Consider the following 70,664-nt stretch of genomic DNA (forward strand, 5'->3'; position numbering starts at 1 on the left):
AACAAGCTTTACATAGGTTTTAAATTTCCAACAAGTGTTAGTTTTGCGCTATAAAAGGAGCGCGAACAGGGGAGCTTACTGTTTAGTTTTGTCTGTGCTATGCATTGGGCACGAACAGCCTTTGCTTCTGGGAGTATTCAGTTAGATCTTTTAGTAGCTTATTTAAACATGCAGTTTGGATTTCCTTTGGAATTCTTTAGTAGGAACAATTTGTGTGTTAACCATGCTGTTAGATCTCCTGTCGTTATTTTTAACATGCAGTTGTAGGTCCCTTCGTTGTGTAGTTTAGTCTTTCAGTTTCAGATTATCTTATTAAATCCGAGCATGAACAACTTTAATTCAAGTGTGCAGTCCGGATTTCTTTTGCATTTCCATGAGCAAGAACAACCCACAAAGTGCATATTAGTTTTAGATCTTTTGCCGATTTAATAAGCGTGAGCAGTTTTTTTTTTCTTTAGTATGCAGTCCTAAATCTTTCGTTGCCAGTGAACAGGCATGAACAACCTTTTTGTAGCGGTGCAGATTTATCCTTTTTGCTGTCTTTGTTGAGTGTGAACGACTTTATAATTGGCATTGCAGATTTCGGGTTCCTTTGAAATTTCTGGACACAAACAACCATGTGTTTAAGCAACTCAGTTTCAGACTTTCATTAAGCATGCAGTTTTAGTTTTTGTTACATATAGACATATATGCACCTTGAGTTTTTGTGAGTTTAGACAGCGCTTACTAAGCGTCCGCTTATAGTTGCATTTCCTCTTACTGCTGATAAAGGAAAAGGAAAGCTATAGAGAAGGAAGGCGACAAGGAGATGTGTGATGGACGTGTGGTGACTGAGGAATGGAAACCTTGGGACACTTCGTTAAAAGTTTATAAAGATTCTGTCTTTAGAGCATTAGGGAAATTTAGATGAATTAATTCCTTTTCGTATTGCTAGTTTTTGTTGGTGCGGGAAGCATCCGACGATCGAACCTTAGTTTTGATAATGGCAAAGGGATTCAAAGTTAAGTTTAATTGTTATCTAATGTGTATGACTAAGTGTTTCAGAAAAGTCCTAGCTGCGGTTAGGCAAGGGAAAACCCTAGGGGGTGGTAACCCTAGGTCATAGTGGCAGGTCGACGCTTTGGGTAAAAATCCTAGGGGGTGGTAACCCTAGGTTAAAATCCTGGTGTCGCGAACCGGGTAGAAGTTTGGATGGGTCGAGGACCGGACATCCAGCATGAAGATCGGAAGCATCGGATGCTGAGCAAAAGTTCAGTCGATCTGGAGGATCGTACTGGCAATAGGTAAATCTCCTGAGAGGAGTAGGTGAGGACGCGCTCCCCGGAAGAGGGAACAGTAGGCGTCGGGTCGACCTAGGGTTTCCGGTCGGAAACTCGAAGTCAGACCCGGACAGTGTGGTGACTGTCAAATTTATTTATATATATTATCTTTTGTGTTCTAACTCTGTTTTGCAGGAAAATAATATTTTTGTGCAGGGTTAGAACTGACCGGGATCGGTAGACTGAACCTTGGGATCGGTCGACCGAACCTCCAAGCTAACAGATCAGGTCTCCAGAAGTTAGACCGGGCTCGACCAGGGATCGGTCGACCGGACCTCGTGATCGGTCGACCGGACCTCGTGATCGGTCGACCGAACCTGGGATAGGTGTCGACTGGATCAAGCCGAGGTGAGCGGGTCAGAGGAGACTGATCGGTCGACCGAACCCTGGGATCGGTCAACCAAACCCAGGGATAGAGCTTGACCAGATCGAAGTGGAGCGACAGATCAACGGATCAGATGCGGTGGAGATCATCTGATCGGTCGACCGAACATGAGGATCAGTCGACCAATCCGCTTCGGGTCAAAGCTGATCCCGAGACTTGGGGATCTGGATCAAACTTTGCAGAGCTATAAGAGGAGGCCTCGAGGTGCAACTCATACATCGATCTCGAACAGAAGAATTTGTGATTTCCAACGCTGCTCCGAACGCTTTAAACAACACTCTGCAACTCCGATAACCAGCGTCTACATCTTCATTTCTGATAGTGTCGGTATAATTCTATTATTGCTATTAAACTATAATACATCTTGTAAACTTTGCGATATTATAGTTGTTGTCCACTGAAAATGGTCAACGACCACGAGCCTTCGAGTTGGAGTCGAGATAGGCTCCGAACGAAGTAACTTCTTGTAGTCTTCTGTGTGTTTGTTAGTTTATCATTTCCGCTGTGTAACTCTTTTACGATTCTGAAATCGATTGTGAAAGCCACGAGTGCTATTCACCTCCCCTCTAGCACTTTCGATCCAACAATTGGTATCAGAGTGGAGTAGCGTTGATCTGGTGCAACCACCAATCACGCATCTTTTTTCGTGGTTATTTTCAGTTTTTCAGAGTCGACCGGAATTAGTATAGTTACTATTTTCCGATCTATTTCTCGTTTGAATCGATTTTGCTCGAAGCTGGTGCAACACCACTTGAGTACATCTTATTTCCTTATTCCCGCACTACTAATCCAAGACCAAGTCTTAGAATAGATTTTTTTTTGTTGTTTTTGTCGTGCAAGGTATCAATGGCCCAACAAGAGGGTTATAGCACTGTCCGTCCCCCACTCTTCACCAGAGAGGACTTTGGTTACTGGAAGGGCAGAATGGAGAACTTCCTAAAGATTCAGTTCGAGACGTGGATGATCGTCAAGACTGGTTTGGATCTGCCAACGGATAAAGACGGCAATCCTACACCCTGCGAGGACTGGGAACCTGCATTAATCAAGAAGGTGGAGGCAAATGCCAGAGCAACTTGTACCCTCTAGTGCGGACTAACAAAGGAGGAGCTAAACCGCGTCGGTCCATTCTATGGGAGAAGCTATGGGAGAAGCTGATCGAGCTTCACGAAGGGACCTCCGATACCAAAGTAAGTAAGCGAGATTTATTATTCAATAAATTGTATAACTTAAAAATGCAGGAAAATGAGACAGCAAGCCAGCTTCACGCGCGCATTCAGGACCTTCTAAACGACCTTCACGCAATCGGCCAAAGAATAGAAAACCGCGACATAATAAGGTACGCACTTAGCGCTTTTCCAAGGAACACCTTGTGGGCATCCATGGTTGATGCTTACAAAGTTTCTAAGGACCTCTCTTCAATCAAATTAGACAAACTTTTTTAGGAATTAGAATTGCATGAATAGACTAATACACACTCGGTCGAGAAAGGTGTTGCTTTGATTGTAGGTACCAGTAGAACGCGTGAACCAATGCCAAGGCGCAAAACTAAGCCCAAGTCTAAAGATGAATCAGATGCAGAGGACGATGACGAAGTTGTTTCCGAACTGATAAAGCTCATACGGAAGATATGCAAGTCGAAAAAGGTGAATCAAATAAATACAAAGGACAAGTATGAAGTCACCTGTTACGGCTGTAACCAGAAGGGGCACTACAAGCCAGATTGTCCAAACAAGAAGAAAAGAAGGAAGGTATTAAAGGCGACCTGGTCCGAGCCATCAGATGAATCCGAGTCCAATGAAGAAGAACCAACAAGCTTCCTCACGTTGCCAGTACAAGTAAATATTGACGAAACTGAGTCCGAATTCGAGTCCGAAACCGAGAGCGAGTCGGAAACTGAGTCCGAGCGAAGCCACCGATCCGCATCTGTTTCCGAAGGACCGAACCCCACTGTAAGTGCCTTACTTGCCGAAACTCAATTTGATGATTTGCAAAAGTTAATTCCTTACTTGCTTAAGAAATTGGCTAAATCCAATGTTCGTGTCAAGTCACTCCAAAAGGAGATAACAACCCTTAAAGAGGTGACAGACTCGAGTTCCTTAACTGAGCCTATTTGAATTGGAAGTTCAACTCAAGTCCAACAACTTGAGGAAGAAAATTCCAATTTGAAAACTCAAATTAAAGAACTCAAGGACACGTTGAAACGGTTCACTATGAGTTCCAAGAATTTGGATCTGATTGTTGGAAAACAGCGAGCCGTTTATAACAAATCCGGACTTGGATTTAAAACCAAGAAAAAATATAAATCATATCTATCTTTAGTAAATAGAAATAATAAAACCATGGTTCAAGCATGGGTCCCCAAGTCAAACTTGGTTAATCAAGTTGGACTTGGACTATATTGGGTCCCCAAGGATCAAATCCATTACCTTGATAGACCCTATCGAGGCTATAATCCAGGGGGAGCCAATAGAAAGAACATCTTTACCAATAGATAGATTGATGCTTGTTTATTTATTCTTCTTTACATTATGCATGTTTAGATTTAGGATAGTTTAAGGACCTAGGCATAATTTACACTTGTTAGTTAAATCTAGGGGTTTCAAAAAGAAAATTAAATATATATTTTCTTTGAACGGTTCGGTCTAGGAAGGGGTGGATGATCTCATACCCAAGAAGGCCTAGAGCCTCGCCCTGACCTGGGAACCAATCATTGAAATATATATTTAATTGACTAATTGAAAAAACCTAATTTTAACTCAAATGTAAATTAATTCTTAGAAATAACCTAAATTACATATAACCATCTCACAAAATAATATAAGATTATCTGGTTGATAACTTAGAATCGGGTGAGATGGATCTAGGTTAAACTTAGTCTTAAATAAATTCAATTTAATCAAATGAATCGACTTAATTAACTTAAATCAAATGAATTAATTATTTGAAAAATCTTTTAAATCAACTTCAAAATCTTTTAAAACTTAATTTCAAAATTATTCAAAAAAAAATATATATATATATATATATATATTTGAAAAAACTTATTTGAAAAATCCTTTGAAAATTAATTTCAAAATCATTTGAAAAATACTTTGAAAATTATTTCAAAATAATTTAAAATTATTTCTTAAACTTAGAGTTTAGAAGAATATTTTTAAAAAATTTTTTAAAAGAAACACTTAGACTTTAATGTTTACAAGAAAATTAATTTGAAAAACTAAGTGTTTACTTCAGAACTTATTTTTTTCTCCCCTCTTTATTTTGATATATGGCAAAGGGAGAGAGTATAAGGAAATTCAAAGGAAACTAAAAGGAAACTAAAAGGAAACTAAAATTCAAAAATTCAAAACTAAAAGAAATCAGTTTAAGGGGAGCTCCCATTAAGGGGTAGCTTCAATGTGCTTAGGTTTTATTTATGCTTGTACTCATTTATATTTACCTTTATTGTATTTTTTTACTTAACTTTGAATTTCGGTTGCCATAATCAAAAAGGGGGAGATTGTTGATGCGGGAAGCATCTGACGATCGAACCTTAGTTTTGATAATGACAAAGGGATTCAAAGTTAAGTTTAATTGTTATCTAATGTGTATGACTAAGTGTTTCAGAAAAGTCCTAGCTGCGGTTAGGCAAGGGAAAACCCTAGGGGGTGGTAACCCTAGGTCATAGGGGGTGGTAACCCTATGCGGGAAGTCTTGGCGGGTCGGCGCTTCGGGCAAAACTCCTAGGAGGTGGTAACCCTAGGTTAAAATCCTGGTGTTGCGAACCGGGTAGAAGTCTGGATGGGTCGAGGACCGAACATCTAGCATGAAGATCGGAAGCATCGGACGCTGAGCAAAAGTCCAGTCGATCTGGAGGATCGTACTGGCAATAGGTAAATCTCCTGAGAGGAGTAGGTGAGGACGCGTTCCCCGGAAGAGGGAACAGTAGGCGTCGGGTCGACCTATGGTTTTCGGTCGAAAACTCGAAGTCAAACCCGGACAGTCTGGTGACTATCAAATTTATTTATATATATTATCTTTTGTATTCTAACTCTGTTTTGCAGGAAACTAATATTTTTGTGCAGGGTTAGAACTGACCGGGATCGGTTGACCGGAAGAGGTAAATCTCCTGAGAGGAGTAGGTGAGGACGTGTTCCCCGAAAGAGGGAACAGTAGGCATCGGGTCGACCTAGGGTTTCCGGTCGAAAACTCGAAGTCAGACCCGGACAGTCTGGTGACTATCAAATTTATTTATATATATTATCTTTTGCATTCTAACTCTGTTTGCAGGAAACTAATATTTTTGTGCAGGGTTAGAATTGACCGGGATCAGTCGACCGAACCTCCAAGCTAACAGATCAGGTCTCCAGAAGTTGGACCGGGTTCGACCAGGGATCGGTCGACCGAACTTGGGATAGGTGTCGACTGGATCAAGCCGAGGTGAGCAGGTCAGAGGATACTGATTGGTCGACCGGACCCTGGGATCGGTCAACCAAACCCAGGGATAGAGCTTGACCAGATCGAAGCGGAGCGACAAATCGACGGATCAGATGTGGTGGAGATCATCTGATCGGTCGACCGAACATGAGGATCGGTCGACCAATCCGCTTCGGATCAAAGCTGATCCTAAGACTTGGGGATCTGGATCAGACTTTGCAGAGCTATAAGAGGAGGCCTCGAGGTGCAACTCATACATCGATCTCGAACATAAGAATCTGTGCTTTCCAACGCTGCTCCGAACGCTTTCAACAACACTCTGCAACTCCGACAACCAGCGTCTGCATCTTCATTTCTGATAGTGTCGGTATAATTCTATTATTGCTATTAAACTGTAATACATCTTGTAAACTTTGCGATATTATAGTTGTTGCCCACCAAAAGTGGTCAACGACCACAGGCCTTCGAGTTGGAGTCGAGATAGGCTCCGAACGAAATAACTTCTTGGAGTCTTCTGTGTGTTTGTTAGTTTATCATTTCCGCTGCGTAACTCTTTTATGATTCCGAAATCGATTGTGAAAGCCACGAGCTCTATTCACCCCCCCCCCTCTAGCGCTTTCGATCCAATAGTTTTGTTCATAGAACTCTCCCGTTCCCATTTGCTATACACATTAGTCTTTTGAGTTATATCACCGTAGCATGCATGTGCAGATCGATATGTTTTAGCTGATACTTAATTGCATGTTTTGAGTTTTCGAGAGTTCTAAGTATCACGATCAACAGCGTGAGCAAGACTAGTTAAGTAAAGTTTATAGTTAAGTAACGTTCACCTTAATGTGAGAAGTGAAGAGGAGGGTGGTCGTTACACAATTTAGGTAATATGAAACCTAAATTATATGGTTCAGTAATTTGTCGTATGTAAATTGAAGTATAGACTGGGCAGCCAAGCAAACAAGCGACGAGTTATTTTTATAGATACACCCTTCGCATTTAAGATATGCCCTTTGCCTAGGCAACTTGCATAGTAGGGATGATAATTTCGTCTGAACCCGATGAAAAATATGATATGATATCTGACCAGAATGATGGAAGGTATTAACTCTAAGAGTCAATTATGAGATGATTGACATATCCGGATTAGAATCATTGAGTTAGACTCAAGTGAATCCAACCATATGGATTCAATCTAATCCGAATTAGACTTGAGTCAGACTCAAGTGAATTCATTCACTAAAGAGGATTAATGGAGATTAATGAAATATTAGAAGAATTAATCTCAAAATTCATTTAATTTTGAAAATTGAATTAAAAAATGAAGAGTTTCAAAATGACCTTAATGGAGTGCTAATACTCATTAAGTATCATTAAGTGAGTTAATGCTCATTAAGTATTTTCATTGGATGAAGTACAAAAGGCATTTTTCTCTCATTTTTTGGATGAATTTCATTCTTCTTCCTCTCCTCTCTTTCTTTCGCCGAAACTCCTTAGAGGGTTGCTAGCACAACCTTGAGTGTTGGTCTTCTCCATTCTCTTATGTTCATGTGGATACCGAAAGAGTCACGGACACGTGATCATACTGAGATCCTAACTATTGGGAGATCGAGCGCACACATCAAAGGTATAACACCCTATTATCTTGAAACTTAGTATATGTTGTTGTTTTCTTTTTTTGCATGGATCTTCTGATAGGAACTAGATATTTTTCGCTGTGCTTTCTGCGTGTTTAGAAACTAGATGATATTTGAACAGAATAATGGAAGGTATGGAGGGATTATATATATATATATAGTCACGCAGGATATCAGTTTTGTTTTTTTTTAAAAAAATATTTTTTTAATTTTAAATAAAATAATAATAAGATTTTATTTTTAGGGTTCATGTTTCCTAATTGGGTTATAATTTGTAAGAATTTTTTAAGATTTTACTTTTAGGGTTCAGGCTTCCCAATTGGTTTATAGTATTTAGTAAAAAGAAAAATTAAAAATAAAATAAATTTAAGTATTTATGGAGTATTGTAATGTATTTAGGGGATATATTCATGGATTAGAGATTTATATAAGGAAATATTGATATTTTTAAAATTTAAAATCTCAAAAAATAATAGATATTTTTTATTATTATTTTTTTAATTTTGAATTAAAAAAATTAATTAAAATATTTTTTAAGATTTTATTTTAGGGTTGATGTTTCCTAATTGGATTATAATTTCCAAGCTATTTTTTTAAAAAAAAAATTTAGCTCTAGGGTTCAGGCTTCCCAATTGGGTTATAGTGTTTAGTAAAAAGAAAATTTAAGTATTTATGGAGTAAGGTAATATATTTAAGGGATATATTTATGTATTAGGGATTTATATAAAGAAATATTAATTTTTTTAATTTAAAATCTAAAAAAATAATTAAAGTCTGATATGCTGCGTGCAGTCGTGCACTGTACGATGTGCAGCATATCATGATTCATATATATATATATATATATATAAACGATTTTTTTCAAAACTATAAACTATTGTTTTTTTTTGTGTGTTTAATATGTTTTTATTAAATATGATTAAATTAAGAGTAGACTATACAGAGGTTAATCTATTATATATATATATATATATATATAAAAATAAAATATGATATTAATTTAATATATTTTTTTTGAATGATGATAATTAGTTGGAAAGAAGTTAGTATAGAAGATATCCAATAGGTATAAATATGGAAATGAATATGAAAATGAGAATTGAGGATATAAAATATGATTAATCCGACACATTGTCACTCCTATTGCACACTGCATTAATCAAATTTGAACAAAACATCAACTATCAAGAAAGCTTTACAGAGTTTTTTTACTGAACTGAAAAGATGAAACTGGAATGAACTCTGGCTCGCCATGATCCGAAGTAGATCAAGTGATCAAAAACAAAAGCACAAACTAATTAACCCAAGGCATGGCACTTTTTTGCCCCTGGCTACGGTGCTTCGACAAAAGAGCTTGCAGTTAGTCAGGTATTTATTGGTCAATTCCTGACTACAGCGAATTGTGAATTAAGACGTTGGGTGCAGGGCCACGCGTTCTTCTCACCTCCGGAGACAACCATGGGATGTTAGCTGCGGAGCGACGTGCCATTAGCACCTCCGGATTGAAGAGTTGGGTAACTAGATTAAAAAAAAAAAGTAAAAAACATAGCACTTTCTTTGGCAACTAGAAAAGAAGCCCCCTTGCCGAGAGAAAACCAACCAACAGAGCAAGGAAGAGATACCAAACCATTGCCCAAGCCACGACTTTGCCACCGATCCAAGGTTTCCCCGCATCACAAAAAGAACAGCAAATCGTGCCCTCGATGTCGTTCCCCGCAGTTCGTGATGCCACAGCTCATCTCTGACCAAGGACGGCACACCAATCCGTTAGTCTGGCTAGCTGCGATTCTGTGCAGTGTCCTAGCGATCGCTGTCATCGCCGGCGGGATAGTGGTGTTCGCCATCTACATGATCTACAAGCCCAGAGCGCCTTACATAAAGGTGGCCTACGCGCAACTCAGCAGTCTGGATTACGACCAGTCTGGCCTCCTCGAGATCGAGATGGCCTTGGCTCTGGTAGCGGAGAACGACAACGAGAGGGTCCACACTAGCTTCTCCGACCAGAGCATCCTCCTCCAGTTCCATGGAATCGATGTGGCCGCGCTGCAGGCTGATCCATATGAGGTCGCCAAGAACAGCTCTGTGGATCTGAACTACCTCTTCCAGTCGGGGCCGCTCCCGCTGGACGACAGCGCAATGGAGACCATGGACGTCGCTCTGAAGCGGGGAGTTGTGCCATTCGAGCTCAACGGGCACGCCAGAACAAGATGGAGAGTGGGGGTTTTCCTCTCCCTGAGGTCCTTGGCCCACCTCCATTGCAAACTCCGCTTCTTCTGGCCCAATGGCAGTGCCATCGACTTGGACTGCACCTCCAGAGCCCGCTGATGACACCTGACTTCATATACATTTGGCTATTGCGTAGTAGATTGTTTATTGGATTCAAGAAGGAAAACAAGTAGTACAGAGTAAGGCAAAGAAAATATTATAGATGAATCGTTTTCCACTGCCAAATGATATGATGTTGGACAAGCAATCACCTACAATCGGACCTTAATAGGTACATTTAATGGTAGTACCCTCATCCATAGCACACATCTCTACACTTGATAGAAATCAGATTCTCGTATTCAACAATATAATCTAAAAGAAATAAGGAGACTAGAACATAAAAAGATGAAGACTCCAAATACGATATTCACATGTATAGTAGTAAGTCGCAGAAGCAGCATTTGCACATCCCAAGCATCTAAATTTGTACAAACATTTGCATGATGCTGGACTGGATCCCTTATTTCGAATGTGTACATCTTTTCTGTTCAGACAACTAGTTTGGTGCCAAATATTCTATATCTCCTGGTCTCCCTAGGTTGACTTTTGTCGAGATAATAAGAAGCCAAACAACACCTGAACCACGGTGGATTTCTAGCACAATTTGTTGGTCCATCAGAAGAATCAGGTATACCAAGAAGCTTCTTCATTTTGCTCGCCAACACATCAGAGCTTGGATAGCCATCAAAAAAATTCACCTGATACGCATGTATGAAATAAGAATAACGTAGGTTACAGTCAACTCATGATCTTTATATGGATAATAGGGATGCTAAATGTCCAAATTATGATACTCGAATCAATCATATAACAATGACTACAAATCAATGTGAATAACCAGAAACACTTGGCCAGGCTATACTTGCCGCTTACATAAAGTTCATTCCTTTTTTGGTTGATCAAAATTAGATACAAAGTGATATATTTTATGTAGAACTACATTGAGGAAGATAAAATATTTCTTAGTATGTTTTATGAAGCTGTTTTATTGCGCATAGTTTGTGGTAGAAGCATACGATGATAATTGTATTTGCTTCTTGTTTATTTATCAGTGAAGAATATACTGATAATAACGTTATAAATTTTCAACAGCAACCTATTGGAGCAAAAGTCAGTTCTGTCTCACATGCCACAAGACTTAAAATCAGCATGGAAACATAGAAAGAGGAGTAGACTATAGTTAAAATCATGCCATCCTGTCAATGGTCATTATTAATGTGCAGCATTCAAAGCCTCGATGTCATGGATTTGAACCATCATGCTACCTGAATTCACAGGGAACCTGCTGCCTAAAAAGCACCCTAGCTAGTGCCATGACCAACTCACTCACCTCCCCATTGGCTTTACAGAAGATCAATCTCGGCCACTGTCTGTGAGCACTCTCAGCTGTGATTGGAGTCCCCATTTTTAGCCTCTATCCTCGTTGTGCATGGTCAAGGGAACTTAAGCATGCTGAAGTCAAGCATCTCCACTCATAGCAATGGCAGGCCAGAATGCAAACAGATTTCCGACTATATATCAAAGCTTTCTGGTAGATAAAAAGACACCATAACTTCACCTATAGCTGGATAACCGCTACCGGTATCTTTAACATCATATAGTCCATTCTTATGTTCAAACAAGCATTGCAGAAAAGAAGAATCTGTGCCTACATGGGTCCCATAAGAGGCTGTTCGAGTTTTTCATTGATATTTTGTGCAATGATACTAGTTGAGGACGTTTCAGGATCAAATTCATGCATTCAACTTCAGGGATCAGATTGGATACATATTCCATAACTTCAGGCAGGAGTCAAATTCAGACTTCTAAAATTTTAGGGGTCAATTTGGGATCTTTTTCAAACTTCAGAATCAAACTAGATTTCACACTTTTATATCAACATCACCATTGCCTAAATTCAAATTAATAATGAAATTGAAAGCAAAAGGCATACCCCATCTTCTGCACAAAGGTATGCACGAATTCTTCCTGTGGGATCTTCCAAGGTAAATCTAACACGGTAGCGTCCTGTAACTGGAGAAATAAGATCCTCAGCCTTCCATGGATATGCTGCTACCAATCGAACAATGCACATACACTTGTGTGTCACCTGCATCACATTCATCATGTACATTTCATAATTCAAGTAGATCAAGTCCATATATTTATGTTCTAATATATAATAGAAAAAGTAATACAGTAGAAATTAGACAGCATTAGCAAATTTATTTTGAATGAGACTTTTTTAAATATTCATAGAAGCATTAGCAGGCTCATTGTGAGACCATTTTTTACTCTTAGTAACTATTGTAAATAAAACACTTCCATCTAAAAAATTTGTCTACAAATGAGGTTTATGTTGTGAAGATGAAGATCCTGTCAGCCAAAATAAAAATGTTCTCTTTATTTATTTTTTTTTATGTCTCGTAAAGCTCACTCCAAAAAGCTCTGAAATAAATACGCATCCCTGACTGACTGTCCCTATCAAATGTTTTGTCAATTCAATATTCATAGTTGAGCATTCAGATTCTCAAGCTCTCAGAATAAAGAAGGATTCGACATGAATTTTTTCACCTATCATCTCAAATACAAATTCGAATGTGACAACTGAAAAGTAAAAGCTAAATCAATTGTAAAATAGCTTTAGTTCCCTCAAGCAATGCAAACCAGGAATGCAAATTCTTTAACTACTGTATCCATATAATGAATATAAATTGCACGTATCTATAACAGAAGCTGACACCAAGGCCTATAGTCCATATTTTGTTTAGTATTACATTAGCAAGAAGGGCATCACTGTGACATTGTTATTCTTGTAAGTTACACAGGCTTGTAATTCAGTTGATACAACCCTTTTTGATTCCACTCCTTTTTTACTCCACCACACCTACCACATCCAAGTCGGTAGTTGAGATACTTCCTATCCCAATTACGTTGTCCATTCCATCATCTTCTACTACAACTTAGCCAACACAAGAATCCCAACCAATATGGACCTCTAGTAGATGACCCAACCAATATATATATCTAGGTCATTAAGAGGACCCCCCATGGATTGGCACGTACCTGTATGGGTGTTTGCTCCAATAGGTCTTGAGGTCAATTCCTAGCGGATAAAAAATGCCTCGTTGGGTGTCTGACCCCCCCCCCCCCAATGCAAAAAGATCGTTGTGCTAAGACAAAATGTCACCCGTGATTTACCTATCTATATCTTGTTGTGGAGCGGATGATACTGAGTCATTTGGGGTGAACGATATCACCTTTTGCTTCAATAGGTCGTTAAGAGGTAGCTCTAAGGATTGCTAGATACCTAAACGCCACACTAGGATCTCTTTTATTATAACTTAATGCATTCACAACAGTGCCTAATTGAGATTGGGAGATTCTCTCCTAGATTACCACATTAGGTTTTTGTATTCTTTTAGGAGGAATCCTTATATTTTAGGAAAAAAATGTAGTGGCCAAATCAATTAATAAAGGTAATAACTTTGTCGAGCTTATTTGTGTCTCAATCATCTAATGCATGGCTTGCGTATCTTGTCGTGGAGCGGATGATACTGAGTCGTTTGGAGTGAGGGATATTACCTTTTGCTTCAATAGGTCATTAAAAGGCAGCTCTAAGGATTGCTAGATACCTAAACACCACACTAGGATCTCTTTTATTATAACTTCATGCATTCACAACAGTGCCTGATTGAGATTAGGAGTTCTCTCCCAGATTACCACATTAGGTTTTTGTATTCATTTAGGAGGAGTCCTTATATTTTAGGAAAAAAATGTAGTGGCCAGATCAATTATATTTGTGGCTCAATCACCTAATGCATGGGTTGCATATCAATCTTACCAAACCAAATGCTAATTACATTATGATAATCAAGATACCATGAACATTGCTTCCATATCCAACACTAGTTTCATGAGAGGACAAACCCAAACAAATAGTCCCTTTGACATAGAGGAAGTGCAACCTCAGAATATTGTTATATCATTCTTTTTAATTTGAAGGATCACTTGCCATATTTGTTAATTAAGGCTTTGGAGATCTTGAACATATTTATAATCAGCTGAGGTTCTATAATATTAGCCATCTTGAGGGAAAGCGTTGAGATGTGGTTGTAATAGGGTAATACACAAAGATTGTAAGTAAACATCCATCATCTAAAAGATATATAGGTAGCCAGCCCTACCTAGAAGTGATGATAATCTTTCACCAAGAAAAGGCAGCCCGGTGCATGAAGCTCCCGCCATGCGGGGTCCCGGGGAAGGATCCATTGTACGCAGCCTTATCCTGCTTTTTGCAAGAGGATGTTTCCAGGATTCGAACTCGTGACCTTTTGGTCATATGGCAATAACTTTACCGTTACGCCAAGGCTCCCCTTCACAAATTATATGTGCAAATTTGAAAAGACCAAAATCTACAAGATCCTACCAAGTGTTAAGCAGCTACAAATAAATAAAAAATAAGAATGCATAGCATATGTCTATATGTCTAATGCACAAAAAGTGAATTATCCATTAAAATATAATAGAAGGAAAAAAAGAAAGATAAGGGGCACTAATACATTAACATCAACTGGCTTCCATGTACCTTTAGGTTTAAAGAATTAAACCAAATGTGATTAGGGTCTTAGGGAAGTAAGGTGTGTATCTTACCCTTCCCAAGCAACTCAATGAAAAGATCTTTGGAACTTACAACAAGTCAATATATTGTGTGAACTAAAGATCACAACATCCTAGTTAACATCAACAAAATTTTTCCAACAAAGAACCAAAACCAGCAAAAACTTTCAAATTAAGAAACAATTTAACCTCTGGATAAGCAATTGAATGTCTCAAAGTTATACATGCCACGTCATCACAGTCCACCACTGAAATGACATCAAAGATGAAAAATAGTTAGTAATTATATGCCAAGAATAAACCAAAGTGAGTAGAACTATAGCATTATTAAAAAAAAGTGAAATATTTTCGACAACAGTAGGACTCAAAAAACTTAAAATGGAAAAGAAAGATTTGTCTTATTAACATGGAACTAACAGCTAACTACCTCCTAGTGAATTCTTACTTGCAAAATATTCATGTTCATCCATTTTGATTATTCCATCATTTCTTTTCTTATTACTGAAATCACATTTAATATATTCAATTTTAATTTTATTTAAAATCATTTGGAAAATTAGGAGATTCTGATTTCATAAAATAGGAATTAATATTTGAAAATCAAGAGATAATCTTTGAGATAATGATTGCATAAAATCAAAAAAGTATTTTGGGAAATCAGGAAATAATTAATTTTAGTAATTTTCATTTCTTATGTTTCCTTTCTTTTATTTGTTCCTATTTCAGCACTTTGTATCTTCTATTTATTGATGTAATGTCTAGTTGAAAAAGAATAATAAAACATTACTCTTCTTCTAATTTTTTTTTCCTTAATCTTCTCGGTTTTCTTCATGGTATCAAAGCCCTAGGTTCGATCTAGGGTTTGTTTTTTTTCCATGGCAAATCAACATCTATGGAAGACTGCCTTAACCGGCACCACGAGTAGAGATTCAATGGTGTGGAGAAGAAATGATTGTCAACTCAAATTTAAACCCATCGTATCTTTCAATGGTTCGACGAATGTATTCTCTAATTCACTTCAAGTTAATATTCAGCGTCTCAACAAGAAGAACTACCCAAAATGGTCAGACACCTGGTTTTAGAAGGGAAAGGTAAACTTGGATATGTTACAGGAGAAGTGATAAAACCAAAGACCCAGATTTAAAGGCTGGAAATCTAAAAATTCGCTCCTTATCATATGGTTAGTCAAATTCCATGGAGCCCCCTATCGGAAAGTCATTTATATTCCTACCTACAGCCAAAGAGGTGTGGGAGGCAGCTAGACACATTTATTCAGATTTGGCGAACTCTTCGCAAATTTTTAGCCTAAATCAAGGCTATGGCAAGCAAAGCAAAGGGAACGTGATGTGACTTACTAGTTACTACTACAATGAATTGATGACATTGTGGTAAGAACTAGATATATGTTATGATAATATTTGGAATTGTATTGATGATAGTGTTCATTTGATGAAACGACAAGAGAATGATTGGGTGTTAATTTTCTTGGCGAGACTAAAAAAAGATCTAGATGAAGTAAGGGGTCGAATCTTGGGAAAGACACCTCTATCAACAATCCGTGAAGTATTTTCAAAAGTTCGAAGAGAAGAAGCTCGACAAATGGTTATGCTTAACAAATATATCTAAGTCAATACTAATTAAGTTTGCAAAGCTCTGCCCTTGTTACTAAAGGTTTTCAAGAGGAAGCAAAGAAAGATGGCAAAAGTTTTGGAAAATCATGGTTCGACCATTGTAAACGCCCGTGGCACACGCAGAAAACATGTTGGAAAATCCATGGGAAGCCCAAATATTGGAAAAAAAAAAGAACTAATGGTGAAGGTCGTGCACTTCAGACTATTATCTCATATCAAGAGGGGCACTCTATTCCTAGTGTACTTCACCAAGGAACAAATAGACGAACTGTATAAACTTCTTGAATATCAGAAAAATCATTCTTGTTCAATAGCTCAAAAAGGTAATTGCATGACAATAACTTGTTGGATCAATACGCATATGAGAGGAGGATGAATCACGTATTTTTCAAAAACTTATTTTCTCGTTTTTAAAATCGCGAGTGCGAACGCAGCGGAAAGTAGATAAGAAATCGAAAACAAAAACCACAAGAAATCACAGTCGATTTACTTGGTTCGGAACCTTCGGTGACTCCTACTCTAAGACTCAGGTCCCGCGGATCTACCCATGGGTAATCGAGTACAAAAAGGGGGAATCGAGTAAAAAAAGATTAGAACAAGTGCAACACACTGCACTTATCCTTTTGTAGAAATTAAGTACACAGACAAAATTCGTTACCGACACTTAAGGATTGAAATGAGAGCGTTCGTGTGTCGTTGTCGGTCTACCGGCCGCGATCGGAAGTCCTCGGAATAGTTTTCGGACGCAATAGCTTTGCAGTAGAGTCGTAGCAGAAGCATGGAGCAGTCAGAAGCTCAAACGGATGCGCAGTAGCTCATATATCAGTGTTCTATCAAGGCGCCTTCCATAGCTGTTGAAGGCGCCTTTAACCTGGTAAATTTGATCCCGAGTAGCCCGGCACTTATCCGAGACTGCGTCCAAAATTTGTCCTCCAGAAGGCGCCTTCCATAGCCATAGAAGGCGCCTTCCATAGCCATAGAAGGCGCCTTCTATGAACAGTATGAAGGCGCCTTCACTGCTTGAAGGTGCCTTCAGACACAGTTCATCCAAAGGCAAATTTTCTCCTTTGTCCTGCAAAACAAAATTAGTCCAAATCACCTGCAGCACAAGTATTAGGACAATAATAATAATTAATAATAAAGAATAGTAATTAATTTCTGTCCTCCCAGAACCAGGAACTAGTCAAGGTCTTAGTTTAGGGATCCCAAATGGACTAAACTGGACCGATGCTTACTGTCCCTCAACCGGGACGCCTCCTCACAAAGTCACTCTACTCCAGTGACTTACCTTAACTTACCAACTTACCAGAGGTCAGCCCATCAACCTATCTGGACTTCATGCCAGCTATCCGGTCGACTCGTTGACCTAACTGGACTTCTCGCCAGATATCTGGTCAGTCCGTCGACCTATCTGGACTTCGTATTAGCTATCCGGTTGGCCTGTTGACCTAGCTAGATTTCCTGCCAGATATCCAGTCAGCTCGTCGACCTGTTTGGACTTCTCCTGCACACTTAATCAAATGGTTAGATCACAACAAAACCTAACGTAACTTACTTGTCATTCATAAAAAACCTGAGTTAGACCGTTAGTGCAAACTCCACCAACACAACCTTCCTTAGTGTCAATTCTAATCGGCCTAGATCATTGATTCAGGTGCAACTGATCATATGACAGGAATGTCAAACCTTGTCTCTTCATATAAACCTTGTGCAGGTAACCAAAAAATTAATATTGCAGATGGCTCTCTTTTAGCCATTGTAGGAAAAGATTCTACTGTAGTATCACCTATGCCTATCACCTAATCTTTCACCTGCTACTACAATTTTTTTTATTTTCTTTCTTAATTCTTACACTCCAGGTCAAAAAAAAATGCTAATGACCAATACAACATTTAGGTACACAACAATCATACAAAGTCTCTATTTATTACCCAGTTTTTGACACATGACAACCTAGTTGCTCAAGGATAATCACAACCATTTCTTTGATGTTCTCTTTCATAATTCTAACACTAACTCAACAAGTATTAATGACTATACAACTTTTAGGCACACATCAATCACATAAAGCCCCTCCTCCCTCTTCCACTTAATGAAAATAATGTTAAATCAGTAACCACAACAGAAGGAAAAAAAAAACATTCAATATATATACAACACAAAGCCAAGCAATATGAGGACACACATTTGTTGATCATAAATAGAAAAACTTCTGATGCTGTCACCTGTAATTCGAGAAGGTATAGAAAAGCTCATAGGATATCTTCTCATTGTAATTACATTGCGATCATCATAATTCCTATTTTAATAAATAAATATCGAAATCAATCAACTTGGCCCATGAAAGAACAGGCAGAATATAGCAAAGATGAGTGATTACTTTAAACGGTATTGTACAACCGATTCTTCATCAGAAACAAGGATGATTTTACTAGAAGGTGTCAGCATGCCGTACAACATTCCGCAATGAAGTTCACAAAACATATTCTGCAACTTGACCCACTGACCACCGCCATATAGATCCGAGATCATTTTGAAATGCTTACCAGCAAATACCCACACAACTGAGCCCATCAAAGGAAACGTGCAAAATTTCTCTGCTGGAGGAAGGAACTCTCCCGCATGTAAAGGACATGGATTCTCCCCTTCAAGATCAAGACTGTTGAACCCATTAGAGGAAAAACAATATTCAAATCACTCAAAAAATGACAGGATATTTTATACACAAATACCCCAACTAAAGTGTTGGATCTATCATATCCTTTAAAGCCTTAGTAACTAGCAATTGCCAATGACCTTCCCATAAATACAGATATTCTCTGGTAAATTTTTATGCAAATGTTAATTAGAAACTAGGTAGTAAAGCTATAACATCATCAAAAAGTTGAAGAAGAATGTTATGGAGGAGATAAGGAGGCTAGGGAAGGCCAGGGGATACAATTGGGAGGAACAAGAAGGAGAATGCCAGAGTTTCTCTTTAAGACTGTTATACTGCTATAGATGAGGGTAAGACAAGAAAGTGGGCATAGAGAAATAACAATAGAATGACAAAAGATAGACGTCTAATTGAGCTTTTGACAGGTTCAATGTGTACTTGTGATCAGTAAGAACTGACATAGTGGGTACAATGGACAATGCAAGAGAATATAAGTTGGTTATACTAACTTGTAAAGTTAGACATAGATGCTGAAAAATTATAAAACTACTTAAGTGTCGCCAAAATAGACAGTCCTATTCAAACATTTGAATTTATCATCTCAACTAGCTGATAGCAACAGATTAAGATAATTCACTACATAAATAGTTAATGAGCAATCACAAACTGTGACATTAACAGCATTAGATGCAGTAGGCACTGGATCAAGTAGGGAGAAAATGCATACTCAGCTTCTATATTTGCTGTACGAGTATCAGTTCCATCCCACACAAAGAGCAAACAATCCTCTTCAGAAGTTATGGAAACATGAAGAACCTTTTCAAAGAAAAATGTAAGAATTTTTGTGTCACTTCCATCTGAGTGCGAACATTTTGCAAGAAACCAACTCACCTTGCAAACTAGATCAAATGGACATCCTGTCTTAAGATGACATATTGGAAACAACTGGTCTTTTCTCACTAGTTGACGAACACTTGAGAAATTAGAGCCAAAAAAATTGAAGAAACAAGGAAGAATCAAACCATAAAAGCAGAGTTAAATAAAAAGAAGAATGAACAAACCACGAATCAGAGATGATCTTCAAAACACCATAAACAGAGTCATTGAGTATGCTGAAAAATAAAGAGGAAACTGTTAGACATATACCTGCCTCAGGTGCATTATGAAGTAGCCATGCATTAATTTTTGATAAAAGATCATCGTCATGTTCAGTAGCTTGATAGTTCACTGATTTTTGATAATTATGGAAACCCTCTATTGGGTTCCCTTCAAATAAGGCAAAGGAAGAGATCTTCTTGTTATAAACACCGTGTGCAATTCCTTTGTACAGCTTCACCTGAACAATATGTAACAACAAAAGTATGTTCAGAATTTCTAGGCATATCAATGCATATTAAAGAAAACAAAGACTAAAAATGTTGTTAGAAAAGAACTTAGAGAGGCATTGTAAGAAACAACTAAAAGATGACTTCATATTTCCTCAAGTGGGGATCTCATCAATTATAGCGGGTGAGGATGCAGGTGCATGTAGTTGACACTAACAATTGGCCATATGAATTATGCTTTATATACATACCATACAAAATAGCATGAGCTCAAAAGGACAACTAAATATAAGTAGAACATAACAGCAGCAAGCACTTCAATACCAAGAAAACCTATTTGAAGTGGCAGAGAGATTTCAGAAAACATAAAGATAGTGCATAAACTTCGATATGGGGTGAAACAAGTTAAACTTCATATTGAGTATCCATACAGGCACTCCTGGAAAGTAGGGATTGGTGAAATAAACAAGTGGATCTTTCGGTTATGCACCATTGCCAAACTAATTTAAAAAGATTAATATAGATGCATAATTGATATATTGCAGACATCATTGCAACACAACATCTAAAAAGAGTTGCAAAAGGTAGCATAAGAAAGAAATTATGGTAGTTGCATTTTCAATGTCCTTCAATGTTTGAACATATAAAGTTACAAATGAGGATAAATATGTAGCACTAGATGAGACGAACTGAATGTTTATATCTTATTTTTCTAAACGGATCATCATCATGGCAACAAGATGGAGAAAATTGAAAATTTTGGTATATGATATGAGTTGACATCATAGATAATGTTGATGACAACAATATCTACCTCAAGTTGATGAATGCTAATTATGTCACCAATTGATCTGACACAAGGTAACCTTGTAGGAACTACAGCGAAGAAGTTCACAGAAAATCCAAACTCTGAATAACTGTCGTCGATTATCTTCAGTGTAGTAGAAAAGTCTAGAAAGCACAAAAGAAATGACAGGTAAAATGCATTCACTCTGCAATTTAACACTAGAAAATAGTTCATCATAAATTTAAAAATTGCATCATATCTTAACCAATTAATCATAGGGGAGTTGTAAAGCATCAATGAGACAGCACCTGCGCATATCCGATCTTAACAAATGCATTCACCTGTTCCTTTGGTCTTCTTTCCTTCGCTGATGGAGGAGACAGCACCCATGAGATTAACCCGCGCGCCGACGGACAACTGCGCATCTCCGATCTGGCTGTAAAAGTAATCCTCCGAGGCATCCATCTTACCACCCATCGCGTCCCTGAAACACATGACACCCAGTCCAACCAAAACGCTCAACGACTCACACCACTCGTCAACTTGAAAAATGCTAACACTGTCCCGGTGCTCCACAGGAAGAAAACCATTCCAGAATCCAAACCCTCACAAAGAAATTACCAGATCGACGAGAATGCTTTATTGGTTGCACGATTCGTCGAACCCTAGCCGTTGGCGAGCGCAGCAGCCGGGATCTGCCGACGAAGGTCAAGTAGCGAAAAAGCAGAGCACGCGAACTCTGGGGTCGGTCGAGCCCATTTTAACTGATTTAAAATTACTAGAAATTATTTTTTTTAAAAAAAACAAAAATATGTTTATTGTTTTATTTAAAATGATAATTCTATTAAATATTGTTAGAAACCTTTGACAATAAACGCGAGCCCATTGTGATTTGTGGACGTGACACAGGAGAGGAAGGAAGGAGTAGAGATGGCAATGGCCGGGGCGGGAGCAGATTTGTCATCCCTATCCTTACTCCATCTTTATTTTTTTTTTTTTGATTCGGAGATTCCTCAAATCCGAACCCACGAGATCAAATCCCTATTCTATCTCATCCCCAAATTTTATTATTATTATTATTATTATTATTATTAATGATAATATTAATATCAATATTAATAATACTATTATTAATAATATTTTCAAAATTTTTAATATTAATATTAACATTATTATTATTATTTTTAAAAAAATCTTATTATTATTTTTTATTATTAATAATAATAATATTCGATGTGGGTTCGAGGATGGAAATAGTATTCTCATATCCGTCCCAAACTCGATTCATCCTCGAAAAAATCAAGGATCTCCATTCGTGTTTCGGATTTTTTCCGTAGGATCCCGAACCCGCGAAAAAAATTGTCATCACTAGGAAGGAGCTCCCTCTCTATGTAGGAAGCCGCATATTTTTTTAAATTTTTAATTAAAACAATTGTTTTAATTTAAATTTAAAAAGTTAATAAATTTTTTTATTTTAGATTTTTTTTTTCAAATAATGTAATTTATTTTTTAATTATTAATATTATATAATAGTAATTTATGAATTTAAATTTTATTTATATATAAAGTAAAATATAATTAAAAAAAGTATGAAACTAATTAAAATAATATATATATTTTTTATCATCAAACTTATTACGGACGAAAATTATTCGTCTCAAATTTTCATCTTTAAATTATTATTTTTTTTATAGTATAAGTTCGTTAAGGTTTTTTCAAGAGAGATATATGAAATTTTTTACATAAATATAACAATCAAAAACTCACGAAGAGTGAACTCGTTTTGGCGTATCGTAAGGACCGTATGTGATTCAGCCAAGTCCAGCGAGGAATCAAGTACAAATGTCAGCATTCAGCCATAGTTACTACAGAAAAGGAGAATAGATGATCACTATCCGATAACAGTTCTATATCATCATCATTCACGCAGGTGCGGGAAGAGAGACGTGAAAGCAAAGTGTTGATGATTAAAAAAAGTTTAAAATTTTTTCCAATGTATTCACTATCTGTCGTTTCCTAATTTAACTTTTCTGTATTAATCATGCGGGATTAATTGACGGGCACTGGAATGAACATTTTATCAGCACAACAGAAGAGAAACACTAAAAAAAATTTTAAAAGGCGTTTTTTTGAAAATTGAAATCATTCCCTTTTTATTTATCATTAAAATAATATCTCACTATGTATTTTTATTTTCAAAAAATATCTGTACTTTATGAGATCATAACTGATAATAACTACGGTACATTTTACCCGTTATATTTAAATTTTTTTCTAAATAAGATGTAGAGTCATAGAATAAATTTATATGAATCAATAGTCTCGATATTACTTCTTTGATATTTTTTTATAATATGGGCATTCCATATTAATATTATATTATATTAGTTTAAATAAGGTTCTGGGGTGCGATCGTACCCCTGAAATTCAAGTAAAATATTAATACGGTGGGGAAAAAAATATATAGTTATAAATTGGAAAACTTTCTTATCTTTTTAGCAAAAAATTTCAATTAAAACCCTTTCAACCTAACACATTTTCTTCTTTTCTCAAGTCAATTTTTTTTTATCCATTTTTCTTCTTCCTCTAATCCTATACTTTTATTTTCCTCTTTTCATTTTTCTTCTTCCTATAATTTTTTTCATATTCTTTTTTCTAACTTTAATTTTACCCACAAAATCTTCCGCGACATGTCGCTGTCGTTATAGCCCAAGTCACTATCACCGGACAACGATTACTACCATCGTCATTGTCATTTGTTGCATGGTCGTTGTCTTCACTTGGCTAATGTCATCGCTTCACCCATGCTCTATAAAAAAAAATACCTTTTAATTGAGGTGAAGTTTACTTAATTGATTCTTTCACTTAGTCGACACTATTATTTGTTGTCAGCATCACCGTCATCGTTAGTCGACACCATTATTTGTTGTCAGCATCACCGTCATCGTTAGTCGACACCATTATTGGTTGTCAGCATCACCGTCATCGTTCGCCGACTCCGTCGCTTTACCCCTCCTGAATGAAAATCCTATCTACGCCGCTATATATATATATATAAATATAATTTTATAATAACTATATGGTTTTATAGTTCCTATAATATTATCGAAAATAAAAATATTTTTTAAAATAAAAAATTGAGATGGAATATAGTATTATTTGATAATAATTAAAAAAAAAACTATCTCTTTAAGCATACAAACAAAATAGGACACCTTTTTTATATTTTACCCAAAGAGAAAAAAAGAGGCAATAGCTAACAAATTCGTTAAGTCTAACAGTTAAAATCATGCATTTCTAGTACATACCAATCATGAGCACCTGGCATTAAAGCTATAGACAACATCCATCCAACTCTAGTTTATTCATGCAATAATTCTTCGCCAAATACACAATACTAAATCTTCTTATTTTGAGGGATATCTCGGAGAGTTCGATTCGCCAAATATGAAACTCTATACAATCGGTGGAAAGAAGATTGACACTCGGCATTTTTTGCAGGGAAATATACAAACATCTCTCTCTATGTCGATCGAGGATCTCTTACTAGCTAGGCCTTTCCCTCAGTGCTCGGTGAAGCCTGTGAAGAAAAATAACTCTTCAGAGTTTCTGTATTATAATAAGTAACAATTTTATTCAACTATAGTCGCGATCTATTTGATACTAACACCAATTGAAGTGACGAAGTTGCAGACTGCACATTTCACTGATCTTGCTCCATACTGATACATGAGCAGCATATGGCAGTTCCCACAATTCACATGAGCTACCTGATTTGCTGTCACCAAGCATTTTTGGCTATGATATTTAAGATGGCTGATTCTAAGCTCAAAGAATGGCAGACATATCCTAATTATGTATCTCATATTGCTTACCTTCCAGAGCCAAATTGACTGTGTGACAACAAGAGCACTGGACACTACTGGCTCCCCTTATATACATCAACAGAGTGTGGCAACCTCCACAAATCAGCTGTGCCATTTCTGTTCCTGCATAGAAATTAAATCCTCTAAATTCAATTCAAAGTTGGTAAAGGATTTGCTAAAGAAAAGTTACCGAGAGTTGGAACGGTGGTTGTCACTGCACTGCAAACGGCACAACATACTGACGTTGCCCCTACTGGATAGAGAAGCAGATTTCGGCAGCCCGAACAAACAAGTTGGCTCTGAGCACCTGAAGACCCAAAAATGAGATTTCAGAAACTCTAAATGTCTGAAAACCTTCCTAGCAAAACAAGTTGGAATTCCAAACGATCGTGCATGCATAATTCGATTAACATATTCAGACAAGTTCAGATTGCAGGGGCAAAAAGGTACCACTTGAGGGTGGTGCAGTAGGAAGTGTCGAGGGATAAGGAGCGAGAGGGACTGGCATTGCCGAATTGCTCGCGGAGCAAAGGTTTAACTTCAAGCAGAGAACTGAATCCCCCAATCAGCTAATCTTTAAACTTCTGAAGGAGGAGGAAATAGAAAAAATACAAAGATAAGGAAGAGAATAGTTGAATCACACTGTAGGTTCCCTTATCTATCTGTATGCTTTTTTTTTTTCCAAGTGCGGTGACAAGTCGGGAGAGATACCGATGTGGTGGTGGGAGTGGGTGAGACTGAGCATTCTGGCGACTGATGGTGAGAAATCGAGATCATGGCGCTGCCTTTTCGTCGCTCCTGCCGCTTGTAGTACGAGAAGGCACTGATTGCTTCTTGATGACCTTTGCGCTTTGCGGTGCCCAGCGCCATGCGCGTGAGCTTCCCGCGTCGACGAGCTTGTGGTGGAGGAACCTCCGCGTGAACCAGGCGATCACTTTCACACGCCGTTTAATTATCTTTAACTGGGGCATTCAATTAGCAGAAAAAACTAACGAGATGAGTCGTGAGGGGATCAGCTTGTAATCGTAGGCCACAACCGCATTCAATTAATTCCTTCCCTGATCTCTAAACTTGATGGCGATTTTATGAATCGGGTTGAGGGTGATGCGAGATTTAATTATAAATAAACGGATAAAAACACCATCCTCCCAATCCAGTACCAAATTTTGATTCACGTAAACAGGGAAATGATAGAGGACAAATGCGCAACCTCCTTTGCCACGATATCTTCTGTCGATAAACCAAATAATCTCAGACGCAGACGTAAACTTGTTTTTTTGTGTGTTTGGGAGGCTCAAGTCTTTCTCAGTACTGACCACGATTCACAAGAAATACAGAAAGGCGATAATCCGTGCTAATTAATGGCACAAAACAAATGTGCATTCAATCAAGTATCTGTGTTTGTGACCCGGGCTATAGTGCAGCGATAAAGTCTCAAAGACATTTTTAGTTACGCGTTCTGTAGAGTATTTTTATCTGGTGGAATGATAAAAGAAACTTAAGTCAAATTGAAGTAGTCATTCCTAATGCTAGTAAAACAGACGGGCTATGTTATGTTTGTGACAAGTCGAGGTGGAAAGTTGGAAAGATATATATTTTTTAATCTAAGTTATTCAATCCGTAAAATTTAAACCCAGAGTAACGAAAGTCCCTTTCCATCTCTTAACCATCCCACCTTAGTCCCGGGGGCAACTGGGAAAGGTATTTGATCCATCAATTTATGGGTTTTGTCACAGAGCGCATTGGATTTATATGCTTGAGTCAGCGTCAATTAATGACCTGGTCTGTTTTCATGTCCACAAACTCACGTGTAAATGATAAAAGGTCACTTTTTAACTTTTATCTGGGAATAGAAAGTATCTGAAATTGTGTTTTTGTTAATTATTTTTTATCCATGGTATTCATTTTACTTGCAGGATTAACCAAGTCCAGTACCAAAGTTTTTATTATGTTAGGTTTTTAGAAGATAGTTTTATTTTTGTTTTTATATTTTGAATGTAATTGTGAAAAATCAATTAATCATAGCAAGAAAAGATAACATCAACCGGTTAGATGTTTTTTTGCTAACCCATTATTCAACTCTCCGAGTTAATTAGGTTAACCGGTTTTTTTGCTAACCCATTATTCAACTCTCCGAGTTAATTAGGTTAACCGGTTTTTTTGCTAACCCATTATTCAACTCTCCGAGTTAATTAGGTCAAAACATGACTCTTATGTCATTTTACCCTGGGCCGTCTCAATTATTCTTGAGGCTCTAGGCGAAAAAAATAAACTTTAATTTTTTTTTAAAAAAAATAAATATTTAAAATCTTATTAGTTATAGCGAAAGGTAAAATTCATCATCCTATCGATCCACATAACTAACCATCTATGAGAAGGTAAATCAAGAAACTACAGTTGACCATTGTAGGGATGACATTATCTTAACTTTGTTGAGATTCACCCCTTGCTCACCCATAATAGTCAAACTCAACCATACCCCAAGATAACATTTAATTTTATTAATAAAATTTAAAAGGATAATTTCATAGATTATTAATGATTATTTTTATAATTGAAAACAATAGCTAATTAAGTCATGTAACAATAATTTTATCTTGTACCAATGTCACTTTATGTTAACTAATTTCCAGTAATAAATTATTATAATACTATTAATATATATTTTAATTATTATTTTTTTTAAAAAAATTATCAATCAATTTTAACTTCGATTAAGGAAAGTCTTAATTCAATAAAAGTATTTTTATGTGACCTAAAAGTAATAGATTTAAGTAGTAGATATAATCACTATGTATAAAATACTCTTCCTTTGGATCTCACATTGACAAGAACATCATAAACCAAACTATCTTTTTATCAATTTTAACTTCGATAAATTATCAATCAAATTTATTTAACTAAAAATGTTTAATTATTAAACATCAATGATGAATTATTAAAAATAAAAGAATATGTCAAGAGTAAGGACACAATAATAATAATATTATAAAAGTTGATAATGAAGGAGAAGAAAGAAAAGACAATAAAATTTAGAAAAAATGATAGTACAATATTAAATATGTTTTGACTTCTAAAAATATTTTTATAAAATAATATCAATTAAGTATAACCAATAAATATTTTTAATGTATTAACCACACTTAATTTTGATTAGTAAATTAAATTTTATTAGTAAAAAATTTAAAATTATGAATTAAATTTTAATAAAAAAATAAAAATAAATTAACAATCAAATCTAACTTTGACAATAAAAAATTAAAATTATCAATTAAATTTATCATGAGTAAAAAAATAAAAATAATCAAATTTAACTTTAATCTATAAAAAATTAAAAATTATTGGTTAAATTAAAAAATTAAAAATTATTAATCAAATATAATTTAACTATAAAAAATAAAATTAATAATAAAAATAAATCTTGAATAAATTTTATTTTAATTATAATTTTAAATTCATATATATATAATTTGATGGGCCAATATAATTAGGACCCTAGGCATAGGCCTTAATAGCCTATGCCTTAGCCGGTCCTGATTTTACCACTAAAATTACGTCTATGTTTTTTTGTCCATTCTAGTACACGATATCGACACCCAACATTTCTCAGACCACCTATGTGAACGTAACAAGACTCAGATCATGAAGCTTTCCGCTCGTTCCTTTTCTCATACACGTGCTCTCAGTCCAAGGAGAAACTCGCTGCTTGTATGCCTCATTCCCCGAAGCAAAAATTTATCGACATGGAACTGCTTATGTTGAAGAGTGCACATGACAGAATTTATTGCTTAGAGAATCGGATGTACTGGTGCTGCAGATTACGATAGATAAAAAGTTAGCTCTGCGTGCTGTCAGCAGCATCAGTAGTGCAGGCTTCAGTAGCTGATCCATGTATTTGCTTCACTGGTATTCTAACACGCTTTCCTTTGAAATATCGATACTCCCATGTCGGCGGTGGATACTTTCTGTTCAACTTATCGTACTTGTCCACCATACCTAACTTCTGAAAGACATCGCCAAGCATGCTTACAATTGACTGATCTGGTCTGATGCCCAACTCTTCCATGTCAGCAAAAACCTAAGGACAGAAACAACATTGTGGAGCTGTAAAAATAGAATGTCGGACCAGTAAATAGGCAACAAAGGATAAAGGAATTTTCAAACCATCAGACTAAGCCACTCTGTCACTGGTCCTACTGTTTTAGAAGATTCAAAGAATCGAGAGAAAATTTCAACCAGATTTGGCCGATCTTCCTCAGTTTTGGTTCTCTTAACTGACTGATCAAGATTGACCGGTTTGTCAGCTCTTCTAAATTTGAAGTTCAACTCAGACCAAACTCAAGACAACAAAGTCTTTATTTTTGTGATGAAGACTTTTAACTTTTGCATATAAGCAGAGAACTTAGATCAAGACCCTATGAGGAAAAAAATTAGCAAGGAACTTTGTATGGGTTATTGTGTACAGTGGATCCGTTCAGATGTGCTGAACGAATGAAGTTTCTCTGCATGACTAATTCATATAAGATGACCATACATTATAAAGGATAGGGCTACGCTAATATCCATACTACAATAATTGAAAATTTAGCTAAAGAGCTAAACATATTCTTTTCATAAAGATGTTGACCCCTGTTCTAGACAGACAAACAATCACTCCCAACCCCAAAAGTAGAGAAAGGGTTTCAGATGCACCATGTTGCAAACTCAAACAGGTGACTTGCACTCACGAACAATGAGAGATGTAAAAAAAACGAGTTAATAAAAGTTGATGAACAAGCAGAAAGCATGCTAGGAATAAAAAGGAGTGAAGGGATTCAAATATTAACTATCAAATACCTCGAACATCTTTTCGTGCATGCCTTTCCTGTAGTATAATGTTATCATTTTCATAAAGAAAATACGAGGCAAATTCTCCAAATTTTCATTAAATATTTTCATCCATAGTTCTTCTCCCTCTTCAAGACGTCCATCCTCAGCTAAAGCATTTAATAATGTGTAATACGTGCCCATGGTCTTTCCTTGACCTTTGCTGAACATCCACTTGATCACCTGTAGAATTAAAATTCATTTTTAACAGGATGAAGATTGGGACTCCACAATAATGAAATATTGCCATACTACCTGAATTATTCTTTTCCATTCCTTTTCAAACTCAAGTGTCTTCAATGCCTTCTTCACCACTACCAAGGGAAATTCCAACTCCCAGGCGACAAATGAATCAAGAGCACCATAAACTTCCTCTTTTACATTTGATAAACCTTTTATCTACAGGGTATCAAAATCCTGAATCAAGTCCATGGTAATAAACAAGACATACCTACCAATCCAAGGTAATAAACAGTGCATGCCTACTAATGAAGTTTAGGAAATAAAAAGGAAATATGAACTATGAAGGTTTATTTAAAGAGATTGTTTAAGAAAATCACATATGTTGATATGTTAAAATATACCATATTGCACACCAAGGATACTTTCCAAAATTGAGCTTTATTTTATAAAATATGGGCAACACAAGATATAGTGATTTGATTGCATAAGTTATTCCAAAAGTCTGCAAAGACCCACAAGTATTCGACAAGCAAAACCAAGAACTACAATTTTTTAATGCCCACAGGCTGCAAGAATACTCATGTCATCAATATAATCATAACGAATATTCATCGATGTGCTCTAGAGGATGACTGAAAACATGAGTCTTCTATGGACAATTATTTTTTAAAAAATAGTCATATAGACCAAAATAGCAATAATGATCAAAGAATAATTATGTAAAAATATAGAAATGGTCCTTGTTGTACATTTGAATAAATTCTAAGCATACTACAATTTTATGGTTCACCTATTGATTAATGATCATAACTATTAAAAAAAAAAGAATCTTACACATCCAACAAGCTTTTGAGACTTGGAAATTGTCCCAATTCTCTTTCTAGTTTTCCACACACGAGGAAATCTGGGTCTCGGGCCTCTAGCTTCGCAAACCTGGTATGCATGAAGATATGTAATTGCATAATTGAATTACAAGTGGCATTGACAGTAGTACTAAAGTGGCACATGAAAAACTAAAAAAAGGTAAACCTATTGTTTGCTTTTCAAATCATTATGAAGATTCTTTGCTGCATGACAGCCATGACACTATGCTAGTACTAACTTTTATTGAAGAGCGTGAAGGAAAAAGTTACAGATAATGGAGGTTATAAGGAGGCTTTGTTATCTAAATGAGTTGGCATAAAAAAGACAGAAGATAGAAATTGCAGGCATGGTCTAGGAGATTCAGAAAAGCTACAACTCATACATTACTTGTTATAATGCTCTGTTCTTTTGATCATGGTATATTGGAGCACACTCTTTTGTCGTAAAAGAGAGTATGGTCAACTAGATTCCAAAATAAAACCATATATCTCTTTTCTATAATAAAATGGACACTTTTGGAGTTCTCCCTACTAGTTGTATGTATTGTTCCATTTAACTTCCGTTTGTTGCCCATTACACACCCTCACATTGAATGCACAACACTCTCCACCCTCTATAGTTTGCCTCCTAGATCATCACTCAAACTGGATCTAGAATCTCAACATGCATGAAGGAAATAGTGAAGAGGTTGAATTCTAAGATTTCAACCATCATTAATGTTGATCTTGACAGTCAAGTGGTTAAGGAGAAGCACCAATTGAGTCCTTGACAGCATAGGGATAGCCACTTTTTCCTGCTATATCAATCAATCAGTCACTTCAAGTTATCATCCCCCACTTTTGGCAACAATTGTTAGTGGCAATGACCCTATGTAAGTAAGTGCAGCTTTTGATCAAGGAGCCGGGGCTTTTAATAACAAAAATGATTTTTTACTTTTCAAGTGGCGAACACCAATGGTATCAAGTTGGTGCACAAATCAGTCGGGCTTCCACTACCTCAAGCACTTCAACCGGTTATTGCTCATCTCCAGTGAGGTTGAAACTCCCCAAGGACAACAATGTCATTCCAATTTGCTGCGTTCTTCTTTACAGCAACTCTAGGTCTCAGACAACCATGCACTCAATAAGTAATTCCAATTTGCTTCAATTTTTTGGAATGCACATGGCTTATTGAGTGAATCATTGTTTTGAGACTCAGAATCATTGGTAAAGAAGGCAGACTCAAATTGGAGTGGAATCACCATTCACAGTGAATTTTAACATCCCTAATATGAGCACGACCAAACTAAAGAGCTTGAGGAAGTAGAAGGTTGGTCGAATTGAGCACCAACTCAATGCTTGCTCTGTGCTCACCACCAGAAATGTCAAAATAATTGCCATGACCACTTCTTGAACTGGCCGCATTGGAGCATCCCAGCCTCTTGAACAACACTGCCATATGTTTATTGTCCACCCAAGATTATTGCTGGAAGGAAGTGAATGATAACCTAAGCAAGTACTTGATTCCAACATTCAATGCATACAGGCAAAAACCTATAATCAGCAGTTGATCTAGAAGGGTAAATAGCAGGTGAACTGCTTGGCTATAGGATTGACATCGACAACGTTGAAAACTGTAAAGTCTGGCCTCCATGCACGTCTAGACTGAATCTAAAAGGAGACAAATATTAAGGAGCGGGAGCAGATATTGTGGGCTTTCTACCGTGTAATGGGCGGTTTTCAAGCAACAAAGGGGATTAATTGTTTCCACCTATTAACTGAGACTACAATTTCAGCGTGGAGCTGAAGTTGGACGGGTAACCACAAAGAGCCTAAAGGGCGTCTATTTTACTATAGAAAAGAGAGATAAGGTCTTGCCTTGGATCTAGTTGTCCATACAAGAGAACTCAGTTGAATGCATAACAAGGGATAAATTTAAACATTCTAGATGAAACTCGCTAAAGCAGCACAAAAAAGCGATCTCATGATGGGCAAAGGTAAATCAACCAACGGGAGATGAAACATAGAAGGAATGTTATCCAATAAAGTAACCTAGGGAAGGCTTGCAAATCACAAAATCAAACAAAGGCAACGAAAAGGAACCAAATTACAGACTATCGGCAAGAACGAAACTATAGGTAGACGGCGAGAAATTTTCTTTCAGGGAAAAAAAAAAAAAGAAACTAGAAATGAAAAAATCGCGTCGATTGACTGGCTGCGCCAAGCATAACAAGCAACAATAAAATGATTACAGAGGATGAAGTCAAACAACATAGCCAGCGAAGTAGATCCACTCACAATAAGCTTCAGATTCAAGGAAGCCACGGCATCCCGCTTGTCTTGGACCAGGCGGGACACAGTGGCCTCATCTGCCGGAACGAGGAACTTCTTCCTATGGATCGATTGGCGCAGGTCGCCTGTTAATGGGCGAAGAAAAGGAAAGGGAGGAGAAGTAGAAGAAAGATCAAGGCGGAGCGACGATGCAGGTGGAAGCGTAAGCGAAGCCATGGTGTTCGCCCGGAATGGGAAGATAACCCTGTACAGAGTATATCACCTAGTCACCCCTACAAAACGTGTCAATGAAGTGTGTAAATTTATCACGATCATTTGCGTGAAAAAAAAAATACTGATTAAAAAATCTGAGAATAGTATTGATTTTTGAAATGTGATATTTATTTTCTATTTTATCCCTGAAAAGGTATTACTCGTTTAAAATTTAAAATCAATATTATATAATATTAATTTTTGAAATACAATAGCACGTATTGTTGAAAAAATTACCATAGCATTTTAATTTATATAAGTCGATCATAATTTTTTCAAATAAAAATCCAATATATTACTCCGTTTACTTGAATTTAAAAAAAATGTCGATTTGAGTTGAAAATAATCAAACTTGATGGCTCAAGAATAAATCAGTCTAGCTAAAAACAACTCATCTCAATAAAAAAATTAACTCAGAAATACTAGATATTCTATTTGAGACTCTAAACACTACCATATGATCTAAACCATCAAGCAGTTTTTAATTAAATATACAAGGAATTATATTATGTTTCTGTATTTTCTCATACATTTTAACAACTTGAATCATGATGCACCACGAGGAATACACAAGGGATTGTATTTAAGTAAAAGATGTTGATAAAACTGTTGTATTATAAACATGTGATGATGATGGAGAGAGACTGTTGATTACAGATTTGCAGCTGAGTAGGAAAGAACTAGAGCTTTCATTGTGTATTGCCTTCAGTTTTGATCCTTGCATGATGCTAGACCAGATGTGTAAAAAAGGAAGAACCGTTTGTCACAAAATCGTAATTCAACTCACCAATTTTTGCAGTTTTTTGCCTGGAAAATACCAACAAAACATCTACTAATTACTTGAGGAAAACCATTAATGGCCATTAATTTCTTAAGAAAACAACTATTTGGAATTTGTTTTTCAGAGGTCTATAGAGAAGTACCACATTTGATCATCCAACATAGATTCTGTCAGACCAAAAGCCCGAAGCTCCCCCACAGTATGGTGCACTAGGAGGCTGTATCTGTAATTCAAGGTTTTATCCAAAATTAGAATTAATTAGAACACAACAATAAGGATACAGATGAGAATAACCAACATATTAGTGGAAGTTTCACATGCCAATAATATGATTATCCGCGATGTAGGACTCTGTTATCACTAGGATCAAATGTGGAAATCACAGGATAACATTCAACCAAAAAAAAAGGAAGAATCAGCATGATCATTGAGAAATTCCTATGACTGTTTTTGAAGTAGCCCTCTTTTCATGGATGCCCGAATGGATTTTTATATAAATTAAATTTCAATGTACTCGAGCAACATATGGATTTCCATTTATAGACAATAATTCAGCTAAGAAACTATTCCAGTAAAAAAAAAAGTAAGCAACGCAATTTAGTTTGCACCGGGAATTTTTTTTTCCCTTAAGCACGTCAATGAGCAGAAAACTAGCACTAAATGAAAGAAATCGATGCCAGTGTATGTAAACATTTGCCAAGACCATTTGCAAGTTAGTAGGATGATGTAGCAAATTATGCACTGTTTGATGAAGAAAACAGTCTCTAATGCTCATTAACTTGGTCAATTGTAAGAACATTACAGATCGTTGATATAATGACTAGAAAAGAAACAGCTGAATAGTGGTAACACAGGGAAATGCCGACCTTAATTAGATCAAAATACATTGAATCAGCTTCATTTTGGCACAAGAATAAAGTTAGGTACTACAGAAGTGCAAAAAGATACAGATGTTCTACAAACAAACAGCAGAATGATACAATTATAAGTTTGAAGAGAAATCTTCAAATTTAAATTGCTGACTTGAGCAAATATTGGATAAGAAAGTAATGACTTAGAATTGGCAAGTGTGGATTTGGATTCAGATGGAGTGCAGAAACAATTTGATTTTCAACAAGAAAAAAAATCCATGTTCGAATTCATCTGTCAATGTAAGCCTCTTATTGGTAACCAGTTAAGAAGATGGTTATCAAAAAGAAAGGTTTTTTAGGTGACTTGAGTTTAGACTTTGTAACATGCAAAATGAAAATTTCCATGGATCATGCCAGTTTTTCATCAAAAGAAGAGCAGAAGTAAGATCATTTCAATTATTTGACTGTCATTCTCAATATAATTGGTACATATTACTTTCCAATTTGTTACTAGTTCAATTCTACAGAATGAAAACAAACCAAATAAGAAACTCTGATTGATTGGTATATTTATGCATATGTTCCTCAAGAGATTTAGCAATCAACAGTTTTGGATGGCAACAAAAATTCGAGCCTTTTCTACTGGAATTTTGCACAGGCATGCAATGAAATGAGATTGGATGCATACATGGCCACCAAAGTGTGAATAATTATGTGCTAAGTCTAATGCTCATGGAAGTCCCTAGTATAAATCAAATTTCTAAACTGAATCAAAGAATATTTATAAATACAGCAACATGCTTTCTGGGCTTCCAAATAATTGAGTTGAGAAAAGGAACAGATAATCCCAACCTGTGTCAATTAAAAATTAACTGTATAGGTTCATGTAAAGCTTTCCAAAGCTTCTGGTAAGAATACTAACAGCACACGCCAATTGTCAAGTTTATCAAAGCATTAAATACTGATGATAGATTGTTGAAAAAGATTGTTTGTTGGATCAATAAAGAATGCAGAGATTCTAGATAATATGGGTAAGCAGTACATGAATTACTTGCCTTCATCCTAAGCAAAATAAGTCATTCCAGCCACTAAAACAACTGGAATACCAACATGGACATATGGGTTACTATAAAAATATTTTAAGAAATAAAATAATATCTGAGGGCAATTAAGTTTACTATAATAGATGATAAAATGATAGAAAATAAGATGGTGATTTGAATATGTTCAAAGGGCATGTAGCAGACTTTCTAGTTGAAGGAGTTGAACTAATTAGTGTGGAAGGTATAAGGTATGAAATAAAAAAATCTTGCATAGAGATAAATGGAGGATAATATTCTTAAAACTGACCCCAAATAGTTGGCATAGTAAAACTTTATGATGATGAGCACAAAAAAACTATTACCCGTGCAAAAAAACTTATGATTGATAAACAAATTAGTTAAGCAATGGGTAATAAGATTGGACATGGCAAGGAGGAAATATTTGAAAATAAAAATTAATGAGGGAAAAATAATATAAAGGTTGATTCTCATACAAATCAGTACCTGCCCCCGCTACCAGTTTGCATGACTAGCAATCCTCCATTGTCAAAATTGTTAAGCCCCTCAAACTGCTCGACTGTCCACTTGTACCATCTCATTAGAAACACTCTCAATGTCAGACCATGTGAAACAATTACCAAGTTCACATTTGGCGATCTTGCACCTGGTGGTTGAAAGCGGCCAATGTCAATATCTGTCTTCAGGGTTTCCCTAAAGCCTGTAGCAGTAATACTGCATAAATACGAAGCTATGAAACTTAGAGAAATAGGTTACTTGTGATAGAACATATCTGAACTTATTCTCTTAATCAAAAGGATTCAATCAGGCAGACCATGTACCTGTAATTCGGTCATAGACATCTGCAGCTGATTCACCATCAGGAAACCGATAGAAAAAACGACCATAACGGCGACGGACTTCTTTTTCAATTCGCATTTTCTCCCTATCCTGAAAGTTTCCTATCCCACAGAGATAGAGAGTAAGAAGACACTAAAATCAGACCAGTCAAATAAAATAATCTTTTAAATTCGGCTTGGTTCCTAATGCTACTTTAACCAGCTCTCTCAAGCATTCTGATCTATTTTCAGCAGCCTGTTCATGCTCTATTGTTATTACAAAAAAAAAATGAGGAAGCTTAGTTGAAATCATTCATACAACTCCATTAGGATTCATGTACTGCTAATTCAGGGAGTTGTAATGATCCTTCTGAATCAACAAATTGCAGTTAAGGAAAACTAATTATCAGGAGGAAACTAAGAGGTCCTAATGTCATTTGAATACAAATGACATAAAGTAGATATATGTTGATATGGTGAATATGGGAAGCCTCCATGTGTTCCCAAGGGTCAAGCAGTATGCTTAGGTGAAGGTCAAAAGTCAAGGCAAGTCAACAAAGTGAAGATCCGTTTGGGTAGTTCCTTGAATCCCGATTGGACACTCTTCACCTCTCCTCGTTCGGGATCGCACCGGCAGGAGGTTCCCCACCTCTTCCCAATCAGGTGACCGACTAGCCTCATCGAACCAACCAGATGCTCTTCACCTCAGTCGGGATCGCACATACAAAGCCTCCTCGCCTCTTTCCGATCAGGTCATACTAACAGGGTTGCTCTCCGCCTTTCCATGATCCTCCGCATCGGCCGATCGGTCGCACCGACCAACCACTTTGACCGGCGCCTTTTGCCCATGCTCGATCGAGTGTGCTCCCTTATTCCCATATGATCAAGCCGACCAAAGATGCACCCTTTGGGGCTTTAGCCCTGGTAATCCGGCGTTCTTCTCCTTAACATGCCCCTCTCACCACAGCCCAAGGGCATCATGGGTCGGCCCGTTATGGAGAACAGCGCTTGTACTGACAAGGTATGTGAATTGTGAGGGCACGTGGGATATCATATTCTGTATCTTGATCCACATGATACTAGTGGATACGATGGGACACTCTCCTTAACACAGTATGATACACGTCCCATCCATAATTAATACAGAAGAAAGAGATATTCGACGGTAGTATTATAAAAAAGGTCCACAAACACGGATGAAGGTATGCAATAATCCTTAATGAGACTACTGTTCATCTTCTTCATTTTTCTCTCCATCTTCATGTCGAAACTAACTTGAGCATCGGAGTGGCAACGCTGGGGCACCCCTGGCGCCGTTCTAACTCACCTTTTCTTTCTTTGCTAATCCTCAAGTTTCGGTTATTTTCTTGTGAACTTCCCCCCATTGGAGCTCTAGCGATTTCTATCAACATAACTTCCAATTCACCGGTGGCTCGTTCTTCGAGGGTCTCGGCGTAAGATCAAATTGGCGTCGCCTATGGGAGCATATACCTGAACTTAGATACTCAGATAGATGACACCGAAAATCCACCACCATGACCATAACACACAACTTCAACAGAATTGTGGTTGTCGCGGTGCGAGGAGTATTGGAGTAGCAACAAGTGCAACAAGTGACATGGCAACAACTGTAGATAGCGGACCATCATCCCTCATAGATACCTTCTGCCTTGACTAAATACCTTTAAGTCCCTCGACAAAGACAAACACGACCGATCGAAGTACTTTAGGCTCCAACCATCAATCCCATTGGAGCATCCGTGCGGAGTGAACACTCTGTGAAATCTTCAACCGGAGAAACACCGCCTCGAGATCCCGCTCGGGGCAAAGCACTAATTACTGATGGGTCAGAAACCCTAAGGGTGTGTTTGGTTGAGGGTTATTGTTGATAAACTTGATTATCTATTCAAGGTTATCAATAAAAACCTTATTTGGTTTAGGTAATCGGCAATTCCTGAGTCATGATGCATGCCTGACACATTAGCAATTTGGGCATGCAATCCGGAATCAGAAAACCACCAAAAAGTGAGGTTTTTCTTGATTCCGGGGTTAAGAAAATTTTTTAACCAAAATTACCCTCTAATATTTACCCTATGAGACAAAAATAACCCAATAGATTTATCAAATCTCAATCTTACCAAACCCGACTCGCAGAAAACCCTAGCACGGCTTTCCTCCCTCTCGCGACGATTCTTCCTTCCCACGGCGATCTCTTAGGGATCCTCCCTCTTGCGACGATCTCGCTGTGTTCCCCACTCTTGTGAGGGCTTCTCCACTCGCAAAGAACCCCAGCGGCTTTCACTCCTAGCGAAGAATTCTAGCGGCTTTCACCACTCGAAAGGCATCCCACGCGCGAACAGTCCTCACTCGCCTTTCTGGAAAAGGTATGTTCTTAAACCCTATTAATACGTTCCTTAGACAGATCCAGTCATCAGACACTTGTGGGGAGTAGCAATTACTCTGATTTGTAAGAAACCTGATATATATGAATTTGGATTCTCATACGCGATCTTCTTAACTTTGTCAAACATCTGCCCTCAACAAACCTTGCATTAAACTATCATTATCAACTCCTATTTGTCTCAACTTGGAATAACAACAATGTTAAAACAAAACAAACTAATTTTCGCTCTAGTACGCAGCTTTTGTTCTCTAGCAATTGCATGAAACAATCTTTCAAAACCAATTAGAACTTTAATATTTCCATTATTTCTGTTTCTTTTGTTTTGAACATATAATAAATTTTAGTGGTTTTTATGTTCCAAGTACAAGTAAAAGTCACAATTCAGATTGTGAGATCATTTATACACCACAAATAGTTAGTTTAAAATATGATCCATTTGATTAAAGTCTGTTCACAGCAAATAGTTAGTTTAAAATATGATCCATTTGATTAAATTCTGTTCACCGTAAATAGTTAGTTTGATCTATGATCCATTTTTGATATGCTAATGTGGTTGATTCTGTTGGTGCGGTTAGCACTAACGATTTAACCCAGGTTTTGATGAATGACAAATAGGTTAAGTTAGTTTTGTTGTTGTCTGACACTTTGATCGAGTGTGCAGGAAAAGTCCAGCTAGGTCAACGGGCTGACCGGATAGCTGGCAAGAAGTCCAAGCGGGTCGACGGGCTGACCGGACGCTTGGCAAGAAGTCCAGCTAGGTCGACGGGCTGACCGAATAGCTGGCGAGAAGTCCAAGCGGGTCGACGGGCTGACCGGACGCTTGGCGAGAAGTCCAGACGGGTCGACGGGCTGACCGGACGTCTGGCAGGTAAGAAAGGTAAGTCACTGGAAGGGAGTGACTGTGAGGACGCGTTCCCGGGAAGGGGACATTAGGCGTCGATCCGGCTTAGATCCATTTCAGATGTCTAAGTCGAGATCGTGACTAGATTCCGGTCTCGGAGAGACGGAATCTAAGTCATACTCTTTTTAATTATCTGTTGAACTTTAACTGTGCTGACAATCTGTTTTACAGGATATACATTTGCCTCGGACTAATTTTGTTTTGCAGGAAAAGGAAGTTTTCTGGAATAAGGTAGTCCGGGCGCCCGGAAGGCGAATTTTATCCAGCCAAGTCGTCGTCACGTGGAGCATCTTGGTTTGAGCAGTTACGTCACACTCCAGGCGCCCGGAAGGAATCCAGGCGCCCGGAATAGCATATAAAAGAAGCCCCAGGCAGGAGCTTCAGAAATCAATCAAGCTGAGAACTCTTCTACTGCTGGTCTTGCTGCTCGACGCTCAGTGCGACGCCAACAAAGCTCCGACACTATGCTTCGTCTTTTCCCTTTTGTCGGTATTTGTTTTTCAGTTTCATTAGCATTCCCTGTACGGTTCTGTTGTAATTATTATTCCGAATTGCTAGTGATTGCCCAACGAAAGTGGTCAAGGACCACGGGCCTTCGAGTAGGAGTCGTCACAGGCTCCGAACGAAGTAAAACCACTGTGTCTATTTTACTTTTCCGCTGCGTTTAAACTCTTGTTTTTTCGAATCGATATTCACCCCCCCTCTATCGAATCTAACGGTCCTACAAGTGGTATCAGAGCGAGGTTCCGCTCTGATTTGGTGCAACCACCAATCAGACAGTGGGTGAATTGTTTTTGTTTTTTTTTAATAATTAATTTTAAAACTGGTGTTTCGTTAACTTAATATTTCTCTAATCAATTTAAATTAGTGCAACACGAATCTAGATTTTTTTTCTCTCTATTTTTCTCTTCCCGCACTACTAATCCAAGACCAAGTCTTGGGATTTTTTTTTGTTATTTACCTGTGCACAGAATGTCCCAACAAGAAGGATTCAGCACAGTGCGACCTCCACTCTTCAACGGGGACAACTTCCCTTACTGGAAGAAGCGCATGGAGGTCTACCTCAAAACAGACTTCGACCAGTGGATGAGCATTACGAAACCTTACAAAATTCCAGTGGACAACGCCGGGAATCTAGTGGATCCTGAAGACTGGACAGCAGATCTCAAGAAAAAAGCATCAACAGAAAATAAAGCGATCAACACTCTACAGTGCGGATTGACAAGAGAAGAACTGAACAGAGTCGGTCCACACAAAAACGCTAAAGAGCTATGGGACAAGCTGATCGAACTGCACGAGGGAACGAGCGACGCTAAGGTAACAAAACGACACCTGCTTCTAAATAGAATTTTTAATATAAAAATGCAGGAAGGAGAAACAGCAAATCAACTACACGCGAGGATCAAGGACATCCTCAACGGGCTTCATGCGATAGGCCACCAAATGGAGAACAGAGACTTAATAAGGTACGCTTTAAACGCCTTTCCACGTAATAGTTTGTGGGCATCAATAGTGGATGCCTACAAAATTTCTAAGAATCTTTCCAACTTAAAATTAGACGAGCTATTTTGTGAATTAGAATTACACAAACTAATGTTGGAGCCGAGAAAGGTATAGCTCTATTCGGTTCCTCAAAGAAAAGAAAAGCAAGCCCGAACTTGAAGAAGACTCCGATCAAGATTACGAGACGAAGAACACCTAGTGAACTTGGTAAGAAAAATGTTCACCGGGAGAAAGAGGAGCTTCAGAAAAGGATCTTCAAAAGATCAGCTCTCCTCGAACAAAAGAAGGTTTAGATGCAACAAAAGGACATTACAAGAACGAATGTCCAAAACTAAAGTTCGACAAACCAAAGCCAACCAAAAGAAGGCACTCAAAGCAACGTGGGGCGACTCCTCGGACGAATCGGAAGAAGAAGAGCGAAACATCAAAGCCACCTCGCGCTGATGGCCCGCGAAGCAAAACGAGTCGGAAGATGAAGACGGGTCCGAACCGAAACAAGCCACGAGTCCGTACTCGTTTCCGAAGGCCGAATGAGGTATACTTTAATTTAAACAAAATTTTTTAGAATTATTTCCTGTTTAAATAGTAAATTAACTAAATTAGAAAATGAAAACAAATCACTTCTTGAGGAAAATCAAAACCTCAAGGAACAATTAAAAAATTCGAATCCAACTCAAGATCTAACACTTGAGGAGGAAAATCTATCATTAAAAAATGATGTTAAAAATTTAAAAGAAATGTTAGAAAAATTTACAACAAGATTAAAAAATTTAGATTTAATCCTAAATAATCAAAAAGCATGTTATAATAAAACCGGACTAGGATATAAGTCGAATTTAAATAAAACCTTCAAATCATTAATAACCCAATACAAATCAACCAATCTAGCCTGGGTTCCGAAAGCGTGTCTGACCACGCAAGTAGGACTTAATCAATATTATATACCTAAAGAAAAAATACATTATATAAAATCGAATAAACCAAACCAAAATCCAAAATACAAACCTAAATCAAATTCAAAATCTAAGCAGTTTAAAAAACAACAAAATTATCACCAAGTTAACTATAACTATAAAAAGAATCGACACAAGCCTAAAATTAAAACTTAAATTAATGGCGATAATTGGGGAGGCTCCGAATACTGGCACCTCCAAAACTAACTTACCTGACAGGGTAACCCAAACCCGGCAGGGCAATTAGAATTAGAGACCAAGTTTAACTGAATCATGGTATTGGTGAAATTTTGGATGATAATACGTTAGGAAACTTGGGCATCGCATGTCTAGAAAGATATGGTTTCGATCTGGTGCATTTGGCGAAGTGGCCGAAGCTACCCTTAAACGAATCCTAACCAGTTAGACCAAGATTTAGTACTAAGTTCCGTGGATAGGACTATTCGGAAAACCTCGAAAGGTTGGTTACTTCTAATGATGTCCTTGTGACTCACCAAGCTTAGAAATTTATCCGAAGAATGCCTATTTGTGGAAACCAAAGCTAAGTCTGAATCTAACACACGTTAAACCAAAACTCTATAATTAAAAATCCAATTTCATCTCACGAAATCATAGGACTCCCTGATTGAAAATATAGATCGGGTGAGATGAATAAGGTTTTAATTTTAAACTCAAAAATTAACTTCAAAATTTTAATTTTAACTTTAAAAATTAATTTCAAAATTTTATTTTTAACTTAAAAATTAATTTCAAAATTTTAATTTTAACTTTAAAAATTAATTTCAAAATTTTTAATTTTAACTTAAAAATTAATTTCAAAATTTAAATTTTAACTTAAAAATTAATTTCAAAATTTTAATTTTAATTTCAAAATTTTTAATTTTAACTTTAAAAATTAATTTCAAAATTTTAATTTTAACTTAAAAATTAATTTCAAAATTTTAATTTTAACTTAAAAATTAATTTCAAAATTTTAATTTTAACTTAATTTCAAAATTTTAATTTTAACTTTAAAAATTAATTTCAAAATTTTAATTTTAAACTTAAAAATTAATTTCAAAATTTTAATTTTAACTTTAAAAATTAATTTCGAAATTTTTAATTTTAACTTAAAAATTAATTTCAAAATTTTTAATTTTAAACTTAAAAATTAATTTCAAAATTTTAACTTAAAAATTAATTTCAAAAATTTTAATTTTAAACTTAAAAATTAACTTCAAAATTTTTAATTTTAACTTTAAAAATTAATTTCAAAATTTTAATTTTAACTTAAAAATTAATTTCAAAATTTTTAATTTTAACTTAAAAATTAATTTCAAAATTTTAATTTTAACTTAAAAATTAATTTCAAATTTTTTATTTTAACTTTAAAAAGTAATTTCAAAATTTTTAATTTTAACGTAAAAATTAATTTCAAAATTTTAATTTTAACTTAAAATTTAATTTCAAAATTTTTAATTTTAACTTTAAAAATTAATTTCAAATTTTTAATTTTAACTTAAAAATTAATTTCAAAATTTTTAATTCTAACTTAAAAATTAATTTCAAAATTTTTAATTTTAACTTAAAAATTAATTTCAAAATTTTAATTTTAACTTAAAAATTAATTTCAAAATTTTTAATTCTAACTTAAAAATTAATTTCAAAATTTTAATTTTAACTTAAAAATTAATTTCAAAATTTTAATTTTAACTTTAACAATTAATTTCAAAATTTTTAATTTTAACTTTAAAAATTAATTTCAAAATTTTTATTTTAACTTAAAAATTAATTTCAAAATTTTTAATTTTAACTTAAAAATTAATTTCAAAATTTTTAATTTTAACTTAAAAATTAATTTCAAAATTTTAATTTTAACTTAAAAATTAATTTCAAAATTTTAAACTTAATTTCAAAATTTTAATTTTTAAACTTAAATTTCAATTTTAAACTTAAAAATTAATTTCAAAATTTTAATTTCAAACTTAAAAATTAACTTCAAAATTTTAATTTTAAACTTAAAAATTAATTTCAAAATTTTAATTTTAAACTTTAAAACTTAATTTCAAAATTCTAAAACTTAAAAATTATTTTCAAAATTCTAATTTTAAACTTAAAAATTATTTTCAAAATTTTAAACTAATTTCAAAATTTTAATTTTTAAAAATTAATTTCAAAATTCTAAACTTAAAAAGAATTATTTTAAACTTAAAACTTAACTTCAAACCTACTTTCCAAAAAAAAAAAAAAACCAGGGGCGGGCGCCCCTGGTATTACCCTCCGGGGCGCCCGGAAAGGATCCGGGCGCCCGAAGTCCCCTATAAATAAGGGGCAGCAGGCGCCCCCAACCTTTGCCCCACTACTTCTCACTTTTGCCAAGGTTCACTTTGAACCTCAGTGTGAAAGTACTCTAAATCAAAATTTTCTTGCGGTGAAGACGCTGTTGCGATTCAACCGAGGTCGTCAAATCTATATTTTTCGATGGCTCCTCGGTAAAAAATTCTTCCCCTCTCTAAAATTTTATTTTTTGTCTTCTCAATTCTTTTTGAATATTCTTTTATTTATATACAGTAGGAAACGAACAAATACTGGTGCTGGACCCTCCAATGCTAGTACAGACCCTAGGTTTCCCACAGACGAACTTAGGATTAAATTTGAGTCCACCATTTATAAGGTCATTAGGACTACCTGCATAGATAGATCGTTCTTTCTAAGGTCATGTCCCTCTGCTTTAGAGGTTATAGGCCACTATAATTTAAGGAACCTTGTCGAATGTACCAGTCCGATAAACATAAGTCTGTGTGCCGAATTTTGCAATAACCTAGTAAAAGTAGACGATCTCACCTATACCACTAGGGCAGCAGGCACCGATATCGTATTTTCCCCTACGACCATCCGAGAGTTTTTAGAGTTGCGTCCATCTACTTGCTCCTTTTTGTGCTATCCTCCGAGGGATCTACCGTTCGAAGATCCCTACTCACATATTACTCTCGATACGATTTATTCGTATTTTTTCGGGGGAGAGAGAGATCCCACGGTGACACAGTTTAGGTCAGTAGAACTTCAAGTCCAGGACTACGCTCTTTATAGGGTTGTAGTCCTTTGCATTTTACCACTGACTACTCGAGACATCGCTGTGATGCGCCCTTTCCATTCGTTCTTACTTTATGCCCTGATTCATAGGTTAGAAATTGACATCAGCCTACATATCTTCTCCACCATCATCTATTCAGCTGGATATGTGACTGACAGTAGAGTCCATATGCCATTTGGTCACATTCTGACAGCCTATTTGTCCTCGTTGCACATTGATGTCACTAGGGGAGACGTTGCCCATATGACAGAGTTCGATGTTATAGTCGCTCGGAACTTTTCCCTAGCCGGCATCCATATAGATAGAGATGACGGGACTATGTCTTGGCGGAGGGGGGCACAGCACCAGCCCGATCCAGACCCACAGATGGACGAGTTCATGCTCGCACTATTTCCAGAGGAAGCCGCACCGGCTCCACCACCACCCCCAGCTCGAGCACCACGACACGCTCCCCGCACTCTAGCCGACCGTATGACCAGACTAGAGAGAGCTATGGCGAGTCTCCAGCAGGAGAACTCTGATTTTCATCGGAACATACGGCGAGAGGTTGCAGAGTTACGAGCTGCCGGAGACACCCGACACACTGAGCTGATGGCACTTCTTCGATCCTTGGGATCTGGACCACCCCCTTCATCATCTCAGTAACTTTAGTGATGACCTACTTCTGTAGCTACACTACTTGTAAAATATTTTGGATTTATCTAGTGCTATTTCAGACCTACATTGATTATGTTATATCTCAATAGACTAGGAATTTTAAATCTCAAAATTGCTTTCAAAAATCACTCTTTCAAATTATAAGTCAAATTTGGTTGTTTTCAAAACTTTCCATTTTTAGATTTTCAAAAACAGTTTTGGCCTTAGACTAGTTTTGAATCCTTAGAAAGCATGTACCCATAAGACTAGTTTTTGAGCATTTCACCAACACCTTAGGTTTACCTTGCTTGTGTTTGACAAACATAGAAAGGGGTGAGATGCATAGGCCAACTGTCTGGACTTAAGATGCTTATTTCAGTGCATCAACATAAGTCTGGACGTTATTCAGACATTAATCAGATTAAAGTTCATCAGTCAAGTCAAACACTGACTGGTTATAATTAACTTAATCTGACTAACCAAGTGAAAGCTACTATCTTCTGATAGTCAGTTAGTAGCTAATTGGTTAGACAGCTGGTTAGAGTAAGTATCAAGTTCAGGGGGAGAATAAACTCAAATTTTGTATGTTTGAAAATGCCTTTTAAAACCTAACCTATGTTTGAACATTGATTTACAAAAAAAAAAAAGTTAAATTTAACTAAGTATTTGAAAAATGTGAAAGTTTAATCCCACCTAATTTTCAAACCTGATTTGAAAAATTAACCATTTCCAAAATTAGCCTTAAAAATTAATTTTGACAAAAATTTTATTTCTTGAAAAGTTTAAATTTTGTTTTGTTTTAAATCAAAGTTGAAAAATTAATCGAAATTGACTATTTTTTAACTTGGTGTTAAAAATTACACTTTTATCTTTCATATTTTGAACCAAACTTAGCTATCTTTCAAATTTTGATTACCTGTTACAGTAACTCTTCACTATGGTTATTTACCTTTGTTCATTTTTTTTTATGAATGCCAAAGGGGGAGGAGGGTTAGGTGGTTAAGTTAGCTAAACCAATTTGAAAATACAAACTAACTTTAAAACCACATAAATGCATGTTGTTTCTTGCATATGTTTTCACTAACTTAACCAGGTTGTCATTCCATCAAAAAGGGGGAGATTGTTGGTGCGGTTAGCACTAACGATTTAACCCAGGTTTTGATGAATGACAAATAGGTTAAGTTAGTTTGTTGTCGACACTTTGATCGAGTGTGCGGGAAAAGTCCAGCAGTAGGTCGACAGCTGACCGGATAGGTGGCGAGAAGTCCAAGCGGTCGACGGGCTGACTTGGCGAGAAGTCCACTAGGTCGACGGGTCGGACCGGATAGTGGCGAGAGGTCGACGGGCTGGCCGGACGCTTGGCGAGAAGTCGAGCCGACGTGCTGACCGGACGTCTGGCGGTAAGAAAGGTAAGTCACCGAAGGGTGGTGGCGAGGACGTGTTCCGGAAGGGGCATTAGGCGTCGATCGCTTAGATCCATTTCGGATGTCTAAGTCGAGATCGTGACTAGATTCCGTCTCGGAGAGCGGAATCTAAGTCATCTCTTTTAATTATCCGTTGAACTTTAATGTCTTGACAATGCTTTCTGGGATATACATTTGCCTCGGACTAACTTTGTTTTGCAGAAAAGGGAGTTTTCTGGAATAAGGTAGTCCGGCGCCGGAGGGGGCCCGGAAGGCGAATTTTATCCAGCCAAGTCGTCGCCACGTGGAGCATCTTGGTTTGGCGATTCGTCGCCTCAGCGCCGGAAGGAATCCAGCGCCGGAATATAAAAGAAGCCCAGGCAGGAGCTTCGAAATCAAGCTGAGAACTCTTCTACTGCTGGTCTTGCTGCTCGACGCTCAATGCGACGCCAACAAAGCTCCGACACTACGCTTCGTCTTTTCCCTTTTGTCGGTATTTGTTTTTCAGTTTCATTAGCATTCCCTGTACGGTTCTGTTGTAATTATTATTCCGAATTGCTAGTGATTGCCCAACGAAAGTGGTCAAGGACCACGGGCCTTCGAGTAGGAGTCGTCACAGGCTCTGAACGAAGTAAAACCACTGTGTCTATTTTACTTTTCCGCTGCGTTTAAACTCTTGTTTTTTCGAATCGATATTCACCCCCCCCCTCTATCGAATCTAACAGTCCTACAGATTCATCCTCAATCTTGTGCATTCTTTTGTCTCTCTGTTTGATGTGCTATTCAGATACAACGATGGCAATTGATCCTTCACTTTGTTTATCTCATTGTTACAAACTTCAAAATTTTGTTCTTTCATGTGGTATGTCATAGGGTTCCCTTTGATGGACAGTGTTCAATATATTGTTGATGCCCTAACTTCAAAATCTTTTATGTAGTTGCGCTTCAGTGTGGAACATTTTACAGCATTCTTGGGTACACTATCTGAACTTCTACCATCTCACCCATTGCTTCATGGTTGAAGAGAGTTGGAGCTTTTGTTACGGTCATCTTTGCTCGAGTTGGAAATCTTTGCTTGAGTTGGAATGGTACTCGACGATCGTTTTAGTGAGTTTTGTGGAGCCATAAACTAGCGCAGGCTTGGAGGATGTTGAGAGGATGACACTAACTTGCTGTTGCATGTTTTATTTGTTATATAGACAATTTGAGTTGAATCAGATTATATTAGTGTTGGTGATAATTTGTTATAAGCCACTTATGCACTAAATTCTTGGTGATATTTTCGTGAGGCCTTTTCTGTGAATAAATGCACAATAGTTTAGAATTGGTACAAGAGTTGGCTCAGAGATAGTGAAATATGGTGTCTCCCGTTGCGGAATGCATTCAGCAACAACTCCTGGAAATGCTCGAGAAAAGTCTCCCATTGTTTTAAAATAATAAATAATAATAATAATAAATAATAATTATAATTATTAATAACGATACTAATAATTTAATATTAGTATTAATAATTTATTTTATTAGTTATAAAAATGTTTAACCAAGGGTAATACAATAAATATAAAACTAAGGTATACACTAAAACCTCCAAACAAACAAGTTTTTGTTACATTAGCTAGGATTGAACCAAACAACATTATATTGTATTCCCCATAACCTTGGTTATGTGATTACCTAGTAATCACATAACCAAGGTTATACATGATGACTTGAATCAAACGGGCCCTAAAGGTTCTCCCTTCTCCAAAAGTATCCTGGAGACTCATTGCTACGTCATTTTTGAGCATCGATGATTGGGGAGTACAATGGTGCTACGGACCTAGAAGACCACTTGTGCAAATTTGAAAATGCAGCATCATTACACCAATATTCTGATGGCGTCAAATGCCGAGTGTTTCTAACTACACTATCGGGTTCGGCACAAAGATGGTTTAACCGACTCCCGGCGTACTCTGTTCGATCATTCGGAGACTTCCAGATTGTATTTTTGCACCATTTTGCTAGGCCGGAGGTATCATAAGACTCTGCTCAATTTCTTTTCTCTCAAGCAGACACCCAAAGAGAATTTAAAAAATTATATTTAATGATTAAATCGGGTGACTCAAGATGTCCCTTCGATGACTTCTGAAATATTGTTGAGTGTCTTTTCTCAAGGTCTATTAGAGGGGTATTTCTTCAGATCCTTGGTGAAAAAACCCCGTCAAACTTTGAGGATCTACTTGACCGATCGGTCAAGTATGTGAATATAGGAGAGGAAGGACATCAGCGCTCCGGGCGCTACCTCCAATCATTCCGAGCGCAAAGCGCCTCCACTGCCTTTGCGGAATAAGGAGTCATGTCCAACTTATCGCCAGTTGACAAGTCATAGAGGAGAAAGAGCAATTCAAGCAGTAGAAGTTGCTCCTTATCCGACCCATGGGTCAGTGGCTTCCCAAAATGATGGGTTGTTTCTGCGCCTACCATCAAACAAGAGGACATGCAACCCAAGAATGTTATAACTATGTTGAATAACTTCGACGAGAGGTCGACGCTTATTAAACTGAAGCCCCCTCGGGCCTTCGCAACGCTCCTCTCCCTGAGCTACCCGCTGTGATGATGAAGCTTATCGATTCGACAAGCGCAGCCTCGAGAAGCATCCCCCCTAGGGTTGTAAACAAGCCGAGCCGAGCTTTGGGGTTTTCAAGATTGCTTGCTAAGGTAACCAAGCCGAGCCGAGCTTAAAATAAACCAAGCTTTTAAAATGAGTGTTCAAGCTTGGCTTGATTTATTTTTTATGAGCTTGAGCTTGTTTGAAGCTTGGCTTGAGCCTGGTTCGTTTAGATGTTATCAAGCTTTCAATTCAAGCTTGGCTTGAGCTTGGTTCGAGCTTGGCTTGAGCTTGGTTCAAGCTTGGTTCGTTTAGATGTTATCAAGCTCTCAATTCAAGCTTGTTTAATTGTTTAAAACTTTTAGTTATTTGATTGGTTAATGAGCTTGATAATTTAAATTTATTTATTTTATTTTATTGTTTATTTAGCATATTGAAAAGAGTTTTATTAATGAATATGGTTCGTGAACATTGTTCATGAACGTTGTTCACGAACATTGTTCACGAACGTTAACGAGCTGAACACATATGTGTTCAAGCTTGTTTATTTAGCTTAACGATCTGTTCAAGCTTGTTTGTTTAATTAATCTTATGTATATTGAACGAACATAAACAAGCTCTTACCAAGCCGAACTTCAAGCTTGTACACGAACGCTTAGCTCATTTACAACCCTAATCCCCCCCCCAACGGGAAGCCAATCAAGAAAGAAACAAAGCCAAAACAAAAAATCCCTCCTAAAGGAACGGTTGGTATGATCTCCGAAAGCCCCACATATGGAGATTCTAATCATGCCCGAAAGACTTATAGTCGGCGATTGGAAAACTACGAGGTTGGCACCAGTCGAAGAAGAAGATCTAGCCCTTCTATAAGCTTTGGGCCTAAGGACTTAGAAGGAGTAAAAGCTCCTCAAAAAGATGCCTTGGTAATTCGCACTCTGATAGCTAATTATAATGTGAAAAAGGTTTTTATGGATACATGTAGCTTGCTCAACATTATATTCAAAAAATAGCTTTGGATCAGATGCAAGTTAATGATGAGGAACTCCAGCCCATAGCCACTCCCTTGTTTGGGTTAACCGAACACCAAGTGCAGCCACTTGACCAGATAATCTTTCACTAACTCTTGGGGAGGAACCTTTGGAGAGGACCTGACGAACACCTTTTATCGTAGTAGATACCACTTATGCTTACAACGTTATCTTGGAAAGGTCAGTGTTAAGTGCTTTCCAAGCGGTAATCTCTACATTCTAGCAAAAAATAAAGTTTCCGGTAAATGACCGAGTTAGGGAAGTCAAAGAAGATCAGTCTAGAACATATTATGTTGATATTGTTAGAACTAATACTCACAAAGCCCAACGAACTGATGAAACATTACAAGTTGCTCATGATGTGCATGTGGCCCGACAGGTGGAAGGAAAAGAAGCAATAGTAGACTGACTGTTAGAAAGACGAGGAAATCCAAATTCATCTCTAGCGGGAGAATGGGACCACCCGAATCTCCGCCGATCTTCATCCATAACTTAAGCAAAGATTGGTGGCTTGTCTCTCCAAAAATCATGATATTTTTGCCTAGTCGGTAAAGGAAATCATTGGCGACTCCCCAACCCTGATGACGCATCACCTCAACGTTCTCCCCGATGCACGACCGGTCAAGCAAAGAAAGAGGCACTTGACGCATCACCTCAACGTTCTCCCCGATGCACGACCGGTCAAGCAAAGAAAGAGGCACTTCAGAGCTGATCAAGATAAGATAATTCGAGCGGAGGTCAATAAACTCTTTAAGGCTGAGCACATTCGAGAGGTGCAATTCCCAATTTGGCTCGCCAACGTGGTCTTGGTGTCAAGCCCAGAGGAAATGACGAGTTTGCTTAGATTTTCGGAATTTTAACAAAGCTTATCCGAAGGATTGTTATCTCTTTCCTCGCATTGACCATCTGGTGGACTCCACTTTAGGATGTAAGCTTATCTATATGTTGGACGCCTATCAAGGCTATCATCAAGTTCCTTTGGCCCCTGAAGATCAAGAAAAGGTTAGTTTCATTACCTTTGACAGAACTTTCTGTTATAATATTATGTTGTTCGGACTAAAAAATGCAGGGACTACTTACCAACGATTGATGGATCAGGTGTTCAAGCACCAGATCGGTAGGATCATCGAAGTTTATGTTGATGATATTTTAATCAAGACCGGATGGGTTGAAGATTTAATCATGGATATTGAAGAAACCTGTAGTACCTTGAGGCGGTATGGGCTCAAGTTAAACCCAAGTGCCTCTTTGGTGTTAAAAGCGATCGGGGATATGTGGTGACCGAGCAGGGATTAGAGTCAACCGAGAAAAAGTTCAAGCCTTGCAGGATATGTCTCCTCCGCATAATCTTTGGGAAGCACAAAGGCTAGTCAGTCGTATCACGCTCGCTTCATCTCCCGGTCGACCGACCGGAGCACCTTTCTTCAAGATACTTCGTAAAACTTCTAATTTTGAATGGGATAACAGCTGTGATAAAGCCTTCGCTAAGTTCAAAGAATATTTATCACATCTATCGCTTCTCTGTAAGCCAATTGCTGGAGAAAGATTATAGTTATATGTGTCAACTGTCGATCAAGCAATCAACTTGGTCCTTATACGGGAAGAGGGTAATATTCAACACCCTATTTATTTTTCCAGTCATTTATTAAAGGATGTAGAAACAGATACACTACCTTAGAAAAGTTGGCTTTCGGGTTAGTTTTGACAGCTCAGCGGCTAAGGCCTTATTTTTTATTTCACTCAATTACCATCCTCACCAACAGTACTTTAGGCAGGTATTAATTAATCTAGAGGCTTCAGACAAACTAATTAAATGGACAACGGCGCTAAGTAAATACAATATCCAGTATCAGCCCCGAACAACCATCAAAGCTCAAGGCTTAGCAGATTTCATAACTGAAACATCTAGTTTCGACTCAGACGAGACTTGAAAAATTTATGTAGATGGATCCTCTACTCGACAAGGTAATGGAGTCAAAGTACTGTTGATCTCTCCTCAAGAGGATGTGTTACAATTGTCAATTTGACTCAATTTTTGGGCCTCTAATAAGGAAGCCGAATATGAAGCCCTTCTTGACGGTCTTCAAGCAGCCAAACAAGTCGGCTGCTCTCGGGTCATCATTCACTCAGATTCCCAATTAGCCTCTCTAGAAGGGAGCTTCTAGATAAAAAAATGGCCAATTGAAACATTATGCTAAGGCCTTCTCTCGATTAAAAGCAAATTTCTAGGAAGTAGTCCTCTAGAAGATTCCTCGGTCAGATAATCTAAAGGTTGATGAGCTAGCCAAAATGGCATGTGCATTGGCTACCTGGTGACTACCTAGACCTTGGATGATTCGGTCTCACAGACCTTATTCATTGCTCATCAAGTTGAGCCTACCGACTCAAGGACGCCCCTCGTCTCTTTGCTTCAACGAGAAACTTTACCCACCAACCCTAAACAAGCTAAACTACTTAAAAGGAGGGTCGATTGGTTTACTCTTATCGGCGATAATCAATATAAGCGAGCTTTCTCATGCCCTCTTCTTAAGTGCCTCAGTCCCGATGATACTGATTATGCCATGAGGAAAATTCATGAAGACATATGCGAAAATCATGTGGGGGTCGGACATTCGGTAGGAAGGTTTTATTAGCCAACTACTTTTGTCCAACTTTACAAACTGATGCTGCTAAATTTGTCACCACCTGCATTCATTACCAAAAGCATCAGCATCTCTCCCACCATCCGATCGAGCTCCTCAAGACCTCAATTGTCTCATATCCCTTCGATCAATGGGGAATGAATATAGTATGACCCTTTCCGATCAGGCTTAAATAGAAAAATTACTCCTGGTTGCTATTTTTATTTCTTCAAATGGGTAGAAGCAGAGGCCCTAACTCAGATCACTAAAGGAGCTATGATGAAATTCTTATGGCAGAATACCGATTCAGCATCAATTACAAGCTTGTCTCCGACAATGGTCGGTAATTCCAAGGTCGCAAGCTCAGAGAATAGTGTGAAGGGTTGGGCTTTCAGCAAGCTTTCACATCAATAGTCTACCCACAAAGCAATGGACAAGCTGAAGTAGTCAAGTGGGAGCTTATTCGCGGGCTCAAGATTAAGGTTGATCATGTAAGGGGTAATTGGACCGAAGAGCTGCCAAGCATTCTGTGAGCCTATCGAACCACGCCTAGAGAAAGTACTGGCCAGACGCCTTTTCACTTGGTCTACGGAGGAGAAATTGTTGTCTCGGTCGAAGTTGGTAAAGAATCCACTAAGCGAAGCACCTATGATCAAGACAACGCTGATTGCCGACCACCGACTCCTTAACTTTGACCTCATCACTGAAATCAGAGAGAGAACTGTCACTCGGCTCATGGCCTACCGACAAAGGATGCGACAAACCTATAGCAAGAAAGTCATCCCTTGAGTCTTCCAAGTCGGTGATCTTGTCTGAAGAAACATTAAGTCGGTCGAAGATGTCAACAAGCTGAAACCGCAATGGGGAGGACCTATCGAATCATTCGCAAGTTGAGCTCAAGGGCTTATTATCTTCAAGCTCTTAAAGGGAAGGAGCTTAATCGTTTGTGGAGCACCAACTACTTCCAGCCCTATAGGCCGAGTGAGTTAGAGTATCCTACATGTACTATTTTGATGTACTCTGAATGCTATGTACATAATTTTTTTGCAATGAAAAGCTCAGACCGATCAGCGCTCCATCTCCGAATTAATAAATCGCCCTCCCCGATCGGGAGCTAGCAAAAAATCCCCTGATCTCGAATCAGTGGCGTCCATCAGCAAATGTCCTCTTAAGGGCTCACCCTCCTCGATCGGGAGCTAGCAGAAAATGCCCCTGATCTCGGATCAGTGACATCCATCAACAAATGTCCTTGTAAGAGCTTATCCTCCCTGATCGGGAGCTAGTAGAAAATCCCCTGATCTTGGATTAGTGACATCCATCAGCAAATGTCCTCTTAAGGGCTCACCCTCCCCGATTGGGAGCTATAAAAAATTCCCCTAATCTCATATCAGTAGCGTCCATCAGCAAATGTCCTCATAAGGGCTCACCCTTTCCAATCGGGAGCTAGCAGAAAATTCCCCTAATCTCGGATTAGTGACGTCCATTAGTAAATGTCCTCTTAAGGGCTCACCTTCTCCCGGTTGGGAGCTAGAGGCAAACATCCTTTTAAGGGAATAAAATTTACAAGGATTTCTCAATCGGGATCCTTTATCGAATCACCGATCGGACGAGAAGAAAACGTCCTTTAAAGGGCACCAAATTTCTAGGGCTTTCTCGAGTCGGGAATCTCCAACGATTCACCGATCGGGTCTCCACAGAATTTTCAGTCGAAAGATTTTAACGACTTTTCAATCGAGTTTCTAACAAATGCTTAGTTGGAGTCGGGCTCCTAAAGATTTTTCCTACAAAATTCTAAGGATTTTTCGGTCAAAACTTATCCTCCGACTCCTTATAAGAGCTCCCCGATTGGGATTCTCTCGTAACCCCTCATTTGGATTCACACAATGAACCTGATCGGGTCAGCACCCCTAGAAGAAAGAGATATTCGACGGTAGTATTATAAAAACCATGGGCGGAGGTATGCAATAACCCTTAATGAGATTACTATTCACCTTCTTCATTTTTCTCTCCATCTTCCCGCCGAAACTAACTTGAGCGTTGGAGTGGCACCTTCGGGGCACCACAGCCCCATTCTAACTCTCCTTTTCTCTCTTTACTCATCCTCAGGTTTCGGTTATTCTCTTGTCAACTTCCCCCATTGGAGCTCCAATGATTTCAATCAACATAACTTCCAGTTCACCGGTGGCTTGTTCTTAGAGGGTCTAGGCCTAGTGCAAAGTTTTTGTCATGTATTTTTCTTCTTCATTAGCCTGTATGTTTCTTGTCCAAAAAAAATGTTTTACTTCTGATTTGTATTGATTTGCAGAATTCTGCAACGACCTGATCCTGGATTGCTAGGAATTCTCAATACCAACTTAGAGAAAACAAATGAAAATAACAAAGGATAAAAATAAGACATGGGTAAGACTACTCCCCACTTACTATACTAACATAAAAAAGAGTAAATAAAGTAGAAACGAAACCGAAAATGAAAAGCTAATTCATCAAAATCTGCTGATCTAAGCATCGATAAAGATGTTAATTGTCTTCAATTGGCTATAGATAATCAGTTAATCACTACCCAAAAACACCAATTCAAGAGAAACATATCAAGATGGACTGCGCAAAATAGATTAAAGAATTGGAATAAAAAGAAGGCGTTGGAAAACGCACCGAAATCTTGCTCTCGAAGACGCGGTTCTTCCCTGACCCCTGCGACCCTCGAGCGCTCAAAGGCCTTTCCTAGGCCACGGAGGGTATCGCGCGCCCTTCGGTAGGGCGATACGTAAAAATAGACCTTCCAGTCCTCGTCATCATCGCCGGCGATGAGGTCGCGGATCCGGAGACCGCATCCTTCGGCATCGCGCCAGCCCTTGGCAGTGAGCCCAATCCTGGGATCTGGGATGCGGGTGTAGGCGCTCTCGTCGATGTTTCCCTCGCTCTGTCCGTGGCGTACGAGAATGATACGGCGCGGACGGGGGAAGAACGCCGCTTGCGAGCGCTCCGGGAACAAGCACTCTGCGCCGTGTGGCGGTGGGGCAAAGCGGGGGCTGAGACGACCCAGAGTGTCTTCGCAGCAACGGACTCGAGAGCGGGAGGCAGGGAGGGGCAGCGAGACCATTACGGCTGGCTGCTGGTTATCCCTTCCGATTCCGAGCGAGTGGCGGTTGTTCCCCGTTCTCGAAATCGAGTTTATGCAATAAGATGAATTTTATTTTAACTTTAAATTTAATTTAAATAGTCAGCTATGGTCAAAAGGTTGCTTTCTACTTCTGATTAGACACCATTTTTATACGCATTTTCTCTTTCGTAATTACAATTTGACACTTCAAATTTTGTACTTTTACTCTTTTATTTTTATAAACTTTTTTCTATAATTTATGAATTAACAATATTACAAATAGACACTTAAAATTTATAAATTGTGCAACCTATTAATTGTTAATATTATAAATTGGATAAAAATTAAAAGTAATTGTCATGTTTTTAAAAAGGATATTTTTTTTAAAATCAATATGTTTCTTATTTTAAATATATTTTTATTTGAATGTTGTTGTGTAAAATCATTTTAATTAAATTAAAATTATTCAATATATAGAGTATTGTTTTAAATTTTAAATTGAATTTATAAAATTAAAGTAATCTTAATAAATTTAAGACTCTATTTGAAAATAAATTAGTGAAGGAATTGAATTTCATTAGAAATTGAATTCTAAATAAAGTAGTACTTATTTAGAATTATTAAATTTAAATGATTTTAATTAAATTATTAAAAAAACATTTTCATATAAAGTAGTAGTTATTTTGGAAACTGTTAACAATAACGGCGACGGCTGTATAAATCGAAGAGCTATTTTACCATTTTAATAACAGGTATCAATCATTAATTAATTTTGATGATATTTAAAATAGAATTATATTAATATTTTTTTCCTTTTTAATATCAAAAATAATTTTAAAATTTATTAATAATTTTCATAAATGCATTAAGAGTAATGTATTATTGAATTTTTTTTTTTATTAATAGTAATCTAGAGTTCAAATATATTATTAAAAAAAATCATTAATTAATCAAGGAACTATAGTTTAAAATTCAGTTGCGTATTATTTAGACCTTTTCTTATTAATTACTTAAAAATCTAAAATTCTCTTTAATTTCATATTTTAGAATTGACAACATTGTAAGTTACAATAGAGAAGTTAAGCCAACAATATTAAAAAGTATATTTTTCTTGATTTTTTTTTTTTGCTAATATCAAATATGATATTAAATTAATTATTTATAAGGAAAAGTCTATTACAATAGCATAGCTTACTGCTAGAATTCTCAAATATCATCCTAACATTATACTATTACATAGATCTGACGTACCTTTACCTAATTTATAGCTAGCATTTTGACTAAGATTAAATATAGTATTTATTTTTATCAATTTAACATCTAATATAAAGAATTAAATTAATTTCTTATAAAAAGTCTATTATTCACACGTGTTCATGTATCTTACACATATAACTAGGAGCAGTTACTCTATCTTATTTTTTTATAAATATCCTTAGAAATATATAAAATTATAAAAATATTAAAATCTTACTCCATTAAACAAAAATAGAGATAACATTTAAAAATTAAAATTATTTTCAATAAAACAATTATCGCTCAAATTGTTCCCTGTATTGCTCCATCTTACATAAGGGATTTAACTCACCAAATACATGTGCACGATCGCCTGTATATAAAAAACACTCCTAAAAACTTTTGATTAAAAAATTAAAACGCCGCTCCGCTCCAAATTAAAGAGAAATATTAATTGGGCGGTTTTTTCCAAAAAAAATAAATTAAATGGGTACCTCTCTTTATTCTGAAATTACTTGTTTATTCAATATTATTACGAAAGCTGTATAATTATTACCATTCATAGAAGCCCTAGCAGTCGTCAAAATTAATAGTCCTCCGTGTGTTGTCAGCCCTAACAGTCATCAAAATTAGCGACTAGTCCTAGGGCTCATGTCGTCGAGTCCATCGAGCTTCCTTTTCCACTGCACCTCTAGTCCTCAAATAGCATCACGCCTTACAAGGATACGATCCGCGACAAAATAGAATTTTACATATATTGATCCTATATTCCTCAAAGGAATGTACATAAAGTCTAGATTGAACAAAAATGTAAAATCCTAAAACTAATACTATACAGCTCATGTTGTATTTAATAAGTACATTCATGCACACACATAAAATGACCTCGACATGTCCGAGAGTCCAATCACACACAATCGCAATAGGTCATAATAGTTGGAGTCTGCAACCACAAAGTTAATATATTTGCACATCCTACTATAATCCTGCCTAAAATATGTATGACATGTGCATAATTAAACTAAAACCAAACACACAGAGGCTAATCCTAGCTCTGATACCAATTGTTGGTTGCTACTCGGAATACCGTCCTAGTTCCCCTGTACAAAAAATTATACAAGCATAGAACTATCCTAGCTGCCCATGTGTTCTACTAAAGTTAAATTTGGATTGCAAACGATACTTAACATTATTAATCCAAATTGTCCTTCAGAAGTTAAACTTGGATTGGAAACGATACTTAACATTTTTACTCCAAGTTTAACCGATATGATCTACCTAAGTTAAACCATATTACAGAAGTTATCAAATATCTATTTCAAAAATCGGCTTCCAGGTTAAACATGGCGAGACACTAGACCTTCTTGGATATGGGATCATCCACCACTTTCTAGACAAAGCCTCTCAAAGAAATCAGATGTTTAACTTTTTACAGTAAACTAGATTTAACTATAGAGACCTCAATAGAAGCACATTATCTAAACATGAAATCGAAAAATAAAATCGATAACAAAAACGATAACTTAAAACTGATAGCCTATTGTGTTTGGTTTTTCAAGATCTATACAAAGAACATGAACTAGTTATGATGCAGAAATAAATAACTAGTTATATCTTTCTTTGTAGGTAAAGACCTTTTGATCTTCTGTTATATTCCTCTCCTCCTCTTGGACGTTGTGTAGACAACCATCTACCAAGATGGAATTCACTCGAACCACTTCTTCTCCTCCAAGACTCTCGAGCCACCAAGGGATGTCAAAATAGGAAACTACCTTCTCTTCTTATTCTCCTCAAGCAACCGAACACAAGCTTTCTTCCTCTCTTTGTTCCGTCGGCCTTAGCAAAGTAAGGATGAAATTGCCTCCAGCCAAAGGTGAGGAAGAGAGGTCCCTTGTATGTCCTCGGATCTAAATGAAGATGAACCTCTCTTGCGCCGCTGGCCCTTGATAGATGAGGGGATGAGAGGGCTGACCACAATAAGGATAAGAAGAAAGGGAGCCGACCACACAAAGGAAAAGAGAGGAGAGAATAGGGTTGTGTGTCTATGGGGACCCTCTCCTTCTCTTTTATAATCCTTGATCAAGGTAAAAAATGAAAGTTTTAAAGATAATTAAAATTTCATTATTTATGGCCTCCCATTTAAAAAAGAAAATTTTAACAACAATTAAAATCTCTCTTTTCTAAATTTCCTATTGTACATGACAATAAAGGAAAGTTTTAAAATTAATCTATCTCTTTTAAAACATGTAGACAACTACAAAAAAAAGGAAAGATTAATTAAAACTTCTCCTTTTAAATCATAGTTAAAAAAAGAAAATGGTTTATCAAAAATTAAAATCTATCTTTTAAACATTATAGATAACTACAAAAAAATGAAAGATTTTAACAAAATAAAATATCTCTTTTAACCATTGTAGATTACTACAAATAAGGAAAGATTTTAACAAAATTTTATTTTAAACAAAACTTCCTTTTTCCTTTACCTATGGTCGGCCCCATGCTTGGTCACCAAGCATGGCTTGGCCGGCCACTACATGAGCTTCAAAATAATGCTTGGTCGGCCCCCTTGCTTCAAGCAAGGATGTGTCCGGCTCATTACTTGGGTAAGAAGTAGACTTTGTGGATACAAGGCATTATAGAGGCTACAACAGGGACCGAAAGGATAAATTTGTTTTGGTCTCCTGATGAGCTTGAGCTTCCTGTATTCGCCCGGAACACCCAACTCAAGTTCATCAATAATAACTCATACTACTAAAGAGTTATTATTGAACTACCGCACCAATCACAAATTCCGTTATGGGCTCCTTCTTAGTATAAGTGCATTAATCTCTCTGTGTTTAAGATATCGAATGCCCATTAATTAAATGAGTTACTGACAATTCACTTAATCAATATCTAACTCCAAGAGTAATACCACTCAACTTTATTGTCATGTCGGACTAAGTCCACCTTCAGGGTTTACATGACAATGCTTATGAGCTCCTCAAGGAGACATTATCAACCTAGATTACTAGGACACAGTTTCCTTCTATAATCAACAACACACCATATAAATAATATTATTTCCCAACTTATCGGGTCTATTGATTTATCAAACTAAATCTCACCCATTGATAAATTAAAGAAATAAATACTAAGTATATGTGCTTGTTATTATATCGGGATTAAGAGCATACACTTCCATAATAACAGAGGTCTTGTTCTTTTATTAAGTCAGTATAAAAAGAACTACCTCAAATGTTTCTGCTCAATACACACCTAGTGTACTAGTGTAATTTTATAGTTAAGATAAACTAATACCAAATTACACTACAACCACTCCAATGGTTTGTCCCATTGCATCTTGGTTGTGAGATACTATTTATAATTTATAAGGAACTGATAACATGATCTTCTGTGTGACACCTCACACCATGTTATCTACAATATGAATAAAACGGACAACTGCATTTAACATAAATGCAGATATTTGACCAATGTGATTTTTATTTCAAACTAAGTGTTTATACAAAAAACTAGACTTTTAGTATACATTCTAATAAATTTATCATCTTAGGGTTCACAGATAAAAACTACAAGTATCAATAGGTAGATCATTAAAAGCATAGAGTATGAAAGGTCAAGCAAGTTAAAAAGACAAGTATCAACAGAAGAGAAATTCAGAATATTCATTTAATTTTTAAAACAACTCTTCCCATATTAATCACAGTATGAACCCATATGTGAACAAGAAATAATATCAATTATTTTCCCTCCATGATTTTTATTATTTTAACTCATTTCGCTAGTTGTAATATCATTTTAATTTCCTTTTGAAAATAATTATACAAATATATATAATTTCATTAGTACTTTATTCATGCACAAGGATAAATATAGGAGTCAAATAGATATGTACCAACTTTATATACAGCAAAATCTTCGAGTGTCGGCAGGTCACCGACCCTCCACTCGAGTTCGTGTCTAAAAACATAATACGAAACATATCTCAAATAATTAAAATACTATCCAATAAAAATCATGACATAAAAATACGAACATGATCTACAACTCGAAGCCATTAGATCATTATTTTTTGATCTCGCTATCTTGTACCACTGCACATTCCTAATTGAAACCTTTGTTATAATTTAGATAGTCCTCCTAACTACACATCGATTAATACAAAGCAACCCAAAATATACCTTCTAAGGATTTTTTTGTGGCTGTTGGAGATGAGGGCAACAATTAGGGCTCTTTGTTGGCAACTCCGACAAGTTGTTGTCGAGAAACAAGGACAACAAGAGTGGGTATTTTCTTAAAAAAAAAAAAAAAAAGGCAAAATCTAGGGTACTGCTGTTGAAGCTATCAGAGAAGAAGAGAAGGCTAAAAACACAAGATGGAAATGGAGGATCTTCCTCTCTTTACCGATAGCCTCGGCAAGCTCTGACAAAGACCACAGCTAGCTCCGGTGACTGCAGTGCTTGGCTAGAAAAGAGAGCAACCACTAGGGCTTTGCTTTCCCCTCTTACCTGGTGGTCCGGCGAGCTCCAGCAAACTTTGAAGAGCTCCAACAGTGTTGTCAAGAAGCAGAGAAGGGGAAGCAAGGGCTAGTGGCCGGAGAAAACAGTGCTCTGCCCTTTGTTGGAGGAGGAGAAGAGGTGCGGGAGGAGGAAACGAGGACTGCTGTGCTTGAGAAGAAGAAGGGGGAGAGCTCTGTCGTTCGTCGTTACTGGAGAAGAGAAAGAGGAGGAGGAGAAAAAGGAAGAAGAAGAAAGGGGGAAAAGAAAAAGGAATGGGGCGGTATGGTCATAGTATGGGGTTGTCCTTTTCATTCATTTCTTGTCATTTTTTTTTCAATACTTAATAATATTAGGATTAACTTGCTTGTGTATTCAAAAACCTAGAATGATGTGAGATGCATAGGGTATTATCTGAACTTCAAATGTTTATTTCAGTGCATCGATACAAGTTTGGGTAAAAATATCAAAATACATTTATCAAGCTAAATAGTCCTTCTTAGTGAATAACTAGCTGGACAAACGTACTTAATTTGACTAACTAAGTGAACATTACTATCTTCTGGTAATTAGTTAGTAACCAAGGGTTAGATATTTAAAGATAGTTTTTTAGATAATTATTTTTAAAATAATATTAGATTCAGGGGGAGAATCTGATTAAAATTACTTTGATTTTTTTTAAAGATGTTTTCAGAAATTTTTTGAAAATATTTGTAGACTTTTGAAAATTGTTATCTTGAAAAACCATTGCTTTAAAATTTACTCATATTAAAAAAATATTTTTAACACTACTTTAAAAATTATTTTTAAAATATTTAATAAAACACTTTAAAATTTTACTTTAAAAAAATACTTTGAAAATGACTTTAAAAAATGCTTAGAAAACTACTTTCCAAATTACTTTGAAAATGACTTTTGAAAATTATTTAGAAAATGCTTTAAAAATTATTTTTAAAAATACTTTAAAAAATATTTTTAAAAATAATTTTAAAATATCTTGAAAATTATGTTGCAAAATAGTTAGAAAAATTACTTGACAAATACTTTTGAAAATCTCTTGAAAATTTTCTTAAAAATATTTACCTGGATTTTTTATTAAAAAAATATTTTAGAAATCTTTGCAACTCTCCTTCAAATAGACCTAAAAATCTTTATTGTTTTTACTAGCTTAATTTATTTTCTTGTCTTATACTTTTGGTATAACTTATTTGTATGCCCATTTTTGATGAATACCAAAGAGGAAGGATAAAAGTTGAAGTTAAGAAAAATCATAAACCAAAAACAATGTTAAGAGAACAAAATAATAATTGAAATTATTTTTTCATACATGCTAGTATTGTTTTGTTCTGGTAAAATTTTCTAACTTTAACCCAAATTGTCATTACATCAAAAAAGGGGAGATTATTGGTGTAGTAAGCATTAATGGTCAAACTCAAGTTTTAATGAATGATAAATGGATTAAAGTTAGATATTATGTTTGTCTAACCTCTTTACCGAGTGTGCAGAAATTGACGGGTCTAGAGACCTGACACCAGGCTGAAGCTAGTTATGTCTGAGGACTTAATAACTGACATAAAATCCAGATAGGTCAAGGAGTGACTCGATATTTGACGGAAAGTCTGGCTGGGTCTGCTGGACCTGATAGCTGGCCGAAGTCTAGTTAGGTCTGCGGACTTAACGACTTACGAGAAGACCTGATGGGTCAAAGGGTAGTCAATTAACTGTAAATGGTAAGTGAGGTAAGCCATTGGAGGAGAGAGATTCAGTGAGGACGAGTCTCGGTGGGACTATAGGCGCGATCAAGCTTAGAGCCATTTGAAAAGTCTAAGTTGAGATCATGACTAGATACTGGTCTTGGGAAGACAGAATCTAAGTTATAAATTAATTATATTTTTGATGTGCTAACTCTGTTTTGTAGGTTAATTTTTATTGCTTAGACTAACATATTTTGTAGGGAATTAAAGCTGCAAATTAGTTGAAAAAGGGAGTCTCTAAGCGCCTGGACTGTGTTCAGGCACTCGGACGTCTGGGGGCCTAGAGATGGTCTAGGTGCTTGGGAAGGGGTCGAACGGGCGACTGACTAAGCTGAGGTGGCAAGCGCTCGAAAAAGGATAAACTTTTAGAGAAAGAATTTCGTCGAGGAGCCACCACGTCAGCAACCCAAACGCCTGGGTGTGGTCTGGGCCCTCGAAAATGGCCAAGAAAAAGGCTTTCTACCAGAGGCTTCTACACATCATTCGCTACAGCTTTCGTTCTTGTGTGCGACTCCGAGAAGGCTTCGACGATATTGATACATCAAGGATCAACTCTAAGTCTCTATCTTTTTACACTAATTATGGATGAATTCACTATACATATTCAAGACACAATACCATGGTGCATGTTGTTTGCAAATAATATTACTTTGGTAGATGAAATACATGAAGGAGTAAATGCTAAACTAGAATTTCGACAGAAAATACTAGAAAGAAAATGTTTTAGGCTTGGTAGAATAAAGATAGAATATATGGAATTTAAGTTTAGCAATATTAGACATAATAAGACAATTGTTAAGATAGGAGATGACGAGTTGCCCGGAACCGAGAGTTTTAGCTATTTAGGATCATTTTTGTAAAATGATCGAGGGATTGAAAGAGATGTCTTACATAGAATACAAGCAGTATTGTTGCAATGGAGGAGAACGTCATGTGTTTTATATGACCGTAAAGTATCTTTAAAACTTAAAAGAAAATTTTATAAAATTAAAGTTAGACATGTTATGTTATATGAAGCTGAATGTTGGGTTATGACTTGAACACATGAGTAGAAGATGTTAAAGTAGATGTGTGGACATATGAGAATGGACAGAATAAGGAGAGTATTAGAGAGAAAGTCGAAGTTGTATTTATGGAGAGAAAACTTTGAGAGACGTGTTTAAGATGGTACGGACATGTACTTAGGCGACCAATAAAGGCTCCAGTTAGGCGATGTGAAACTATGACATACACATATCAAACTAGAAAGAGCAAGACCAAAAAAGACTTGGTTAGGAATAATAAAATAAGATAAAATTTATTTAAGTATAGATTATGATATAGTAGGAGATAGAGTTCAATGATATAAAATGATCCATATAACCAATCTCATCTAGTGGTATAGACTTAATTGTTGTTATTATAGTAGTATTTTAAATTCTCAATTTAAAATCTTAAATTTTAAACTCACACTAAAGACATTGCAATAGCTACTGAATAAGTTCTACACAATATAAAATATAAATTATAAATTATAAATTTACTTTAAATAAATTCTAGCAGTTATTGGATAATTTTTACATATTGTAATAATTACTCGATAACTTTTATATATTATAAAAACTACTCAATAGTTACTACATATGGTTGAAGTTACCCAATAGTTTCTATATCAACGTTCAGTTAAAGAATAATTTGAGAATAAAATTCCAGGTGGAGTACCCATTTATTTTTTTTTTAGAAAAAAGAGCGCCCTTTTTGTGATTTGTAAAACCCAGGGCGGTTTTTTGATTTTATCCAAAACTTTTTTTTATCGTACTTTTCAATTTTACCCTTATAAATTTAGAAGTTTTTGAATGATCCAACTAAAGCCTGGTTCGAGAATTCGTAAACTATTTCGCTATACAAGCCCACACAACCCAGGCTCAATTAATTGGTCTCCGTTTGGACGCCGCCGTCGCACCTTCTCCTCCGGCGAGATCTCTCGTGCACGCTGTAGAAGTAAGCTCGACGTCATCCTCCCCTTCTCCGCTACGAGAGAGTACAGCAGACTCTTCGTCACCCTCTGTCTTCATTATCAGTCCGCCGCTCTCCCTTTCATCTCCTTCTTCGCCCTAACCCTCCTATTCCTATCACAAGAAGAGGTTGTCCAAGGGTTCCTAATCCGGCCGATTGGATACGGAGACATGTCTTCCTTCCGTCCGTACCCCCCTCTTCCACCTCCGGTAGGGGGGCCACCTCCAGTGCCCAACCAGAACCATCCCTTTCCCCCTACCCTCAACCCCCAGTTCCAGCCCTATCCATCCCAACCCCACGGGGGCTATCCCGCCTCCGGCGCCGACGCCTCCGGCTACGGCCGTATCCCGCCAGGCTCCGCTCCGCACCCTGGGTTCGCTGACCCATTCAATCTGCCGGCTAGCCAACAGCAGTATCCTTACGCCCCTTCCGTACCCCAGGCGCCTCCGCCTCCCTCGGGTGCTTACCCCCCTCCTCCGCCACCGCCACAGTCGCAACCTTCGATGTACTACCCTTCTTCACAGTACCCAATCCAGTATAACCCTCCTTCTCAGCCACCACCACCCCCTCCGTCAGCGTCTCCGCCGCCTCCACCATCGGTTCCGCCTCCCCCGTCTCCGCCGCCCCCTTCTCTGTCTAATCAGGTCCAATCTGCTCCTCCAGCCATTAACTTGCACCACCATATCGCCACAAAAGTTGCCCCGCCTTCCGGGCGCCAGCAGAAACCATCGCTCCCGCCTAAGCAGCAGAAGCCTCCTCCTGGACCGTCTGCCGGGAGGCCCACCTTCCAGTCCGGAGGTCCAAATGGAATCTCGGGAAGGATCGAGACGGAGGAGGAGAGGAGATTGCGGAAGAAAAGAGAATATGAGAAACAAAAGCAGGAGGAGAAGAGGCTTCTTTTCTTGAAACAGTCACAGTCAACTGTGCTGCAAAAGACCCAAATGCTTGCAGGCAATGCACGGCCGAATGGCTCAATGACTGGTTCTCGCATGACAGATCGCCGGACAACTCCATTCTTGGGCGGGGATAGAATTGAAAACCGGCTTAAGAAGCCTACGACTTTCATCTGCAAGATGAAGTGAGTAGGAGTTTTCATAATAAACTGCATTGTTTTAGGGGTAGCTGTCCCGCAACTATAACTTTATCTTTCCTTTGCAAACTTGTAAGAGTTCTTGTTTTTATTTGATTTCATTTGATGTTTGGAGCAAGTAGTTTGCATCTAGCTTGTGTTTTTGCATTTCATGCTATAGTGTCAAAGGTTGTTTATTCAGATTCTTCTTCATATAGTTCTTGCTGAATTGACTGGAACTACATCTGTTAATTCTTTGAACTTGATAAATTATTATGTTTGTTCAACAATTTCAGTTTTCTATTGCATCTATTAGATACATGACTTTTCACATGCTTACCAGCCTTGAAATTTAGGATACTAAACATGGTTCAGTTAACAAAATCCTTTTTAGTTCTAACTCCTTTTCCACTAATTGTATTCTGTATAAACAAATTTTCATCTTTTTTTCTTATGTTATGACTCATGTGAGAGGGCACACCTTTGATGTAACGTCAAGGATGCTTGCATCTGTTACCTATTGATCAGGATTTATATCATTGAAACACCTATTTCAATTTATATCATTGAAACATCTATTGCACAAACTGTCACTCTGGCCCTTACATTGGTTGCTTCTACTTTTTGTGGCCTTATGATTAGACAGGGAAAACATCTTTTGCTATCCAATATGGATTTTGCAAGGAAATTTCAGGATGCATTGCTGCTGTCTTTTATATTAGCCAGGATCAAATACAGTGAGATACAAGTTAATACAATCCATGCTCATCGCCTAACTTAAGGAATTCTAGTTTAGATGCTTGAATAAATTGCAACTGATCTAGATGCTAACATTTGCATGCCTATGACCAAGAAAATGGAACTTTTATTTGATATCAATATCTAGCACCTTTTAGCAAGGAAATGTACTGCAACTTTTATGCATCACAACTTGATATCAGTATTGATTTGGACTTCCTTTTGTCAGCAGTAAATATCAAGTCCCATCTGCCTGATAATAGAAAACAAATACTGTATTTGCCAATTTTGGAGCAATAGTGACAGTTATTATATATCACAACTTGGTATATTGCTCGCTACACATTTTACTTTACTCTGACCTCAAGGAGTATCACTACCAGGAAATAAATGGAATTCAATGCTGTACTAGGATTTTTGCTTTTCTTATCTTCTTTAATCACTAGTCATTTTGACATTCTTCTTGACACAGGTTTAGAAATGAGTTGCCAGATCCAACAACACAACCAAAACTATTAGCAATGAACAAGGATAAAGATCGGTATGAACCACTTCTGTTTTCAGTTTTCTCATTCTGGCTTGGTATAAATTTTTTCATAAATCTCTTACTACAATTTGTTCCCCTTAGAGTTAAGAATGCTTGCCACCCCCCCTCTCACTGGAATTTATTGTTTGATTTATTGTACCTGGACCGTAGTTACTGAAGCCAGACATTTGTTGGAGAAACTCAATCTATTGATTTTAACTGTGTGGCTTATTTTTGTAGGCAAGTTTATTTGCTTTGTTATTATGCATTGTTTAGTGAACTTTTGTATGAAAGTTTATTTTGTTTTCTGTTATGAATTGTTTGTTTAGCCACATAAAGTTGTTTATATTGTGATGAATACCATCAGTTTTAACTGTTTCTTCTTTTGAAGTTTGTTGCATGGTTTTGTTTTGTTTTTTTTTTCTGATTTTAATGGTAATGAAATGTGTTGCTGTGTTTTCAGATTTAGCAGGTACAAAATTACATCCATAGAAAAGATGCTAAAGCCTAAACTCTATGTTGAACAAGATCTTGGGATACCTCTTGACCTACTTGATATGAGCATATACAAGTATGATTCTATATTTTCCTGCTAGACAGTTTGACTTCTGTAACATGTGTCCCAGATAACTCACTTATACTCTTCTCCAGTCCACACGCTGTTCGTCTCCCCCTTGCCCATGAAGATGAAGAACTATTGCGTGAGGAGGAGGTAGTAACTCCTATCAAACAAGAAGGTATAAGAAGGAAAGAGAGACCTACAGATAAAGGTGTTTCTTGGTTGGTTAAGACTCAATACATTTCTCCTATTAGCACGGAAGCAGCAAAAATGGTAGGGTGTATTCTGCAGTGGAATGTTATAGGTGTGCCTCTATTGCTAGCAGCTAATTGTGCATATGCAATCTGAAATGCAACTTGCAGAGTCTTTCTGAGAAACAAGCAAAGGAGATGCGTGAATCAAGAGAAGGAAGAAATCTTTTCTTGGAGAATCTGAACAATAGGTATACTACTTAATTACCATGTTCTCTACTAGAACTTTCAGTAACTCAAGTATATCAATATTCTTTTCTACTAATATTTTTATCATTTTCCTATTGTAGCAGGGAGAAACAAATTCAAGCTATCGAAGAATCATTCAGGGCAGCCAAACTACCTCCTGTTCATCAATCTAAACCTGGACTAGAACCTGTGGAGATTTTGCCTTTGTTACCATTTTTTGACAAGTATGCAATGCGTTTAACACTAATGCTAGTTCCTCAATTGCTTGTGTTTTCACGACCTGCCATGATCTCTATGTTTATACATCAATAGCTAATCTATGCTACTAATTGTGCCTACAAAGTTCTATAATTTGCATCACAAGGGTTAACTGTCGCTCTGTAATTAAAAGTTTTTTTTTTGCAAGCATCGTAGTGCATTTTTCTGTAGCAAATAACAAATTTATGGTTTAACTTGTTTGGAAGCATAAATCATGTGAATGGGTTATTTTGATTTGAACATTGGTTTTTAACTTAGTGCACTCACTTCTTATGCTAGATATGAAGATCAGTTTGTTATGGTAAACTTTGATGGAGATCCAACAGCTGATTCAGAACAATATAACAAGTTAGACAGATCTATTCTCGATGAGCTTGAGTCACAGGTTTGACTTTCTTCCCCTTAGGACCTACATACATGGTTATTTGCAAATAATGAAACCTCTAATTTAGTTGTTTTAGATGTATAATGGGTCCACTATTTTTCTTTTTTTGATAAATATCCTATGAACCTTTCTGTTTTGTTTTCAATTGAAATACTTTCGAATTTATGAAG

The 70,664-nt window shown here is 36.9% G+C and overlaps 6 protein-coding genes across 11 annotated transcripts in view; 2 read left to right on the top strand and 4 right to left on the bottom strand.

Moving 5' to 3' along the window:
- The first annotated feature begins 9,473 nt into the window (after positions 1 to 9,473).
- LOC122033254 lies at positions 9,474 to 10,073 on the top strand. Its single transcript, XM_042592315.1, has one exon. It carries the CDS (start codon positions 9,474 to 9,476, stop codon positions 10,071 to 10,073), a length of 600 nt encoding a protein of 199 aa, XP_042448249.1.
- A 281-nt stretch (positions 10,074 to 10,354) lies between these two features.
- Positions 10,355 to 21,777, bottom strand: LOC122052811 (protection of telomeres protein 1a-like). The gene is made up of 11 exons (XM_042614524.1): positions 21,636 to 21,777; positions 21,356 to 21,498; positions 21,042 to 21,178; positions 20,049 to 20,238; positions 19,794 to 19,861; positions 19,630 to 19,718; positions 18,627 to 18,905; positions 18,472 to 18,545; positions 14,805 to 14,863; positions 11,950 to 12,105; positions 10,355 to 10,714 (listed from the first exon to the last, which is right to left on the bottom strand). The coding sequence occupies exons 2-11, from the start codon at positions 21,489 to 21,491 to the stop codon at positions 10,505 to 10,507; spliced, it is 1,398 nt and encodes a 465-aa protein (XP_042470458.1). The 5' UTR covers positions 21,492 to 21,498; positions 21,636 to 21,777; the 3' UTR covers positions 10,355 to 10,504.
- A 2,490-nt stretch (positions 21,778 to 24,267) lies between these two features.
- On the bottom strand, positions 24,268 to 25,926 carry LOC122046751 (protein LSD1-like). 2 transcript variants are annotated; one of them, XM_042607722.1, is made up of 6 exons: positions 25,592 to 25,926; positions 25,331 to 25,464; positions 25,071 to 25,187; positions 24,890 to 24,997; positions 24,683 to 24,792; positions 24,268 to 24,594 (listed from the first exon to the last, which is right to left on the bottom strand). In XM_042607722.1, exons 2-6 carry the CDS (start codon positions 25,386 to 25,388, stop codon positions 24,565 to 24,567), a joined length of 423 nt encoding a protein of 140 aa, XP_042463656.1. In that variant the 5' UTR covers positions 25,389 to 25,464; positions 25,592 to 25,926; the 3' UTR covers positions 24,268 to 24,564. The 2 variants fall into 2 exon arrangements, with proteins under 2 accessions (XP_042463656.1, XP_042463576.1); XM_042607642.1 differs by having other exon boundaries at positions 24,890 to 25,003; positions 25,592 to 25,915.
- A 2,423-nt stretch (positions 25,927 to 28,349) lies between these two features.
- Positions 28,350 to 33,338, bottom strand: LOC122052819 (pentatricopeptide repeat-containing protein At4g21190-like). 2 transcript variants are annotated; one of them, XM_042614534.1, is made up of 5 exons: positions 33,070 to 33,338; positions 30,764 to 30,862; positions 30,002 to 30,145; positions 29,717 to 29,929; positions 28,350 to 28,958 (listed from the first exon to the last, which is right to left on the bottom strand). In XM_042614534.1, the coding sequence occupies exons 1-5, from the start codon at positions 33,277 to 33,279 to the stop codon at positions 28,716 to 28,718; spliced, it is 909 nt and encodes a 302-aa protein (XP_042470468.1). In that variant the 5' UTR covers positions 33,280 to 33,338; the 3' UTR covers positions 28,350 to 28,715. The 2 variants fall into 2 exon arrangements, with proteins under 2 accessions (XP_042470468.1, XP_042470477.1); XM_042614543.1 differs by lacking the exon at positions 30,764 to 30,862.
- Positions 33,339 to 33,799: 461 nt separating this feature from the next.
- Positions 33,800 to 57,099, bottom strand: LOC122052828 (phosphoglycerate mutase-like protein AT74H). 3 transcript variants are annotated; one of them, XM_042614569.1, is made up of 5 exons: positions 56,588 to 57,099; positions 36,830 to 36,949; positions 36,495 to 36,654; positions 34,239 to 34,319; positions 33,800 to 34,122 (listed from the first exon to the last, which is right to left on the bottom strand). In XM_042614569.1, exons 1-5 carry the CDS (start codon positions 57,033 to 57,035, stop codon positions 34,044 to 34,046), a joined length of 888 nt encoding a protein of 295 aa, XP_042470503.1. In that variant the 5' UTR covers positions 57,036 to 57,099; the 3' UTR covers positions 33,800 to 34,043. The 3 variants fall into 3 exon arrangements, with proteins under 3 accessions (XP_042470503.1, XP_042470497.1, XP_042470489.1); XM_042614563.1 differs by having other exon boundaries at positions 34,242 to 34,319; positions 36,495 to 36,708; XM_042614555.1 differs by having other exon boundaries at positions 36,495 to 36,708.
- Positions 57,100 to 66,372: 9,273 nt separating this feature from the next.
- LOC122052845 (protein PAF1 homolog) overlaps positions 66,373 to 70,664 on the top strand; it is a 6,481-nt gene continuing 2,189 nt past the window's right edge. The window contains exons 1-7 of one of the 2 annotated variants that reach the window (XM_042614578.1): positions 66,373 to 67,597; positions 68,799 to 68,867; positions 69,316 to 69,423; positions 69,504 to 69,684; positions 69,774 to 69,853; positions 69,953 to 70,075; positions 70,389 to 70,494. In XM_042614578.1, the coding sequence (XP_042470512.1) occupies positions 66,690 to 67,597; positions 68,799 to 68,867; positions 69,316 to 69,423; positions 69,504 to 69,684; positions 69,774 to 69,853; positions 69,953 to 70,075; positions 70,389 to 70,494 (1,575 nt within the window). In that variant the 5' untranslated portion in view covers positions 66,373 to 66,689. The remainder of the gene's footprint in view (positions 67,598 to 68,798; positions 68,868 to 69,315; positions 69,424 to 69,503; positions 69,685 to 69,773; positions 69,854 to 69,952; positions 70,076 to 70,388; positions 70,495 to 70,664) is intronic. The other variant, XM_042614587.1, reaches the window with a different exon arrangement.

Source organism: Zingiber officinale, chromosome 1B (assembly GCF_018446385.1).
Source record: "Zingiber officinale cultivar Zhangliang chromosome 1B, Zo_v1.1, whole genome shotgun sequence".
NCBI classification, from domain to species: Eukaryota; Viridiplantae; Streptophyta; class Magnoliopsida; order Zingiberales; family Zingiberaceae; genus Zingiber; species Zingiber officinale.

What these genes read in the sequence shown, in the direction of transcription:
- LOC122046751 (XM_042607642.1), bottom strand. Translation starts at nt 25,388, where the DNA reads ATGCCAGTCCCTCTCGCTCCTTATCCCTCGACACTTCCTACTGCACCA. An exon ending in AACCACCGTTCCAACTCTCG is followed by an intron (nt 25,004 to 25,070) that starts GTAACTTTTCTT and finishes ATTTCTATGCAG; the next exon opens with GAACAGAAATGGCACAGCTG. An exon ending in ACTTCGTCACTTCAATTGGT is followed by an intron (nt 24,595 to 24,682) that starts GTTAGTATCAAA and finishes TTTTCTTCACAG; the next exon opens with GCTTCACCGAGCACTGAGGG.
- LOC122052819 (XM_042614534.1), bottom strand. Translation starts at nt 33,279, where the DNA reads ATGGCTTCGCTTACGCTTCCACCTGCATCGTCGCTCCGCCTTGATCTT. An exon ending in AATGGAAAAGAATAATTCAG is followed by an intron (nt 29,930 to 30,001) that starts GTAGTATGGCAA and finishes TTAATTCTACAG; the next exon opens with GTGATCAAGTGGATGTTCAG. An exon ending in TGCACGAAAAGATGTTCGAG is followed by an intron (nt 28,959 to 29,716) that starts GTATTTGATAGT and finishes TTCTGTCCTTAG; the next exon opens with GTTTTTGCTGACATGGAAGA.
- LOC122052811 (XM_042614524.1), bottom strand. Translation starts at nt 21,491, where the DNA reads ATGGGTGGTAAGATGGATGCCTCGGAGGATTACTTTTACAGCCAGATC. An exon ending in CATTTGATCTAGTTTGCAAG is followed by an intron (nt 19,719 to 19,793) that starts GTGAGTTGGTTT and finishes TTCTTTGAAAAG; the next exon opens with GTTCTTCATGTTTCCATAAC. An exon ending in GTTGTACAATACCGTTTAAA is followed by an intron (nt 18,546 to 18,626) that starts GTAATCACTCAT and finishes TTATTAAAATAG; the next exon opens with GAATTATGATGATCGCAATG.
- LOC122052828 (XM_042614555.1), bottom strand. Translation starts at nt 57,035, where the DNA reads ATGGTCTCGCTGCCCCTCCCTGCCTCCCGCTCTCGAGTCCGTTGCTGC. An exon ending in TGTCTATGACCGAATTACAG is followed by an intron (nt 36,709 to 36,829) that starts GTACATGGTCTG and finishes TTACTGCTACAG; the next exon opens with GCTTTAGGGAAACCCTGAAG. An exon ending in CAAACTGGTAGCGGGGGCAG is followed by an intron (nt 34,320 to 36,494) that starts GTACTGATTTGT and finishes CTTGAATTACAG; the next exon opens with ATACAGCCTCCTAGTGCACC.
- LOC122033254 (XM_042592315.1), top strand. Translation starts at nt 9,474, where the DNA reads ATGCCACAGCTCATCTCTGACCAAGGACGGCACACCAATCCGTTAGTC.